Source organism: Monodon monoceros, unplaced genomic scaffold, assembly GCF_005190385.1.
Source record: "Monodon monoceros isolate NGI ecotype Baffin Bay Population unplaced genomic scaffold, NGI_Narwhal_1 Super_Scaffold_20, whole genome shotgun sequence".
Lineage (NCBI taxonomy): Eukaryota > Metazoa > Chordata > Mammalia > Artiodactyla > Monodontidae > Monodon > Monodon monoceros.
In genome coordinates, this window is record NW_021703777.1 from 2,190,809 (window position 1) to 2,262,897 (window position 72,089).

Sequence of the window (72,089 nt, forward strand, 5' to 3'; positions counted from 1 at the left end):
GAAGAAACTCACTAACTGCAGATCATGGGATTTCTCAGCCTGCATGATTCTACAAGACAGGACCATAGATCTCTTCAGTTATGAATGTGCACTACTCCTCAAGAAAACAGAAGGATGATGCTGAGGGTGATTCAGAGATCATCAGGGCTGATACTCTCACCACAGTCCCAAGGGACCGAACTAGTTCCTTCAGTTCTCACTTGGCCAGGATACCCCAAACCTGCTGCCATCCCAGACGTCATGTGGGCAGGACCTTTCAGAGAGCCGCAGGGGCAGAGCTGTGGGGATGACGCTGCCACTGTTATGACCCTGAAAGGTGGGACACTGAGCCAGAGAGGATTATTCTCAAGACTTTAGAGCCAATGAGAGTTGCCTTTCTAGGTTTTGGACTTACTTGGGACCTTGTCTCCCCTCCTTTCTTTCCTATTTTTCCCTTTCTGAATGGGTCTGTTTATCCTTGACCTGCCCCATCACAGTATATTGGAAGCCCACAACTTGTGTGGTTTCCCAGGTTCAGAGCTGGAGAGGAATCTTGTTTCAGGATGAATCATACCTCAAGTCTCCTGCATATGTGACTTAGATGGTATTTAAATGAGACTTTGAACTTTAGAGATGATGCTGAAACAGTTTAAGACTTTTGGGGCTGTTTGCATGGAATTTATGTATTTTATATGCAAGAAGGATGTGAACTTTGAAGGGCTAGTGCTATAGGCTGAATTGTGTCACCCCAAAATTCATATGTTGAAGCCCTAACCTCAATGTGATGGTATTTGGAGATGGGGTCTTTGGGAGGTTTAGACAAGGTCGTGAGGGTGGAGCCCTCATGGTGGGATTAGTGCCCTTATAAGAAGACACATCCGAGAGCTTGCTTCCTTTCTCTCCACCTGCACACCCCAAAAAGGCCATGTGAAGACACAGTAAGGAGGTAGCTGTCTGGAACCCAAGAAGAGAGCCCTCCCCAGACACTGGCCCTGCTGGCACCTTGGTCTTGAACTTCCCGTCTCCAGTACTGTAAAAGGTAAATTCCTGTTGTTGAAGCCACCTCGTCTGTGACGTTTTGTTACAGCAGCCCAACCTGACTAAGACAGAGACCAAAACCCTAACCTAGATGTGCTGCCTGACAGATGAGGTAGAGGGGGAGAAATCGGGAAACAGCAGCCACTGCTGAGGACGGCACATGAAAATACACAGAGGCGGCCTGTGCTCTACAGCAGCGCTGGCCAACAGACCTTCCACAATGATGCAAATGCACTCCATCCGAGCTGATATGATAATAGAGCATCCATTAAACACCTGTGACTACAGAGCATTTGAAATGTTGCTAGTGTGACGAGGAAATAAGCTTTTAACTTTATTTCATTTGAATTTAATTTGAATAGTTTCAGAAACTATTTCCTACAGTCTTGAAGGATATTTTTAAAACCCTTTGAAGAACTAGTTCGACTAAAAAGAATGAAAACATTAAAAATCAATAAAGAGTTAATAAAAGCAGCAAAAGATGAAAGCTGAGCTTTCTAAAAAGGAAATTTGAAGATAAATTCGTTAGTGGAATTAACACTGAGAAGTAGTAAGAAGTAGAATAGATGCCCCTGAAATAAAGTCAGAGACGTAAAGAAAACCCTTGAGAAAATAGTATCTTTTGTGAAGGAAAAAAATATAGAAAAGTAAGCAAATAAGGAAAATACAATTGATTCAGAGGCAGATTCCATACACACATCATAAATATCTCCGTACCTGAAAACAGAACAAATAGAACTAAAAGAATATTCAAATATATATTGTAAAAGTATTTCTGAAATGAGGAAAACTATAAATATGTGGATTTCTTGTTGTGTTCCAGGAAAATTTGATATAGAATGACCAACTTTAAGACATGTCCTGAGAATTTATTAAAATTAAAGAATAAAGAAAGAATTCAGTGTGCATCAAAACTGGAAATGCAAATCACCTACAAGTTAGACTGAAAAAAAAAACAAAAACTGCAGGCTGGCCTCTGAAATCTTATCTGTAATGTTCAATGCCAAATGATAGGGTTGCAATGTCTACAGACCTCCAGCGACATTTTGTTTTGAAAAAAAATATATGAAATCCAAATTTCCTAACACCAGGCTGTTGTTTAAACACATCAATAAAACAGAGTGTTATTCACAAATGAGCAGGTCTCTGTGAATATAGAACTCATGAGTAAGTCTGTAAACATCATCTGATGAAGAAACCTGTCAGCAAAGAGAGGAAGGAGGAAAAACAAAGACGTCAGGAATGAGGAAGCTGTAACTGATGGTGGACAGGGAATCCATGCACACAAAGCAATAAAGCACCTGTGACAGGTGGAAGCCGGAAGGTAAATAGTAAGAAGATCAACAATGTGAGCACGATGATACATATTTCAGAAGTTGGTTTGGGAAGGAAAGAAGTGGGGGAAGAACACTTGAGAGCACGGACATCTTCATCTGTCATAGGAAGAAATCACGACGTGCTTTCTAAACTTTGTATTAGAAGAAAACCTAACTACCTTAGAAACCAATCGGAGGTTTTCTGTTGGTTGCAAGTATCAGAAAAACAACCAACCCAGATTAAGTTGAAGCAAAAAGGTGAATTAATAAAGGACACTGAGCCATTTCAAGGAGACCAGGAACTGGAAGGCATCTCCATGGCAACTAAGGCAACGGCAGCAACAGGACCACAGGCACCAGCCGCCCCTCCTGTCAGCTGTCAGCTCCTCTGCGGGTTCCCTTCCATCTTTCCTCCTTTCTCTGTAATCAGCTTTCTCCAGGTCATGTAAAGTCTGAGTAAGATCTCCAGAATATTGCCCATTATCACTTTAGTCCTGGTCTTCCTCCTTTTCAGGTCTAAAATTCTGAGGCACGTTTTCTGATTGACCCAGTCGGTCAGGTGTTCAATTCTGAACCAATCAATGATGATAGCAAAGAGAGCTGAATAAAGAGACCGTGTTTGCCCAGTGGAAGTCACACATACATCCCTTAACCTCTCGACTATGGCCTGGGGGCCCAGGCAGAGGGGAAGTGAAATGGGGATGGGAGGGGTCCCCAGCAGAAGAGGGTTATTGAATGGACAATAGTAGACATAGGTTGTATTTGCCTCAAATATAATCTGAGCCACCACTCGTACCTTTCGCCATCCACTCATTCACCAAATAGTTCAAGTTATCACTTTCCAGACTGCTTTTGTCCAATGACTTGTAACTGCATATACCAGCCCTTCAGAACGTCCCTTCATTCGGGCACAGCGATGGATACATCCAGCCTGCTCACCTGCTTGGGTCCCAGGGTTTAGGAAACACAAAGCCTTCCTGCCAAGCCGGGAAGGGCATTTGAAGGAGAAATCGACCTTTGTGGTTTCAAGCCACGGAGATTCGATGGCACTTTGTTTCTGTGACATTACTTAGTCTATTTTATTGATATTCCATCCTTTTCTCGGATTTCCCATGTGATTCTGCTCTGCCCATTGGCTGCTAACTGCATGCTGGTCCAACAATTCCCTCTAAGGCACTTCATTACTCTTCCCTCCTGCTGTAAGGAAACACCCTTCGCAATATTTGACTTTCTGTCGGGGCGGGGGGGGGGGGGTGGTCCCCTGGGCTGTTAGAGTCCTGATGAGAGCATGCCTTCTTTACAGACCTGTCTTCTTCTCAAAGGATACAGATACTGGCCTCGGGGACAGAGGAAGGTAAAGCAATTTTACCACCACTCATTCCAAAATGTTTGCGCTGGCGTTTAATTTGTCGTGTGCTCCTAGATTTATTCCTCACCTAAAGTCTGTATTTCAGAGCCCAAGATATCTCTTCCTCCTGACTCTCCTGTGGCTTATTTCAAGATCCCTTCCCCCAAACCATCAAACCTCTTGGGGCTCTGATTGATGTCATACAACATGGCAATCCATTCTAATATGAGGAATTTGACAGATAACATCTTCATGAACTGAACGTAAGAAGACAAAAGAAAATTAAAGGTTTACCTTCTATGGGGGGCCTTTTAGCAACGGACTAAAGCAGTGGTTTTGAACCAGGGGATGATTTTGCCTTTCAGGGGATAGTTGACAATATCCGGAGACATTTTTGGTTGTCACGACTTGAAGGCATGTTACTACTGGCAACTGGTAGGGACAAAGTCAAGATTTAATTAGGAATCTATGTCCTTAATCAGGAAGTTCCTGCTCTGGATGCTGCCATGTCACTCCTCTTTAAACATAGTTCATCTCTACTTGCAACTAACAATAAAGTAAGGAAATGACACAAATGGTACTGCCACAATTGCCACCAGAAGTCTTGGGAAAGTCTTATATTTTAACTGTCACTTGTTACCTGATGAAGAGAGAGGAAGATTGACTCTCTCCTAGGAGATGCTATAAATTATTTCAAAATTCTCTTATGAAAGACCTGAATCTCGCAAGTTTCATTGTAATGTATTCTCACCAAGTTAGAGCAGATATCTGACTCACAGTTTAATTTTTTAAGTACTAAAAGGCAAAATAATAATGTTGACCTCAATTTGTAATACTCCTGAGGACCTGAAATGAGGATACAGAACAAGATCTCTTGTTCTCCTAAACAGAAGTTGAGCCAATAACATAGAGTACTTTATGAGCCAGATAATGTCTCGTGTCCTGGAGCTAAAGAAAATGTTGGCACGTTTTGCAAAATCACAGCTGTTTCAGTCTCATTTAGTTACTGGTCCACTCCCTGCAGCCCAGTTTGCCTTTTGAAATATAGCTCAGCTAGCTATTCTGCAGCATGTGATAAAAGCCCGTGAAAAGGGAGGGTTTTTCTGTTTGTTTTGTTTTTAGCTCTTTGTCTCAAAAGCCTTAGAAATCTTGACAAGTGCTGCTAAGAAATACACATTACTTCTTTTAGAAAGAAGATGCATAGAGATTTCTGAATGTGTGCAAAATTGTGCATATTTTTATCAACAAATTAAATGCACTTTGGAAACATGAGTGTAAAAGGATACCTTTCTAAGGTGAAAAAAAATGTTGAACCAGTTTAACCATATGAAACGCTGATGTAAGAAAGGATTTCTGTGACTTCATTCACATACCATGTGAATTTTTAGGCTACAAAACAAAGTCTGCCAGTAACCCGACTGAGTCAGACCTTTCAAGTAGATGATCAAGTAATAACTTTTAATAAATTAAAGGATTAAATGAAAATAAACTTAAGCTGTTGATCAAATGGTAGCGTTCAGTTCGTAAAATTATGTGACTCTGTTTTGAAGGTGGTTAAAGTTTCAAAATTTTAAAATCATGACTCTCAAGAAACTACAAATATTTGGTTCTGCAGTCAAAAATTTATTAAAGCAAAATTTTCAAAAAGGTAGAACTGCAACTCCTATGCAGATGTAAAATGAACATATGTCAAAGATTTTATTCAAATAATTAACTAACAAGGGAACCAGTAAGATGGTAAGATCATTTCAAAGAGTATTTCAAAGCTAAATATTTACAGGCTATGTTAGGATAAGATTGTTGGACTAGATAAAAAAACTGGTTAATGTCCAACAGGGTAATAAACTGTAAAACCATTAGGGTTGTCTCTTCCACCAGACAGAAATGATTTGCATCTCCCTGGGATAAAAATTGACAAGTTAACCTCTGCTTTAGAGCACTGTTAAATAGTCCATTCAATAAAAAATCAAGCCCAGCCTTGCACTGAAAGAACACTTCTGGCTATTTCCAAGTGTCCGGAAACTTCTCTGACAAGTCGAATCATCTTTCATTCATGAAAGTTCTTAATTCTTGATGACACTATTTAGTTTTTAGAGAAAGGTCTTCATCATCTTTATTTGACCCATGTACAATTCCCATATCATATTTTCAGACTAGTGCCCTAAATGGGCATTAGTTGTTCTGTGCTAAGATAAACATTAGAATTTCATAAGACAGTGTGTAGATGAATCTACGACTAAGTTATTTTAGTCATTAGCTGTAATTTAATGTCTATTTAAAAGTACAATGGTATAAACAGGCTATTACACAAGTGCAGGGATTATAAATATTTTGAGCATAAGTCTAAAACACCTTATATTTCAATAAGCTCCCCAGGTGCCTAATAAGCTTAATAAATATGAATACTATAAAGAAAACTTTAAACATAATGGTAAGACTCACCCAAAGCAAAGAAAACCCTAAATTAGTGTTTTCTTCTAGTTTATGATACCTGTTACCTAATTTTCATACCACCTAAAACAATGCTAAATGTACACCAAGAGAAGTCATGAAATCACTGTTAATGATATCAAATACATGCGTACACAAACACAATCCAGTATAATTTTTGACTATTCAGTCGTTTCTTTTATCATGAATGAAGGCAGCAAACATTCTCCTAGACTTCACTTCTGAAAAGCAGCCCATCTACAAAAAAACAAAAACAAAAACAAAACAAAACAACAACAGAAAAACCACCTACAGAATAAAAAGCACACATCTTTCATCTCTAATATTTTTATTATACATTTTTTAGATATTTATTTTCATAATATCAGCTAAAAAAATAATCACAGAAGAATAAGCTTTTGTATGTCTGCCCAGGTAAACTGCTCTATTTCAAATTTGTCAAGTTACAAATAAACCCCATAATGTGCGACGTGAACCAAACTACAGCATAGTGAGTACACCTGAAAGGCACAGAGTGTTCCCTTAGTTCCAGTAAGAGCAGAGTAGTACTTATTAGAATGAAAAGCCTGGCCCTCAGTCATCCGTTATTCAAAAATAATACAGCATGAATTATTCACTGATTCCAAAACAAAATACATTGTTGAAAAGCAAAGGTGCCTAAAATAAACATGTGTTCCTGGACCTTACAATCAGACCCACTAGTGGGAGGACCAAGCTACCCCAATATGGTGTAGCTTGAGATGCAAAATTAAAGCCGCTTCTGAGGACCATGGAATTCCCAGCATCAATTTCACAAATTTGGATAAGATGGTATATTCCATAAAAAGCATTTTAAAATGCAAATATGCCACATGGATAAGACAAGGTATAAGGCAACTTGACAAAGAGTTATTTTAAAGTAGAGTCTGGATCTCCAGACTTCTGTTAGGCCAATTTTTCATTAATGTGCTGATTATTGAGACATAAAGCAATCTTAAAAAGCCCAAATCCAGCAGGCAGAAGTGGAGACTCATGAGGGTCCAAGCGTACACTGAATGTGTAGGACCAGGGGAGGCGCTCAGGGCTACAGAGGGGACACTGAAGAGAAGATCGTCTGAAGACCAGCTCTCCAACGGTCAGCCAGCAAGGGAAGGTGCTGAGAATAGGGCTTGAATGCGACCCTAGAAAAGTTATAATTAGATGATTGAATGATTCCTTTTCCCTTGGTCTGTCTTCTCTTGTGTTCAACATGCTATTTTGACATTCTGCCCCATTCATTGGTGTAAATTATAATCTATAGATATATTAGCCTTTATCAAAATGTCTTCAGTAGTTCTAATTTACAGTGATATTGAGTGACCCTCGATCAGAACACAGAAAATGGGGTGCACTTTAGGAATAACACGCAGAACTGAGAAAACAGAGGATAGAATGCATTATAAACATTCTTAAATTGTATTTTTAAACTGAAAGGAGAAGTCAGTAGAGTAGCTTCTTAATAAGGGATGGGGGGAGGGTAATAATGATTTGTTCAGGATTTGAAATCTGTATGTGACCATCTATCAAACACCATTATGTGGACACCTTCAAGGACATGAGGACTCAACACAGGAATACTATGTGTTCACGTCCTTCTACCTCATTAAAAAGTTGGTAGAGTTTGGAGAGAATTATTTGAGCCTAAATAATTTTGGCTGTTTCAGTTCTAGTCATGTGCTTTCATTGAGGAGAATTGATCAGCGTTGGGTTTTAATTGATGTTGTTCATATTTTTCATATTAGAATAAGCCAAACAATATATTTAAACGCATTCAGTATCCGGTCCTATGGTCAATATCTGGACAATATCAATTAATTCAGCTTAAATATAATTACACAGAACAAATTAGAAGAAACCCACTGTTATTAATGAAATATACAGAAATTATAGCATATCCTCGGTAAAGATGACAAAAAGTGTAAAAAAGAGCATCCACTTAACAAAAAGATACTCTATAAGTATAGTTTCACACGTGTAAATACCTTATAACTGCTGAACATCTAAGCCACTAGACGTAAGTTGGAGCGAAACTGAGAGAGCAAAACTACTTAACGTATAAATCTTCGGATATGGATGGTTTCTATACTGGCAACAAATACCTTTCTAAAAAGGAATGGAAAATGCGATTCTTGAGCTCAGGATCACAGAGCTGGCTGATCATTTATAGGTACAATAGAATATACACTGGGGGTTTTACAAATAAACCACCATTTCTCCTAAGAATTACTGTAAGCTCTGAGGTTTCTGCAGATCGTACGCCTCCAATCTCCAACATAGAGTTGCCTGTGCATAGTGTTGAGACTGCTCTATGTTCTAACACTTAGCAACAGAAGGACACCCAGAACCGTTCCCATCAGAGCAGCAAATTATTAAAGGAGTCACTACGTCTGATTCACACTAACCGACACGACAGATATTTTAACACGACTAGCTGGGATAATAATTGCAACCACTCTGTGCTCAGATGTTGCGACTCACAGGTCATGGTGTTGAAGGAAAATGTACACCTTTTGTAGCAGTATAATTGTAAAAGCTTTTAGAGTCTGCTTATAGTGTTCAGGCTCATCATATATACTTGATTAAATTCATTTATTTTGTGTATTCGTCGCTACTGCCTCATCCCTAAAAGGACTTGAGGTTTGTGTACTTGACCCCAAAACAAAAATGCATAAATATATGTAGAACTCTAGCCACAAGACCTTTTGCTACTCATTCATAGGTAACACTTTGGCCCCATGTGCAGTGATGTAGGTGAGCAGGACTTTGGCTCTCTGTTCAACTACATCGATAAGCTTCTCAATTCCTTGTCTACCTCCCTGACTCTCCCAGTAAACTTTATCAAGAAACAGAGACTGAAGGAGTTTCTGCCGTAAGTGCTGGCTCTTCAAAACAGAAACTGCAGATTCAGGAAACCTAAAAAGAGAAAATGATATTTCATTCTTCGTAATTGCTTGGAAATATTATGCCTTACCCAATGGCTCTGCCCTTCATTAATCTGGCAGAAATCACACTATCAGATAATACCTTGAGAATCAAAACGTTTTTTGTCACTGTCAAGCTGACACATCTGTTAATAATTACATACTAGAAGAATAGGTTTCAAGGGAACTGAATTTTCTATATCATTGAGAACTTGACATAAATACCAATGTCTAACTTAAGGTTATAATATGTAGGCAAAGAGAGGCATGGAATGAGAATGGATTCTGATAACCTGGAAAAATACTTTCCTCAATCTTAAGCTCCATTGCACCCATAGCAACCACTTTAATCAGTCAAGTAGAATTGTAACCTTGTAAGTGTCAACATGGGGTTTTATGCAAGGAAATATGAGAAGAAAAATGCTGACAATTTCAGTAGAGTACTCTTCTAGAGGAGAAGATGCATGACTGAACTTAATGAGAAATAATCCAAAATGTATGTAGTAAAAAGAAAGAAATCATTCCAAAATGCCCAATTAAATAAAGAACTGCCTTTGGTTCAGATAATACTTCAGGATTTCTAAGAATCTGGGAACATTCTATTAAACCGGAATACTAAATTGTTTTCAAATAAATTTAGCAAAACTCAAGTTTGAGACCCAGGGCATTCCACAATGAAGCATCTCTCTGGAAAACCTGAGGTCAATTTAGAAGGATCCTTGCTGAATTACCTAAAGAGAGTGCATTGTGATTTCCGCTCTTCATTTAGGAAGAATAAAGCCAGGGGTCTAGCATATACATTATCTGAAGGACTTAGTAAAATTTCTGGTTCAAAATTACCTGCAATGTTTTGCTGAATCTCCAATTTGGCCTCTCTCCAAGCTTTCATTAAAATTCTGATGAAAGCACAGTACAAATTTTGGGGTGTAATAGTAAACTTAGTTGTTCCTTAAAAGCTAAAACAGAACATATAAAAACTAAAACAGAACATATACTTGTTTCAAGAGTACAGTCTGCCAGGAGTTTCAGGCCTCTAAGCACCTTCTCCAAAAGTCAGTGGAGCAAGCTGGGGATAGCACTGAGGGAGCATGAATACAGCAATCCACGCGCCCCAGCATTTCTGATGCTGCAGAGAGACCAAAGGCCACAGAGGTGGACGTGCTTAAAGGATGCTAATTAGATGCTCGGAGCTCCCTGAAGACATGTCCTATATAATTTAGTGACCAGAGTACTAATTAAGTAAGAATTTGTGCTCTATGAAGTACTAATAATCCACGATTTATAAATTCTATGGCCCTTGAACTAATTTAGCTGTGGCAGAATGTACGAGATGAAACTGCTAAAACCACGGATCTCTTTAGCGACTAATCCTTTTCATAAAGGAAAATCAAAAAAATTACCTGACTTTGCATTACACTGATTAATAGAAATATTCTATGCATAAATCTGGCTTAGCAAAGTCTTCATTTTTGCTGTTGAATGGGTAAATTACATATTCAAAGAAGATTTAACTTTAAACTCATTACTCCTCATAATGCATTTAAGGTTAAATCCTCTTTGAAAGCATAAATAAAAGGTTATTCATATTTTTATGAATGTATAGGATAGATGGATTCTCCAGGCATACACTTAATTCTAAGAGGAAATGCAGGGATTTAAAGAAGACCCCATAATACCAAATCAGTAAGTGATGTCTCTAGTGTGTAAATTTTCCTACACATAAAATTTCCTGAACTTAGACACTTAGGAGAGAGAATCTAAGAGAATCCACTCCATAAAGAGATGTGAAGAATGAATATTAACAGGGAAAGACACAACAAAAACTCATGAAAGTGGGGTTCCTGAAACTCTCATTGTCTCTAGTGTCAAAAGACCATAAAATCCACATTACCTAATTCATGGAGCTAGGAAGAATTGTTGAAATATGCTTCAGAGTTTTATTAACAAGAGAAATAGGAACAGCAGAAACACCAAGAGTCACTGCAGAAAAATTACTGGACTTGGACGTGGAAGACCTGGCTTCTTTTAGGCTCGCTCTTGTGTCCCCAGCAGTCACTCAGTTTCACAAAAGGCCGGTTGGCTGTTTCACTGAAGCACCCTTCTATCTTCAAGTTCAGACACACACCCCAGTTTCTTAGTGACCCTGATTTCTCACTAAGGTACAAAGACTATGAAGTGTGCTTTTTGGGGGGAAGCACTGAAATGTAGCCTCAACCTCCATGGTTGGGGGCGAATAGCTCAGACTCTGCAGTGAGGTTCCTGCCACTATGGAGTGTCTTCGTTTCCTATATTTCCAAATACTTCTTGAGTGTAAGCTCAAGATACTTTTCCCCATAATCTATGTCTGTGGAAGGATTTTCAAATGCTCCGAGACCCTCCTACTTGAATTAAACAGCCATTGTCTTTGGCTACCATGTCCTACTCAGCCGACTGGCTCTGACTTCCCATGCGCTGATCAAAGTCACTGAGTTTATTCTGCCTTTGGACATCCTGCCTTGTCAATATCAGCTCGTCTGTTAGTTCTCCGGTCCTGTGCCCTGGTAATGGAGCCCCTGTCACCTGCTCACCCCTGCTGTGCTGCTTCCTATTCCACAGACCTCCACATGACTCCAACCTCACCCACATGAATTTTCACAGTGAGGGTCAAGCCACATGATGGAGGTGAAACTCAGTAGGACCTTTGTAGGTTGCACGGGTCAGTGATGGTAAAACCTGGCGGCACCCTTATTCTGTTCCCCTTGGGTTTGGTTCCCTTCTCTGGGCTTCCATTCCCAGATTCTCTTTAAGGGCTAAATTGATCAGACACAGGATGTGAGTCTTCTCCAGACCTTGCTACTTATTCAAGAGAAATGTAATGTCCTGCAGATGTTACTACCTCAAGAAACTTACTCTTTGATGCCTTCTAACAGTTTGAAGTTCAAGTTATCTTCGCTTCTGTCAAAGAAACCTTTGTTGTCTATAAAGACCAAGTGCCTTGGGTCCTGCTTTCGCTGGACAATGTGGGCTAGAACCACAGCATCCTGGTTGTCGCACTTCGGCCTCCGTCCACTCTGTACACAGGCATCTTCCTTCCGAGGTCGGAACCCACAGCAGTTTATATCCAAGCGATTATAAATCTTAAAAGGGAAAACAAAAACAATTCTGAGATGCTGAGTAAAAACAAAACTTGGGAGAGTCAGAAGATTTCCAAAGAATGAGCGCTTTCTAAATAGCTGACTTGCCAGAATCTAATTGGAGCCAGGCTCATTTAATTAAAGGCAACACTTAAAGTCCAAGGTTCATATCCTTCTGACTCAGCGATGGGTCTAAGCATTGCCAGATCTGCTAACAGCTCCAAAGGCAGGTCATCCAAGCTAAGCATCTCCACCCTTAATATTCAGAGTTCCCACTGACATCATACACCGACGCGTGGCCAGAAGAATCTCTGCTCTGATGCTACTCGGGACAGAAGATAGAAACCATTGTACTTCGACACATCCAGAAAACCTGAGTGATCTCAGAGGCTCTAAAAAGTTTACTGCATCCCCTAACCTCTCTGGATTTCAGCATTGCAGTGTCTAACGCGAAATAACAGAGAAGAAATCTATTGAAAAGATGCGCGATCCAGTAATGATAGCCAAGAACACTCTACGTATGGAGCCCAGAGTTAGATTTTAAATAAGTAAGCAGAGTGAGCAGAACAGTTGGGCCTATTGGTGTTTATTGTGGGTAATAGGGCTCCTACCCTTTAGAAGAGGGCAAGCAGATTAACTAGGAAAGGGAGAATTGGGTTACTTCCATTTCTTTGGGGCAAGGGAAGAAATAATATTTATTAGTCAGGTTAAAGAAAAGCCTAGGCTCGGAGTTAGATAAATTTAAACTCAAGTCTCTTCTCTCACACTTTTCAGCCCCGCGACCTTGTATAGATCCCTTTACGTTACTGACTGTCAGTTTCATTATCTGCATAATGGGAATGAAACTATTCACCTTGCGCATTTAGTGGGAAGATTAATGAGAGTGTCTGGATACACACCAGCCCTGACCCAGGCATCTAGAAGATACTCAAAAAAAAAGAAAACTGTCATTACTATTGTTGAGACACAACGCACACACTATATGAAGTGATTTACCTCAGAAAAAGCTTCCAAGGCAAAAGGTAATTTCTCCATTTCAGTGAAGGAAAACTGAGCCTCAGAGAGTTTAAATAATCTGCTCTGCTACTTAAATATTAGTAAGTAGCAAATTTAAGATTCAGACACAGTTGTGTTTGTCTTCAAAATGCCACGATTTTCCCCCAATACGTCACGTTGAAGAGTTTAAGGCTAGTCGAAGATTGTACATACGCTCAAAATTCAAAAGATGGCTCAACACAGAGTGTCATTTTTATTCTTTTGTCACTAAACTCCCATCCTTTCTCTTCTTCCTGGGTTTTTGCAGATCCTGTGGGGCTGTGGCCACTTGCTAAGGAACGGATGCAGAAAGAGTAGTACCAAAATTGAGCCCACTTTGAAACAACTCTTCATTCATTCACGCAACAGATGTTTATGTAACATCTTCTACCCTCTAGCAGTGGGCCAGGCACCAAGGCAAATGCCACGCATGGCCAGCACCCCTCCACCAGCACTACTTCCTGAGGAAAATGAAGTGGTTTAATCTTGTCTCACTACCACAGCGAACTTTGAGAACTGGACAAAGGACCCTCCTCTCTGTTTTCTGCAGATAAGTAGACTTGGTATCAAATAGCACACTTTGGGAAGCAGGAATTATAAGAGAAGTTAGCATAGGCCAATTTTCTATGAGGTTTGTATAAAAGCAGTTACATGGGATGGGGTGGCCCATGAACCACAAGCACTTGGACAGTTCGGAGGGTACAGTGCTGGTCGAGAAACAGTCTACAGATCAGGGAGGGCTCTGGCAGAACTGGCTCCAGGCAGCCGATCCGTAGGGTCATGAACCTAACCAGTGGTTTATCCAAAAACGTCACATCGGCTGACTCCAGGGCATGGTGAGTTCCCGGGGCTGGTTCAAAGTTTCCCAAAGGTGGGCAAGAATGCCCAACCACAGGACTGCAGGTTAAATGAAAAAAAGCATAAGTTGGAAACTATTAGAAAAATGTACTGAGCCCTTTCTTCTCAATTTGATTTATTTTATGTCGCACCCTGACTGCCTTTGACTATAAGAGAAACCAAATGATACAGAGAGATTGTATATGCTCACCAGTTTTTGAGTTACCATTGGGGGGTCAGGGAGAAGGTAAAATTAACTCTTCTAGAGAATGCTTCTCACCCGATGTCCCCCCTTTGGGGGTGGGGTTTTAAAATTTGCTTATTGGACTCGAGAGGATTTTTGAGAGTGGGCTGACTATTTTTGAGGGCTTGTCTATAAAATTATATTGCCAGTCACTTTCCAATGTCTCTTTTTTATATACATTAGCTAATAATTCTCAAAGAATCCTTTTCCCATCATCTTCATATGTTTTTATCCAATTATAATGACATTATATACAGGGGGAAAAACTTAATCCTCTTTCATTTTGGCTACAAAATCAAGGCGTGTTGTGTTGGATATGTGTGTTTAGAACTTAAATTTTAACGACAGATCTACCAGCCAGTTCTTAAATGGTGCTCTGAACCCTAAGCTCTTTCTTCATTTTTGATTTCTAGTAGCGGGAAAAGACCAAGACATATAGCAATATTTCTGTTGTTTCTACAACAAGGACACGAGTATCATATATGCTATTGCTAAATAACAAGCACTTTAATGTTCAGGCCTAACTTTTAGTGCTCCTGTAAATATTACACTTTTCTATTTTTAAGCTAAAAGAAAGCATTAAAAGTTAGAAGTGGGACAGACCGACTTAGGGCACCTTTTTACTACCTTCTAACATTGGACTGTTTCGAACAGCGCACTTTTAAAGTGTTTTGTCTGATCTCATTTTGAATCACTCAACAGTCTGTGATGATTTCACCACTTCCCTGTCAGACTGTTGTGCTCTTCAAGTCTCACAGACCTTGTTATTGAAACTGGGTGTGTGCGTTCAGCTTAACTTCTCTTCCAAAAATGTTTATCGTTCCTTTTTTTCAGATCTATGCATGTACCTGGTGGGTATGTTAACACATGTTGAGTGTGTGTGGCGTGTGTGCGTGTACACCTACAGATAGAGAATCAGATTGCAAGGCTTTAAATACTCTGAGTTTTACTTTGTTTTTCTTAGCATCCAACTATAGTAAATTATGTCTTTGTATTAATAACCTTGTCTAGCAAGGGCTTAAGCAGCTCTTAAATCTTGTTCCTAGCTCTTCCCAGAATTCTGTTTATAGTCTCCCTTTCAAATTGACATTCAATATACCCAAAATAATTTGACCACAAAACCATAATCCACTCCCTTAAATTCAGCACCGTTTTGCTTGGCGTTTAATTTAGTTATATATTGAATATATTTCCACTTACACTGAGCAGAGTTTACCCACTTTTTAAGGCCCAATAAAGCACATCCTAGACATCTATATATCCATAAATATGGTTTTAATATATGTACTTGTTTAGTCCACACATTAAAACAATCATTTCATTTAAGTGTCGCATGATCAGGCACCATAGTTACCATCTACATGTCTATGTTCTTAGATAATAGTCCTACAGAGAAGCCTGTTTGAGGGTAAATCTTGTCAGTTAAGCAGTTAGGTGTTGATCACTGTTATTGCAACTTGTTCAAATTCACATCTTCTTACTCTTTAAAACAAGGAAAATCTTTTGCAAAATTGATCTTCCGAACATGAAGATTCCTGCCAATGATGAGTTTCTATAAAATGACTCTTTCCTCTTTTAGGAAAATATATCTTTTCAATGTTTACCTAACTAAAATTATACTCAGAAAATTCAGGTGTTCCTGCCAAATATTTTGTTGTTGGGGATATTTTTAGATATCTTGCCTTCTTCTCAAGTTTCTTTTTTTAATCCCATTTTCCTTTTGGTAGTGTGAGTTTTGTCTGTAAGAAAAAGTATCATAAGAGTGACTCAAGTTATGTGCACAGAGCCCAAACCAGGATGTCTCAGCTGCCCTGACTAGCTCTCTAAGGCCCAGTAGAAACCTGCAGAAATCCAATCACTCTCCATACTTCTGCACCCCACCCTTTCTACCTGTGTCTTCAAAAAGTGGATCTGTGGGAGTGTCTTCTTATCTCTTTTTCCTCAAAGCAAAGCAATTAAATGATTAATTTTATTGCCTGAACAAAGGCAATAAAAATATTCTAAACATGCTGCTAATATTAATAATGAAAAACATAATAGCAGTCATTTACTGAGTGTTTGGTATGCGCCAGAAATTGTCCACTTAATTCTTTACGTGGATTATTTGATCCTCATAGCAACCCTAAGAGCTAAGTGCTAACAAGAGTCCCATTTGATGAATGAGGACTGACTCAAGGTCCCTCAGCTGACACATGACAAAAGTCAGGCTTCCAACCCAGATGTCCATCACCCTGTGTTTCTCAGGGGCATCCTCCAACATGGTGCTGCAGAGACATGAGTACGTTTGTGCAGAATGTTAACTGACCCTACTTGCACTAAGTACTGGTCACAGGTTTCAGCAGAAACACAAAGAACTTCAGTGCAAGAGTTCAGGGAAAATTCATGAAGGAGAGGATATTATAGTTGGGTTTTAAAAGACAGACAGTATTAGCTAAAAAACATGCAAAGGCGTGAAGGTAGCAAATCCAAAGGCATCTTTAGAGAACCTGAGGGTACGTTAGACCAATGCTTCTCAAATGGTCTGCCATGAAAAACCTAGTGGTTTTGCCTTTTCTCTCCCCGGGCCCCATATTCCATGTGGCCTGTTGCTTTGTTAAAAGATGATAAAATAGAGATTATCGTATTAAGCGAAGTAAGACAGAGAAAAACAAATATCAAATGATGCCACTTATATGTGGAATCTAAAAAAAACGATACAAATGAACTTATTTACAAAACAGAAACAGACTCACAGACACAGAGGACAATCTTATGGTTACCAAAGGGGAAAGGAAGGGAGGGATACATTGGGAATTTGGGATTAAAATATATTATGTTATTATGTATATTATGTATAAAATAGATAAACAACAAGAACCTATCGTAGAGCACCAGGATCTATACTCAATATTTTGTAATAACCTAAATGGGAAAAGAACCTGAAAAAGAACATATATATGTAAAACTGAAGAACCTAGGGGTAAGACAGGACTAAAGACACAGCCCTACTAGAGAATGGACTTGCGGATATGGGGAGGGGGAAGGGTAAGCTGTGACAAAGTGAGAGAGTGGCATGGACATATATACACTACCAAACGTAAAATAGATAGCTAGTGGGAAGCAGCCGCATAGCACAGGGAGATCAGCTCGGTGCTTTGTGACCACCTAGAGGGGTGGGATAGGGAGGGTGGGAGGGAGATGCAAGAGGGAAGAGATATGGGAACAGATGTATATGTATAACTGATTCACTTTGTTGTAAAGCAGAAACTAACACACCATTGTAAAGCAATTACACTCCAATAAAGATGTTAAAAAAAAATACTGAATCACTTTGTTGTATACCTGAGTCATTGCAAATCAACTATACTTCAAATAAAAAATAAAGAAAATGTAAAAATGTAAATAAAATTTAAAACATTAAAACTGCCCCTTTACAAAGAAAACTGCGTTTTATAAAGAAAGTTGAAATTACACAATAAAACATGTAATGAGTGGAATTGAACAATTCACTGTAGTAACTCATCCGACGCTTGGTACAGAGCAGGCACTTGACATACGTGTACCATTGACAGAATTCTCCCGAGAGCGTCCACTTTGCATTTGGCTATTTACAAAGCTCCTCCAAAACATTGTCTTCTTTGGGAAGACTCAAATAAACAAAATGATTCCGGCAGAGTAAGACGTGGGTCTTTTTAGAACAGCATCCAGTGGATGGAGTGGGAAAGATGGGCAGGGAGCAAAGAACAGGGCTGCCTGTCCTCCTCGTTTGCTTCTGGTTGGCGTCTTTACGTGGTTCAGTTTCACTAACTGTGGACCACGGAGTCTCACAGCCCACGGGGAGTCCATGGAACACCCTGCATGCAAGAGGCATTTGAAAAACAACACGCACATGTGACAGAAATAACAATAGCATTGTCATTTGCAGTTTTCTGGAAGATTCCTTTGAATTCCAGTGGTCTCACTTGACACCTCATTTGTTTTTAGAAAATGCACGGAGAGAAAACTTTCAGTACATATTCTATCTCAAAAAGGCAAAAAAACAGTGAGAATTGTCAGCCCCACCCTAGGAAGAGAAACACAAGCATATGGACTTACTTACTTGCCAGCTAATAACTCACGTTGGAAAATCCTCGTACTTGGATTTGTCTTGATGTCAATCAACGCACTGTTGCCATGTTATCAGTGGAACCAGATTTGGATCCCTGTGGTCTAGTGGTGTGTGGATCTCTACTAGATCACAGAGAAGAGCGACCTCAGACAAGCACCCTGGCCCCTATGGTACTTGTGATCACAGACGTAGGCCCATACCTTGGGAGCTCAACAAAGCAAAAGTAAAAGCATCCTTCTCACCAGTCTGCACCTGTATAGCTAGGGAACTCTCATCTCATGAAATAATAGGTTTCATTTTTCTTCTGTGCTACCATGGCAGCAGCTAGCCTGTTAGATGAGTATGCATGCAAATGTGACCAGCAGAGTAGCTGGTGAACGGTGAGAAAAATAAAAATCGTTTGCGGTACATATATCTAACTATGGGCATCGGTTCCCCTGTGCCTCGGCCTCTGTAAACAGCAGTCATGGCTCTACACCGCCTATCCTCCAGAATTCCACACTTAAAAATAACTATCCAAGTGTATACCAATTCCATGCAGACTCTCCAGTTTCTGTCCCATTACCGAATCATAAGTAAAGAGTAACAGTGTTTTTTTCTATATAAGTAAAACTTTTTAATGCTACAATACATTTGGATCTATTTCTACAGATGCAGTATTTGAATTCACGTACCTCTGAATAAATACCAGAAGTCAAACATCATTCTGCCACAGAAAGACTCTGGAAAGAGTCACTTGTCACCAGGCAAGTGACAATCTATTTTTAGAGAAAGAAAATTCACGTTCTGTAATTTACACAAGCAGAGCTGCGTGAAAATAGCCTGTCAAAGGCACACCCACCTTCCTGTAAAGATTTACAAAGAGCACTTGACTAAGAAAAACAGTAAATATTTTATGGAATTCTGATTTATAGAATGGATTTATATGAAGCAAATATTTAAAACAGCAATAAAATAACCTTAATATAAGTACACTTTCTTAAAAATACTTTCAATGAAATGAAACAGCATTTTGAATGATTTAACATTAAACAGGGTTGCCAATAATTTTTAAATGATGCACATTTACATCTCAGGGAACAGTTCATTCAAAGCTTTCCCCTTGCGTGACTCGATGTGTATTCATTTTTAGCATTCTTATGGAATTTCTGTTTTATTTTCCTCTATTATGTAGTATTTTATTATAAGGATAGTGACAAAAATGAGTAAAGATAAACTAAATGACTATAGTAAAACACAATGCTGATTTTGCTGACAAAGATTCTGTGCTTGTCCAAAGTCAGGCTCCTGGACTTTCTCCGAGGCTTTTCACGCCCTTCCTTATAAAATCAAGTTTTAGCAAGAACCCTGCAAAGTCAGTTTAACCAGGAGCCCTCACCCTTACAGCTACCTGATCACGCTCAATACCTAACCTGGGTCCTCAGCTTCTACCATCCCAAAGGTGATGTCTGAGCACCTGTCTTTAGCAAGAATCTGGTTAGGTCACTTTACCTGGAACTCCCCTTCCCCCGGATGTTTGCTCTTAGCCATTTTTCACCCCATGACCCCTACTCGGTCCACCCCCCCCAGCTATACGTTCCCACCTGCACTGCTGTATTCTGAGTTCAGCCCCATCTCTCTCCCCACTGTAAAATCCCACTGCAGTGATCCCTACACCTATTTCGATGATCCTGAACAAAGGCTGATTTACCATCTTTAACAAGCACCATGGAATAGTTTTTCTTTAACAATGATTAACACAACCTAATGTAACATACCCCAAAGTTATTGAAACTTATTTTTTATGGAAATCAGCTCTCTTTATAAGAAAGATAGACTGATTATTTTCTGGTTCTTTAAAAATAAATGCTGCTTGAGAGTAGAATGGAGATTGCCAGGAGCTGGGGAGTCGGGAAGATGGAAGATGCTGGTCAAGGAGAACAAACTTTCAGTTAGAAGATGAATAAGTTCTGAGGATCAGACTGTATTTAATAATACTGTATTGTACACTTGAAATTTGCTAACAGAGTAGATCTTACACATTCTCACCACACACACACACACACACACACACACACACACGGTAACTTTGTGAGGTGACGGAGGTGTTAATTAGCTTGACTGCGTAAAGATTTCACAACATATATGTAAATCAAATCACCCCATTGTACACTTTAAGTATATGCATTATATTTGTCAATTATACCTCAATAAAACTAGAAGGGAAAAAAAGAGAAAATAAATAAATTCTGCTTTACTAAATTAGACTTTAAAAACAAAGATTATTTTTACACACATGTATAGAATTTCCTGTTTGAAAATGTATTTGTTTCTATGCTCCCTGGGTTGGCAAATAGCTATAAAGTAAAGCCGTTTATGTAGTTTAGATATGAAATCCCAGGATACTGCAAAAGCATTTTATATCATGCAGTTACTAATTATCAGAATAAACCAAAAGGTTAGGTATCACATTACAAATAAAGAAAAGGCTCAGAGAGGCTAAGTAACCTGCCCAAGGAGACACAGCTAGAGAATGATGTGGATTTCTACCAACTTCCACCTTTTCCACACTGCCTCCCAACATGGAGAAGACAAGATTCCTGCTTTCACAGAGATTCCAATCGAATGCCTCTAAGTATGATTCACTGTGTATCCTCCACATCAACCAACACCACGATTTGCACAATGCAAATACTCAATAAATGTCTGTTGGAAAAAATGAAGGAATGAACGCCAGTTCCTACTGAAATCTGTCTAATGCAGATAGCTAACTACTAAGATACCTCTCTCTAATCAGGCCAGACCTCCACGTTTTCCTGATCCAGTATCTTGTAAAAAGCTCAGAGTGTTAAAATCAAAATCAAAGAATCTTAGAATTACAGAAATGTCATAACGCTGAAGTTACCAGAGACTATACAGGCAAAAGTGAGTTTATTTCAGAAAAATTACCCTAGAGCCATAGTTCTCAAACTTTTTTATTTCAGAACCTTTTGGCACTCTTAAAAGTATTGAAGCCCCCCAAAATCCTCCTTTATGTGGGTTATTTATCATATAGAAATTAAAATTGAAAAAACTTGAATAGTTACATATTAACTCATTTAAAAATAACACTGATACACCCATTACATGTTAACATAACATATTTTTACAAGAAATTGCTGTATCTCTAAAAAAATAATAAGAGAAATGGAATTGTTCTTGCAAGTTAAAATGGTGTTAAAGGAAAAAACAGCAATGAGTTGAGCTCCTGATTCAAACAATTGTATAAGTGGTTTTCCTCAAGACAACCACTGCACTGTGGGAAGCAATAGAAGTGCTTTATATACTCTTTCCACTTGCTCACCCAAAATATTAAAAAGATGTACACTTACAGGTAGAGACTTAAGAACATTAACAGTTTTTATTGCTTCATCAAGGATTTTCTTAAGTGCATCAGGCATTCATTCCATGGGTCTTTTCACATGAGTCCATTGGCCACGAAAGGAGAACAACTCTTGGTAGAGTCTGGTGCCAGCTTCGATTCATCCCAAGGCACCAACAGATTCACCCATGATTGCAAGTTTTGTAAATATTGTAAAAAAAAGAAAAAAGCAAAAACTCTGAGTTTTGTGGCCTCACAGACTCCCCTGAAAGGGCCACAGAAAAGCCATCACCCCAAACAGTCCCATTCAATGTGACCATAATCAGTAACAAATGTGAAAAGTCCCGTTTGTCTCTTAGTTATCTGTGTCCATAAACATTTTGAATATGGTTGGAAAGAGCCTGTCACTAATAGAATCCTTATGGACCAGCTCTCCCTTAAATCTCGCTGAGTCTACTTCCTTGGGCAAAACAAACCTTGAATCTTTAAAAAAATAATTACATACAAAACATATATATATTGAGCCAGATAAATAGTTGCTTATCCTCTCATTGTTGCTATGGCAATACTGTTGGGTTGCTTTTTCCACGGTTTCCTTATTTACCTCCTGGCAGATTTATCTAGATTCAACGCTTAGACCTCCTGTTTTCCCGGAAAACAGCAGAGTCAAGGATGGTTTCAAACTGTCTGTGTTTCCATGGTATAGGATCAGTGGCAAAGCCAATCCCAAAAGCTAGCTCAAACAGTGCATTAAACAATCTTTGAGTCTCAAAAGATTATTTATGGAATTACACAGGCTTCCTCTAATCCCTGATCTCTCCAGCCCAGCTATGGATACAACAAGATTTAGGATTGATGTGTACTGACCAGGCACTAATCAATTTCAGCACAGCCTAAAAATTCCATGGCAAGGGTTGACATAAGCAAAGATGACCTGTAATTAAGGAAAATAGACTGTGCTTTGATTAACAATTACATTAGAATTGACCCAGAAATGCTCAGTTGGTTGTCACTTGGCAATGAGGTTTATGAATATAATGTATTTGACCAGACATTTCTCCTTTGATTCCGACAGATACAAGAGCAAAGACCTATGTCAACCCGCCCACATTTTACACAAATGAGGCTTTAGCATAATCCATGCCAGAAAGCTCTGAGAATAAATGCTAGACAGTAGGTGGAAAGGATACATAAAATTCTAAAGGCTTTGAAGTTGGAAGCAGATGTCTGAGCAACTCTGTGCTTCTTCACAGGAAGGAGATGCTTTGAGACACAGAGAACCCTTAACAGGAAGTGGGCCAGGATCCAGAGAAATACCCTCCTGCTGTAGAGGCCAGGTTGCCAGTAAGCTACACCTCTGTCACGGACTAGGGTTGGTGTGGCAGCTCTTTATCTTCAAAGTTGCATCCTTGAAAAATCAAATAAATAGCTTAAATTCTGTGGAGTGAGAGAATGTGGTCTCTAAAAGGTCTCCACCCGAGAAAAGATTTCGAAGCCCAAAAGACAGACTGACAAAGGTCAGGGCCTTTGTATTTACTTTCTCCATCCTGTCATGTTCTTGTAGAGAACTTTTAGCAGCAGAAGTACATTCCATGTAAGGGCCATAAAACGTGAAACTATTTGCCTTTTGAAATAGTGCTGGTTTCCTAATCTCCACGAGGTTTTGAGTTGGCCTAACTTCTTAGTAGCAGGGATGATCTAACGGGTCAATTTCTGCAGGAGAAGACTTTACCAACTTCCTAGATGGAGCTGGGTGTGTGAGTCAACCAAGGGGCCATCTTTTCTGGGAAAGAATCACACTGAGAAATGAGATAACAATAGTTCCCAGGCCTGGAGATGACATTGTGTCAGGTTCGAGAGCCAAGACACAAGATCTGAAATGATACCTGAGGCCCACAGATTGGGTGGGAATTATCTACTAGAACACAGAAATCCCTCAGTCCAAGTTGGTTGAATTTAATCGAACCCTGTAAGCAGTATCCTGTATGCTTATAATTCCTAGTTTTGTTTATAAAGTAAAATGAAAAGTACTAACATATGCTCATAGGAAAAATAGAACAAATGGTTGTGAAGCAAATTATTTAAATACAACACCTATGAAGCCAAACATAGCCTTTCATATAATGTTAAAGAGTCCAAAAGCACTAATGTGGTATCTGTCGCATTAAGTTCAGATGAGGAAACCAAGGCAAAGAGAGGTTAAATAGCTTCTCAATGTTCAGAAATTAGTTATTGGCAATTGGAATTCAAACTTAGCAGACTGGTTCCAGAATCTCAGTTTCTAACTGTTAAACAGACTATATCTGAGGTCAAAAAGCAAGTTTTATACCTCCTAAATCTTCTTCTGTTATTTTATTTAATCTTTTGAAAGGAATTTGACCAAATCTTGGAAACTCAAATGCTCTCTAGAATACTACCCTTTGTCATCCTAATGGGGGAGAATTTTTATCCACTCAGTTCAGATACCCACGCTTCAAGAATAAAAGGTTACTTGTGCCTCTATCATATTTAACAGACCCAGTAAAATGCCATAGCCTTTGGGAATGTAGATTTTTTAACTGAGTGAAACAGAAAGAATGTTGTGTACAGAAAATTAACAACTGTGTTCTGTATTCCCTTGCCCTTGCCATAGCATCAGAGCAAGTGATTTCAGTTTGCTTCAGGCATAACTTTTCTAAGACTGCTCACAAAATCCACCCAGTATAATCCAACATATTCCCAAACACCATTTAAATAAGGCATATATTTGACTTTAAAATAAAAATTTCAGTGTAATTGATGAGAAGCATTATTGTATAAAAAATAACCACTTATTATGGTACTCATGAAAAATGGCCTAAGCTTGTTCATTTATTTGCTCAGTAAACATTTTCAATAAACATCTCTCTATAAACATTGTATGATGCTAAATATAAGAAGCAAAAAATAAATAAAATAAGATCTTACAAAAAATGTAAAATTTCTCTGGAGTAAAATCTATTAGAAAAGTCAAAAGAGGAATTCCCTGGTGGCGCAGTAGTTAAGAATCCACCTGCCAATGCAGGGGACACGGGTTTGAGCCCTGGTCCGGGAAGATCCCACATGCCGCGGAGCAACTAAGCCCATGTGCCATAACTACTGAGCCTGCACTCTAGAGCCCACGAGCCACAACTACTGAGCCTGCATGCCACAACTACTGAATCCCGTGCACCTAGAGCCCATGCTCTGCAACAACAGAAGCCACTGCAATGAGAATCCCACGCACTGCAACGTAGAGTAGCCCCCGCTCTCCGCAACTAGAGAAAAAGCCCGTGCGCAGCAATGAAGACCCGATGCGGCCAAAAATAAATAAATATTTTAAAAAGTCAAAAGAAAAACAACAAAGTAAGAAAAATTATTCGAGACGTTTAGGGTTGGATAATAGCTAACTTTCATCACATAAAAATGTTTTTATAAATCAATAAGAAAAAAGTTATGGAATGCAATAAAAACATCAATGATTTGAACAAGCAATTCACAGGAAAAAACAAATAATCAATGTATGAAAATATGTTATCCTCAACCTCACTTGTAATGAAGGACCCGGAAATATATACAAGACCCCATCATCCTCCATAAAATCAGCAAAAACATTTATTAGTTTTCCACTTCCCAAAGTTGGTAAGAGAGAAGGAAGCAGACACTCTCGCACATTACTTGTAGAATTGTGAAACACTGCAACATCTAGAGAAAAATAGCCTTTGTCTGTGACTTTGGGACAAATAAATTCTGGATGAGTCAAAAATGTAAATCCATTCTCACAGATGCCACCCTTGTATATATAGTTTGATCTACTTTTGTAAATAGTGACCAAATGAACTCTTAACAGTCAGACTAACTTCTGACTTTTACATTCAGTGCTTTAACCAGAGCCAAAACTGGGAACTCCAGTCTTGGTGTCTTACCTTGGACGGTTCCAGGTTAAAGCCTTGCAAAGGTCTCATCCTCATGAATTTTGGGGGATGAGAAAGACTCCTCCCTCTATTGCACCCTTACGAGATTATAATATACTATAAACATAATTTTTATATGCACTGGGAGACCTAAAAATCTGTGTGATTCACTTTATTGTGACATTGGCTTTGTTGTAGTGGTCTGACACCAAACCCAAAATCTCTCTGAGGTACGCCTGTATTTAGGATGCACTAAATATCATAGGAACATTGCCAATCCATGTTCTTTTTCTCATGGTTTCCCCAACCTCTTTATCATTCCCAGCCTACGATCCCACTGGAACTTTCTCCTTCACTATTTTACGGCAAAAGGTTCTTCTTCTTTTGACTGCATAACAGCAAGAACTTATATTATTTTCGGCCAGCCATCCTTACATGGATCTATCTTTTTGTTTTATACAGTATAGTTTCCTACCTAAGTAATGTTTTAAAAATGAAACTTGGCGCGCAGCATTGGGATAACCATCTCATACTACTTCGCTGCCCCTGCGGTGGTTTTCTATGGTTTAATGCACAGCAGATGTCGCACAAACACATCTTCATTGGTTGAATGATAGTTGGAGCTTCCCTTAACAGAAAGGAGAACGATAAAGACAGATGGTAGGTTGAGATTTAGTTGAAGGTTCCAAAATTAAAACAAATGTCACCAGAGACAACTTCTAACAGGGTTTGCCATCTAATCATCATAGGTTAGCTCTTCCGTTCATCAGCTACAAACCTCAAGGTCTATCCCTTCTCGTGGCTTCACCACAAGGTTCGTGAATCTCCTCTCCATCCCCCACCCCCACCACGGCCATCATCCTCAGGACCTTCAGCATCTCTGCTGACCACTCCCCATAGTGAATACCCTTAGCTATTTCACCCTAGCAATCTTCTTCCATTCTCCACTGTATTGCTACTACATGTTATCATACCAACATCTTCCATTAAACTAAGAAAAACTTGGTAGTTGTTATGTAATAATAGTTAAAAATATGAAAAATACAGTTAGCCAAACTTGCTAAAATCTCTATTTGGGAACTTACTAGCTAAGTAACACCAAACAAGAGAGGTAACTCTTGAGAAACAGCTCTCCATCGCATTCCTGCACATCTTATATCAAGTTTTCTTCTGCACTATCTCCTCAAGGATGTCAGTATAGCAAACAGCCTTGGAAGATACAAAGGGTGTCTCCCTCTGGGGTGGAAGACAGATTTGTCTCCTGACCAGGATAATAAAGATAATGTCTCCTTCTGGGGCAAAGGCTGGACAGTTGTGTCAGCAGCCTCTTATAAGACTGCAGGTTTCCTCAGAAGGTACAAAACCCCACTGGGTGCAGCGTTCAGTGGGGCGACTCCGCATCGCCCCAGTGGGACCTGAGGGCAGAGGAACGTGAGTGATGAAGTCATTTGTCGCTGACCTGGGAGGCTCTTGTCTTCTGCTATAGCATCTATGGCTGGCTAACTTGTTAACTTGCAAGCAGGGTAAGACCTCAGACCCTTCACAGTTCTTGACAGGAACTTCTTTATGCCTTAGTTTCCCTACCTGTGCAATGGAAGAAGGCACGTACCTCAGAGAGATAGTGTGCTAATTAAATGGAATAATGAGCCTATACATATACGGAACCCAGCCTGAGTCTCACATCTGCCCTTTTCATCAGTATTTGGCGACTCCTTGCCAAACCAAGTGGCCTGCTCTCGGCTCAGTTCTCACTGGTGGCTCTGAGGCACAGACACCAGAGATCATCTCTTCTTCTCAAAGTTCCTAAACCCCAACCTTCACTAAACTGGTTTTCTTCCCATGTTTTTGTAGAAAGGCAGTCCTAAATTGCCACAAATATACTAATTAACAATACAAAAACAGAAAACCAGTTTTTCTAAGGTGGAAGAAGGGGAAGGCAGTAATTGGAATGAGGGGGTAGGGAGAGTCATGAGATCTTCATCACAAGGAGGTAAGAGTTATTAAAAAACCTATAAAACATCAAGTCACTCAGTTATGTAGATGGCCAATATTTATTATTCTCCAATGTCTAATCTTAATGACATATTTGCAAAGAATTACTGGAAAAAAAAACAGGGGAAATGGTGGCTGTAAGGTATGTGGCCAAGTGACCACTGAAACAGTGTGGAATAATAGATAAAAAGGCACTTTTACTGTCAACAGATCCCAGGATTTCAAGTCCCAGATTTTAGTAGTTGTGAGAACTTGGGTGAGTTACTTAACCTCAAAAAACTTTGGTTTACTTACCTCCCAAGTGTGGTAAGACTCTCTACCTTGAAGAGCTGTTGATGGGTTATCTCAGTAGATTGTATCTATGATGGGTATGACTATTCCATGAGTAAAATACTGAAGAATTACTTATTCAGAAATTAATATGAGGGCCAAGGGACATTTCTGAATATTTCCCAAAAAGATATAGCATCTCGTGATGTGGTACCAGGCTTGCCAAATACAACCTTATAGAACACCGGGCTTGCCAAATACAGCTTTTATAGAACTTAAACTCTGGCTTCATAAAACCCCAAGGTACAGGAAACCCCTTAGTGGCAGGCTTCTGTAACTCTGCGTCAGTCTCAGATAACCACTTACTTGATTGAACTTACCTGTAACAAGAAATCAAAGAGAGCCATCTTGGACCATTCGTGGTGATGTATTTCGGTACAGCCCCATTCAGGTTTGGGTACGCGGCCATTCTGCCAGCACTTCTGTTTCAGCAACTGTTGATAAGTTCCCCAGGTGAGCTTAACAGAAGAGTGGGTCTCATTACTCGTTGGAGACAAGGATGAGTCCCAGAGAATGAAAGGACATGGGCGGCCATCTATAGAATCCAAAAACACAAAAAAAAACACTTTTAGAATGTTACTGACTCAGTGTGTACTCTTGGATGTCATTCAGTCTTTCACAGCTTCACACTCTCATCTGTCACATGTGAGAGTTTGATTAGATGACATTTATGATCACTTTCCCTTCCGAATATTTACTATTTTTATACCTCAGTGATGCTTCCTGATAGCAGTCTTATAAGATGGAAAGTTATCGTTAGACAAGGAAAGAAAAGTGTTTTTTTAAACGAGATACTTTATAGATGTGGCAGGAACAGGCCACTAACCACCAATAACTACGTCCTCTGGTTAATGTGGTTTTATTCCACATCTAAAAGCAGTCACCATGAAAAAAGAAAGAATCCAGACATTTATAATTATCTATTCAGTGTCTGAGTGGAGTGGCTCTCTATTTGTAAAAACAACCGTCTGATTTTCTGAGGCCATATTATGATGTCAGGAAGAAAAAGAATTTTTAGAAGTTGCAAATTTAAAAGTGAAATTGTATGTTTCGCACCAGTCACTATAATCTCCAAAGAAAGAAAAAGGAAGCAAGAGGGTTTTTTTTTGTTTGTTTTTCTGATAGAAACAACAGCACTTCTGGTAATGGGTCATTTATTCACATAAAACCTCACAAAGTGTATTTAAGCAAATGTCATTTCTTCAACTTCCTGTGCATAGAATATTTTTTCAAAAGAAATCTGTCACTCGAATGTTTTTGTCTCATTCTTGATAGTTTAGAAATTTCATTGGTCAACTGTACATTAAATGACACTGTAAGCTTAAAGCCAAAGCATCCCTCTCAAGCTCCCATGTCTGTCAAATAAAGTCACTGAAAGATGATGAAGAGCAGCTTTGCTTGTAACTTAAAAATCAGAATGATCTCTTGGGGAAAAAAAAAAATGACTAAGTCACAAAGGTCTGAAAAATCCCATTTAACTCATTCTTAACAGGCCTGGGCATTCGAATCCTCTGAAACTATGGCTGGAATGTCAAGACACATCACAGCGATTTTTAAAGCTCTTTCAAATGACCTGAGAGGTTCTCAATCTATAACTGTTTTTTGTTAAAGACTTTTATTTTCCCACCTTGCTTATTTGCCTTCATGTAGAGCTCTAATCTCTGGTCTTTAATGCAAGGACAGTCACTCCTCTAACCGCTCCTGAATGTGGTGTTACAATGACCTTAATAATATTAATAACATTCACTTACTCATTCTAATCACCTACATTCCAGTTTTGTTCAAAAGAAAAATCTTTCTCCTTTTAGCCTTGCAATTTAGGCCAGGGCCAGTAGCAAGTCGTTTAGATTGTGGAAAATAGGCCACAGTCACTGATGTACAATTGAAAGAAAAATAGACAAAGAAACATGAACCATATATAAAGAACTTAATTGTTATCTCTCTCCTTTTTACTTCCTTTTACTGTACTAAATGATTTGGGGCTGCTGGGACCCAATAATCTTCTTAGGTATTAGATAAATATAATGTTAAATGTATATGCTCCAAATACTATGCCAATTTAAAAAATAATAATAATAAATTCTAGGTAAAAACAGGCCATCATGTAGTGGGAGACACACATAAACCAGTGTAACCAAATACATGTAAGAGACACAACACAGTTTTCAAAGATATGGGCACTTCAGACTTCTAAATATCAACACCAAGAGGCTCTATCACTCAGTGTCTTTGGAACAAACTGATACACAGCTAGCACTTTGCATTCTCAGGGCTGGGAAGTATTCAAAGGGAGTTGAAAAACACTGAAGTTCAACAACACAAATCAATACACAAGACAGACAAAGCACCAGTTTCCTCAGTACACAAGGCCCTCAGAGAAATGAGGAAATTATGCACATAAACAATTGAAACAGTTAACTTCTGTGATGTTTTTCCTTCCCTTTAGAAACATTTGTTTCATATTTTAAAAGTAATTAAGAGTAAATCTACTCATTTTAGGAAATATAACATTAAAATGTATAGCTAAAAGATGACATGATAATATATATAGGAAACACTAAAGTCTCCACCAAAAAATCTATTGGAACTAATAAATGAATTCAGTAAAGTTTCAGGATATAAGATTAATATACAGATATCTGTTGCTTTTCTATACACTGAAAATGAACTCTCAGAAAGAGAAATTAAGGAAACAATCACATTTACAATCATATAAAAAAGAACAAAATATCTAGGAATAAACTTAACAAAGGAGGTAAAAGACCTATTTGCTGAAAACTATAAAACATTGATGAAGGAATTTGGAAATTATACAAAGAAATGGAAAGATATCCCATGCTCTTGGATTGGAAGAATTAATATTGTTAAAATGGCCATACTACCCAAAGTCATCTACAGAGTTAATGCAATCTCTATCAAAATACCCATGACACTTTTCACCGAACTAGAACAAATAATCCTAAAATTTATATGAAACCACAAAAGACGCCAAATTGCCAAAGCAATCCTGAGAAAAAAAGAAGGGAGCTGAAGGAATCACACCCCCTGACTTCAGACAATACTGCAAAGCTACAGTGATCAAAACAGCATGGTACTGGCACAAAAACAGACACATATATCAATGGGAACAGAATAGAGAGCCCAGAAATAAACCCACACACCTTTGGTCAATTAATCTACAGCAAAGGAGGCAAGAAAATACAATGGAGAAAAGACAGTCTCTTCAATAACTGGTGCTGGGAAAACTAGACAGCTACATGTAAAAGAATGAGATTAGACATTTCCTTACATCATGTACAAAAATAAACTCAAAATGCATTAAAGACCTAAATGTAAGACCTGAAACCATAAAACTCCTAGAAGAGAACAAAGGCAGAACACTCTTTGACATAAATTGTAGCAATATTTTTTAAATCTGTCTTCTAAGGCAAAAGAAATAAAAGCAAAAATAAACAAATGGGACCTAATTAAACTTAAAAGATTTTACACAGCAAAGGAAACCATAAAGTAAATGGAAAGACAACCTACTACATGGAAGAAAATACTTGCCAATTATATGTTTGACAAGGGGTAAATATCCAACATATATAAATATCTCATACAACTCAATATCAAAAAAAAAACAAAGATCGCTTAAAAAATGGGCAGAAGACCTGAATAGACATTTTTCAAAAGAAGACTTACACACAGCCAACAGGTCATGAAATGATGCTCAACCTTGCTAATTTTCAGAGAAATGCAAATCAAACCACAGTGAGATATCAACTCACACCTGTCAGAATGGCCAACATCAAAAAGACTACAAATAACAAATGTTGGTGAGGCTGTAGAGAAAAGGGAACCCTCCTCCACAGTTGGTGGGACTGTAAATCAGTGCAGCCACTATGGAGAACAGTACAGAGTTTCCTTAAGAAGCTAAAAACAGAGCTACTATATGACCCAGCAACTCCACTTCTGGGTATATTCCAAAGAAAACAAAAACACTAATTCTAAAAGATACATGCACCCCAATGTTCATTGTAGCACTATTTACAATAGCCAAGATATGGAAGCAATCTATGTGTTCATCAACAGATGAATGGATAAAGAAGATGTGGTATATGTACACAATGGAATATTACTCAGCCATAAAAAAGAAGGAAATTTTGCCATTTGCAACAACATGGATGGACCTAGAGAGTATGATGCTTAGTGAAATAAGGCAGACAGAGAAAGACAAATATTCTATGTTACATCACTTATAGGTGGAATCTAAAAATATAAAACAAACCAATGTATATAACAAAACAGAAACAGATTCACAGATACAGGTAAAAAAAACTAGTGGTTACCAGTGGGGAGAGGGAAGTGGGGAGGGGTGAGATACCGGCTATTAAGAGTCACAAACTACTGTGTATAAAACAAATAAACAACAAAGATATACAGTACAGGAAAATATATCTGTGATTTTTAATAACTTTAAATGGAATGTAAAACTACAGAAATATTGAATCACTATGTTGTACCTGAAGCTAATAAAATATTGTAATCCACTCTACTTCAATACAAAAAACAAATAAACAAACATAAAAAAATGTCTAGCCTAGAAAACAGCAATCATCTACAATCTCTTACCCTAGTAACCGGTTCTGTTATTCGTATATTTACATCTGGTATTTTCCCATCCCTTTCTTTCACGCATGAAAAAGTAAATTGTTTTTAGAAATTTAAGGAGTAGAGCTTATGGTTAGAGTTGACTCTAGAACCCAACAGACCTTTTGAATTCTGATCCTACTACTTCTTAGCTTTGTAACATTGGACAAGTTATATAACTTTTTCAAACCTCACTTTCATCCTCTGTAAAGTGTGGGCAATACTGTACCTTCCAAAACAAACTTTGTTAAACAGGATCATACGTTTAAAGTTCTCAGCCTGGTGCCTAACATATATGCATATCCTGGAAAGGTTTTGCTATGACTATTTTTATATGCATGCATTATACAATCACATAATTCATCAGCCTTCTAGCCCTTATTTGTTTATTGAACATCTACTATGTCTCAAGCACTATTCTAGGCCTAAAGCATACAGACATACATGCCAGGTTTTCAGTTGTTTGTTGTTCTGTGGGATTTTTTGCTTTCATAGAGTTTACATTTCCAGCAGGGAAAAGAGGCAAAAATTACACAAGGGAAATAAACTATTTGGAATCACCTTATGTATATAGGTTATCATAATTGTTTCACTAAATGTTACATTGCAAACACTTCTCTTACACTTAAATATTCTTAAACAGTCTCACTTTAACTGTGATACAATAATGTAGCCCAGTGGTCAGCAAACTTGGTCAAGGGCAGACGGTGTTTCAGGCTTTGAGGGCCATACAATGTCAACTAGCAAGCACTCAACCCCATTGTGATACGAAAGCTCCAATAAAACTGTGTTACACACCCTGAAATTTACATTTTTGGTAATTTTCAAGTGTCATAGTAGTATTATTGTTATTTGGATATTTTTTTCAACCATTTAAAATTGTGGAAGCCATTGGTAGCTCAGGGACCACACAAAACAGGCTGTGGGCTATCCCTCACCCACAGACTGTAGTGAATCAATCCCTAATCTAGTGTATGGGTTTATTGTGTTTCATTTACCATTTCTCTCCTTTAAATCTTAAATTTTTTTTTGAATGATACATTCTCTATTAAATGGTTCTCAAACTGCCACAGGGAGCTTTCAACGGATAGGAATAATTGGTTTTCAGTTAACATCCTCTGTTTTCCTCCACATGCATCTCCCCTCAGCAAAATATTCTGACTGCCACAGAAACACATTCTGTCCTGCCATGCCTGGCGTCAGTCACCGCAGGGAAAGGGGCTTCCAGAGAGCAGGGTAAGAGGCAGTTCTCAGGCTGAGCCAGGCTGGATGCCCTTCCTTCCAGCCAGCAGGTCTTGCAGAGTATTTGTGCACGTTGCCCAGGCTGGTTCCAGAGCTCAGAGCTGTGAGCAACTACTGTGAGGTGCATTCCACTTTGTATAAAATACGGCTGATAAGAGAATCAAATGAACCTTGATAGATCTGATGGGATGACAGAAAAATACCCTTTGAAAGCAGCAAACAGGTTAAAGCAACTTACCTGAAGTGTTTCAGAGATGAAGGGCATTCATCTCTTTGCATTTGGATTTGTCAGAATGAGGCAGTACTGGGCTCTCTAGAGAAATCTTAACGGTGAAGAGAGAAAATTCTACCTGTCAGAATGGGGAGGAAGTGGGGTTTTAAAAGAAATGTGGGTGTTCATGTGAATTAACAGTTATATAACTGTCTTTTAAAAAATTGAGACTTGCCAGTAAAACTTATTTTTTCCAAAATCTGAATATCTCCCCTGAATTTTGATGTTCTCCCAAGTCGTTCTTTATTCAAAAGCACAAAGAAGACATTCTTGTGAGAAGACGAACGTGAAAATCCACTAAGAATGAATGCTCTACACAACCTCCTCTGCTCTGGTTTATCAGGTGCCCTTCACCTTGAACCAGTGACCCGTTTTGTTGAACTACAGGGGGAGTTATCAGTGAATGTCTGCATCTATCACTGGGCAAAACCAAGTAGAAACATCCTGAGCTCTGAAATCACAAGCCTATTTTATCACATGGGCCAAGTTCGAAGCTTCTCGTGAACAAGACAAAAAAGAAAGTGACAGTTCAGCTCAGAGCCCTTCATTAAAAATAACTCCAAAACCCTCTAAAGAAAACAAAGACCGGCCAAACCTTGAGGCTCACCTTTGTTATGGGAAACAAATTCTGCCATGTTCCATTGCAACTTCCAATGCATTGAAGGAAAACTTGAATGCTGCAGCTCTCTAATCTAAAAGCAAGTGTTGATGTGGGCGTACCTCCACGGAGAAGGTAGCAGGTGTCTGGTTGTTAATGATCCCTTAAGTTCTATCTGCTCTATTTTTCTACGGTGCCTCTCACAGTAGGGTTCTGGCGATTCAAAGTGGAAAAAGCAGGTAAGATCTCTTGGCTTAGGGATGGCGAATGTGGACAAGTCAGTCAATGTGAGGGCGGGTGAAATAGGATTCTGTGACAGTCTGGCCGGGGAGGAAATGTGGAGGATAAGATGCTCAGGCTTTCAAACATTGTTAATTCACTTATTCCCAAAGCACATATTTACCATTGTCCCCCAATATCTGGACGCATTTGGTTCCTGTGTTTGGGATAGAAAGAATTCAGAGTGAGGCATACCAGAAACAGAGGCCCTGCAAGATCCCAGTCCCAGGCAAGGCCTGGGCCACAGCTGGGAGTTTAGTGGAAACAGACAAGCACGTGTGTAATGACGATCAGGTTGCGTGTCTGCCAGTTGAAGAGTGTTTTAAAGGGACCAAGTGAAGGAAGGACTAACATAAAGGCTGAGCTCTCAGAGCCAAGCCAAGCAATGAAGAACTGCCGGGCCCCAGCATAGTGAAATGAGCAGCTATGGCCATGAACAAGAAGAGCCATGTCTGAAGAGGAGCTGAGTGCGTGGGTGGAAAACCAAGTCACGAGTGTTGATTCTACACTTGACGCTGCATCTCTGGTCTCCACAGGACTCAAGACCAGTCCTCCGGCCACCCTGACTCAGGCAACGGGCTCCCCAAGGCGTGAAAAGTGTGAGACCCAGAGACACTGAAAATACGGCACTGTCAGATATTAAAAAGAATCAACCTATATTAGGTTTTAAAAGGGGAAGGTGGCAGAGAAGCAGAATTCCATAGATTTTACACGTGTAGATTCCATGCAGCCAACCAAATCCTCAATACAAGGGCTTGTCTTAGGAATCCAATTTCTGGGTGATTTAGGAAACCGTTCTTCCAACAAAAATAGAAATGTATTTAGTTACTTTCCTAACTGTTTCACTAACTGGTTTTCTTGAGGTTGGACTGAGTTAAAATAATCTCCACGTTTCCTCAAGCATTAGCTAAGCATGAAGCACTTGTGACTTCCCTCTGCCACAGACGACTGAAACAACCCAAACCATCAGCTCTACTTTAAAAGCATACGACCCAGCAATCCCTCTACTGGGCTTACACCATGAGAAAACCATAATTCAGAAAGAGACATGTACCACAATGTTCATTGCAGCACTATTTACAATAGCCAGGACATGGAAGCAACCTAAGTATCCATCAACAAATGAATGGATAAAGATGTGGCACATATATACAATGGAATATTACTCAGCCATAAAAAGAAACGAAATTGAGTTATTTGTAGTGAGGTGGATGGACCTAGAGACTGTCATACAGAGTGAAATAAGTCAGAAAGAGAAAAACAAATACTATATGCTAACACATATATGTGAAATCTAAAAAAAAAAGGTTCTAATGAACCTAGGGGCAAGACAGGAATAAAGACACAGACGTAGAGAATGGACTTGAGGAACGGGGAGGGGGAAGGGTAAGCTGGGACGAAGTGAGAGTGGCATGGACATACATATATACACTATCAAACGTAAAATAGATAGCTAGTGGGAAGCAGCCGCATAGCACAGGGAGGTCAGCTCAGTGCTTTGTGACCACCTAGAGGGGTGGGATAGGGACGGTGGGGGGAGATGCAAGAGGGAGGCGATATGGAGATATATGTATATGTATAGCTGATTCACTTTGTTATAAAGCAGAAACTAACACACCATTGTAAACCAATTATACTCCAATAAACATGTTAAAAATAAATAAATAAAAACAAAGTGTCCTTCTTTGTTCTGAACCTTTGACTAATGGATGGGAACTTCTGCTTTCTAGGTCTGCCCTGGACTTCCGCTATAAAAATGGGAGCTCCCAGACACTTCCTGTCTCAATATTCCCTTTAGAAAAACAGGAACCGACCTTGAATTCAGAGGGTCGTGATGGTGGAGTCACTGCCAAACTCCACAAACATTTTGCCAGTAAAGTCTTGGTTACATCAGGGGGACCTGGTCCTGGGCCATTTAATGTTGATTAAGGTAGATGAAGAAGCCATGAATTCCTGACTGGAGTGAGCTTCCTACAGTCGAAAGCTCATCACATCACCTCTCTTCTTCAGACCCTTCAATGATTTCTCATTATCTGCGGGATGAAGTCCATGTCCTTCCATAACATAAACCCACCCACTCTCCACTCACCACCGCCAGCCCCTATTCTCCTTTTTCCAGAACGGTTTGCAGTTTCCACGCACACACTCCCTTCACAAGCTTCTCACACATGGGTTCTCTCCACCCTTCTGTACCCACCCACAGTGACTTTGAAGAACTAGTCTGACATTACTGCTTCTAGCACCTTCTGCAGTCCCCCTACCCACCCCCCTATACACACACATCACTCTCTGTGCCTGCAGGCTTCCCTAAACATATCTCCTGGAGGTCTTTACCCTACCCGTCTTTGTTTTTTTTTTTTAAACATCTTTATTGGAGTATAATTGCTTTACAATGGTGTGTTAGCTTCTGCTGTATAACAAAGTGAATCAGCTATACATACACATATATCCCCATATACCCTCCCTCTTGCGTCTCCCTCCCACCCTCCCTATCCCACCCCTCTAGGTGGTCACAGAGCACCGAGCTGATCTCCCTGTGCTATGTGGCTGCTTCCCACTAGCTATCTAGTTTACATTTGGTGGTGTATGTATATCCACGCCACTCTCTCACTTCGTCCCAGCTTACCCTTCCCCCTCCCCGTGTCCTCAAGTCCATTCTCTACATCTGTGTCTTTATTCCTGTCCTGCCCCTAGGTTCTTCAGAACCATTTTTTTTGTTTCTGTTTTAGATTCCATATATATGTTTTAGCATATGGTATTTGTTTCTCTCTTTCTGACTTACTTCACTCTGTATGACAGTCTCTAGGTCCATCCACCTCACTACAAATAACTCAATTTCATTTCTTTTTATGGCTGAGTAATATTCCATTGTATATATGTGCCACATCTTCTTTATCCATTCATCTGTCGATGGACACTTAGCTTGCTTCCATGTCCTGACTATTGTAAATAGAGCTGCAATGAACATTGTGGTACATGACTCTTTTTGAATTATAGTTTTCTCAGGGTATATGCCCAGTAGTGGGATTGCTGGGTCATATGGTAATTCTATTTTTAGTTTTTTAAGGAACCTCCATACTGTTCCCCATAGTGGCTGTATCAATTTACATTCCCACCAACAGTGCAGCAGAGTTCCCTTTTCTCCATACCCTCTCCAGCATTTACTGTTTGTAGATTTTTCTGATGGCCATTCTGACCAGTGTGAGGTGATACCTCATTGTAGTTTTGACTTGCATTTCTCAAATAATTAGTGATGTCAAGCATCTTTTCATGTGACTCTTGGCCACCTGTATGTCTTCTTTGGAGAAATGTCTATTTAGGTCTTCTGCCCATTTTTTGATTGGGTTGCTTGTTCTTTTTGATACTGAGCTGCATGAGCTGTTTGTATATTTTTGAGATTAATCCTTTGTTAGTTGCTTCATTTGCAAATATTTTCTCCCATTCTGAGGGCTGCGCTTTTGTCTCATTTATGGTTTCCTTTGCTGTGCAAAAGCTTTTAAGTTTAATTAGGTCCCATTTGTTTATTTTTGTTTTTATTTTCATTACCCTAGGAGGTGGGTCAAAAAAGATCTTACTGTGATTTATGTCAAAGAGTGTTCTGCCTATGTTTTCCTCTAAGAGTTTTATAGTGTCTGGCCTTACATTTAGGTCTTTAATCCATTTTCAGTTTATTTTCATCTGTGGTGTTAGGGAGTGTTCTAATTTCATTCTTTTATATGTAGCTGTCCAGTTTTTCCAGCACCACTTACTGGAGAGACTGTCTTTTCTCCATTGTATATTCTTGCCTCCTTTACCAAAGATAAGCTGACCATATGTGCGTGGGTTTATGTCTGGGCTTTCCATATTGTTCCATTGATCTATATTTCTATTTTTGTGCCAGTACCATACTGTCTTGATTACTGTTGCTTTGTAATATAGTCTGAAGTCCTGGAGCCTAATTCCTCCATCTCTGTTTTTCTTTCTCAAGATTGCTTTGGCTATTCGGGGTCTTTTGGGTTTCCATACAAATTGTGAAATTTTTTGTTCTAGTTCTGTGAAAAATGCCATTGATTGTTTGATAGGGATTGCATTGAATCTGTAGATTGCTTTGGGTAGTACAGTCATTTTCACAAGGTTGCTTCTTGCAATCCAAGAACATGGTATATCTCTCCATCTGTTTGTATCATCTTTAATTTCTTTTATCAGTGTCTTATAGTTTTCTGCATACAGGCCTTTTGTCTCCTTAGGTACGTTTATTCTAGGTATTTTATTCTTTTTGTTGCAATGGTAAATGGGAGTGTGTCCTTAATTTCTCTTTCAGATCCTACCCTTCTTGTAGGACAGGTTTGGTTAGCTGTCTCTTGCCCTCAAGCTGGGAGCCCTGTGAGAGCAGGGACTGGTTCCCAACCATCTTTCGTTCTCCAGCTCCTGCCATAAGTCCCGATCAAAGCAAGCATTCAACAATGTTGAGGAATGAATGAGTGAATTTTTCAGAACCCCCCAGTTTTCACCTCCAGCCCTTAGGTTCTAAGCAACGGTCAATGGGCCCTGAACACACGTTCGGTTGGTGTGGCCTCCTCGTAAGCGGTGACGCCACTGCCAGTCCTCACTCTAAGTGGTTAAGAAGGGTCGAGACACTTGAGAAGTAGAGGTGGGGGCAGGGGGCTTCCAGGCCCTCCTTCTGCCATCCACCGCCATGTCTCCATAATCCTCTGAGACTCGGGAATGATGAACGCGGGGGTGGTGGAGACACCACTGCCTCACTCCTCCTGACGCCAAATCACCATCATGAGAAGGCGGACGTTTAAGGCGTCGTGGCTGCCCTCGGGAATCAGACCGAAAGGCTGCGGAGGCAGCGGGTTTCCATGGGGACGCATGATTACGCCGCCACATCCACCGAGGGTCCAGGTGATGTGAGAGAATAATGATGATGGTGCAGACAGTGATGAGGGGAGCCTGGCGGGCCCTGCCACCCACGTATGCATCCCAGCCCCACTGCATACGACCTGGACATATGCTAGTCTCTGAGCCTCACTTTCCCCACAGGAAATCTGTCCGAGAACAGCTGATGTGCGGGACCGTTGCGCGGTTTGGTGAGATGCTGAATGTAAAGCGATTCGCCCTCCACAAACGGGAGAGACTGGGACCCTCCACCACCCACTCCAGGCACTTTCTTTACATGACAATTTGAGGTGCCTGTGATTTAGCTCACGTGAACATCAATCTAGAGAAACAAACTAAGGAAATCTAAGGCGATAGATCACCAAGAGCTGAGTCAGCTTAGAAACTGAATGAAAATAACACACAGCAATCACTGCGTGTTCCTATGCAGGGGGGACTGTTAGAGATATTTTATCTGTATCGGCTCACTGCATTCTCACAACTCGATGAGGTCAGTACTGTTATCAATACCGTTACACTCGAAGAAATAAGGTAGAAAGAGATTAAGTGAATTCACCCACGTCACACAGTAGAACCAGGATTCAAATTCAGGGCGTCTAGACTGACAGTCATTGTGAAGCTAAACTATATTCCCCCAAATTTATACGTTGAAACCCCACGCCCAGCACCTCAGAACGTGACTGCATTTGGAGAAAGAGCCTTTGAAGAGGCAACTAAGTTAAAATGAGGCTGTTATGGTGGCCCTAATCCAATCTGACTGGTATCCTAATGAGAAGAAGTTTGGACACACTGAGAGACAGGAGGGGGATGGACTACAGAGGAAGGAGTCTATGAGGACACAGTGAGAAGGCGGCCATCGTCAAGCCAAGGAGAGAGACCTGGGAAGAGACCAAACCAGCCGACACCTTGACCTTGGACTTCCAGCCTCCAGAACTGTGAGAAATAAATGTCTTCTGTTTAAGCCGCCCATCTGTGGTATTTTGTGATAGCAGCCCTAGCAAGCAGATATGCCAGTCCACAATCTGAACTGCAAAGCTCTTTGAAGAAACTATACAGCTCTTTCCCCATGTTTAGAGTCACAAATAGAAACTAAATGCTGTCAGCGACAACCAAATTCGACCGAAACGTCAATATTTGCCCATTAACTGAGGTCAGCACCTGTGTTGTCCTTAAACCCACCCAGAGATGGCAACAGATTCAGTCCCAATGGAAAGGTCATGACCTTGGGCTCAGGCTGGTGCTGAGTGAATCTTGAAATCAGTGGCTATAAGAAGAGTCCCTCCAGGCCACTGAGCTGTCACACGGTCCAATGGTGCCAGCTCCAAGGGGGACAGGGATTCTTGACTCTTTTGTCCACTCATGTAGCCCCTAATGACTAGAAGAGTGGCTGGCACATAGCAGGTGCTCAACAACTATTTCTTAAAAGAAGAAAAGATAAATATGATGCCGTAGAAGGGAATAGATTGCATGGAGCTGAGGAACATGCATCTTTCAGGCTGTGAGCACCGTGGCAACTACTAGCCACTGTCCCTTCTATCCCAGCCTCGTGTGAGATCTGGGGACACCTTCCAGAGACACAGCAGAGAAGGTTCCAGAGTTCCCCCAGTTTACCGAAGAAGGTATGTAGTGAGCAAACAAGACAACAGTGAAGCCCAGCACTGCTTGCAGCCCATGCTCAGTAAACTTTTGTTCACTTATGAATGTATTTAGTTGACCAGCTCAACTTGATCGCTAAAGAATAATACCCTTAGGGCTTTTCTGATAAAGAACACAATGTGCTCTCCATCCATATTTTCAGAAACAAGACATGATTCCTATACTCCTGAGTCAATATTTTAAGAAAGTTTGCACCCGTGTCCAGGACTTCTAGGATTTTGAAGTCAGTGTGTTTCCAAGTTGTGAGGGCATCTGGGTTATTCTCATAACTCCCTGCAAAATGCCTCTGTCCTTATCTGAGAGCCTGGGACAACATGAATTATGCAGCTGCCACTCCCCTGCTCTGGCAGCCATACCACCAGGGTGCAGCTCACAGCACTGCTCGCATGGACTCGAGAGGAGAGAGGAAAGTACCCACTGTATTTCTCCTGCTCTATGATGAGACGAGGCAGTACAAGTCAGAGAGCAGTAAGCACATTGGAATCTACACTGAATTTAAATGGAAGTGGGTGAGGGGCCTGCAGTTTGTCATCCAAGCAGCCCTGACACACAGTGTTCCTGGAACGAGGCTACCTGATCCAGTTTGACAGCTCTATGGCCGTAAAGCGGCATCCTAAAAACAAAGCACACATAATGCATCTCCCACGCTGGGCATGAAAAACAGTCCGATGTTTAAGTGCTACCAAAATGGTAGTCCTTGGGGTTCATGTGCATCTCTGTGCAGACTGCTGGGGAGCTTGGCCAAAGTGCTCAGTGGAAGATCACAGGGGGGCTGGGGTTCTTCTGCTCTCTACATAGACAGAGTCTGCTTTGTCTTGTCTTAGATACATATTTTTAAATATTTTGTTTAAAAAAGTATTTAAATGTATCAGTATCACATGGTGACCTCTATCATGATTGATGATTTTTGCAAGGACGGTTTGGCAGAAAACATACTAATACATTCAGTCATATTTGCATATACACGATTGTTTACGGTAAAACAAGAAAATCTGGGAAGCGTTGGCTTGTATTTAAACAACCACAACAGCCCTTGTAGCCGTGCTCAGGGTAGTATGGCCATACTTCCTTTGAGTGAAAATATTAACAATGTTAAGTGGTTGAGTTGAAAAAAGAAGTTAAATAGAAAGATTGGCATAATGGTAAATCAGAAATCACCATGTTAAAATTTGCACATTGTTGTCACTATCCCATGATTATATCAAGTTATATTTGAGAGGTAATGTAGGTTAAGAGAAGCAACATGAGGATACTTTAGTATCAGACAGAACTGGGTACAAATTCCACTTCACTGCTCACTAGCTATGCGTCCTTGAGCAAATTTCACACCTCACCAAGCCTCAGGATTCCCATATATAAAGTATCAATACTATTTGCTGTGTGGAATTGTTAAGTAATGCAAGAGTCAAATGACAACAAATGCAGCATAGACACGCTGTGAGGCATAACACTAGGTTCTTTGTAAGTTTACAACTGAAAAATACATCATTATTGCAAACATGGATTTCTTTACAGGGCCTCTGATGCTATATTTCAATTCACTTCTTTTTTTTTTTTTTTAAACATCTTTATTGGGGTATAATTGCTTTACAGTGGTGTAAAAATATGGAACGCTTCACGAGTTTGCGTGTCATCCTTGCGCAGGGGCCATGCTAATCTTCTCTGTATCGTTCCAATTTTAGTATATGTGCTACCGAAGCGAGCACTCAATTCACTTTTGTATTTCCCACACAGATACGCATAGGATGAGACTCTGGTCTAGTGGTCATGGCTGGATTTTGTAGGGTGGTACCCTCCTGGCCCTCCCTACCTAATTACAACCTTGTCCTTCCCCAAGTACAACCTTCCCATTTTCTGGGATATCTTTGGAGTGACACCTGTCAGAAAATGGTCCAGTATACAGTTCAGGGCCAGTAAACCTGCTAATTTCATATATATATTTTTGGATTCAAGGGGAGTCATCTAGAATTCAAGTTATACAACCAAGAACCTGTCCCAGAGGAACCTGAGCTAGTGGCTCTGGGCCAATAGGATCACCTGTGTCAGTTTTACAAACAAACAAACAAACAAACAAATAAATACCTGAAGATGAGCTTTATCATTGGGACCTTTTGTCTTTGGACTGGATGAACAGAAAGTTCATCTGAGAGGCTGGGGCAGACATATCATTCAGTCTCAGCCTCTGACACTCTTTTACATCTCCCTTTGCATCATATGTCTCCTTTTTACAGCCAGGTAATACACATGACTTTCAGCAAAGGTATTTAATTACACTGGGCCTCTACTTACACATCCACAAAAGGCCTCTCGTAGAGTACCCACCTTATAAAAGTTTAGGAGGATTTATTGAGATAATAGGTGCATGGTACTTAAAACAGTGCCAGTATATGGTAACATTCAATATTACTCTTGCTATGGTTACAGTTGTTGTCTCCTTGAGACATAAGAGGTCCCCATAGCCCATATCTGTGCAGCAGTACACAAGTCATCAACGTCTAGTTGTGTTAGATAATCAGGTATACAAATAGGTCGTGGTGATAGAGAAAGAAGACACACCTTAAGGACCCCCAAAAGGATTTGGTGAGGAAAGCAGATTGATAAAGAGGAAAGTCTTGGAAGTTACAAGACAAGGGCTTGAATTCTTTCTGGACAATTAACTCATTGTATGACCTTGAGCTGCCTTCTTCTTATCTTTCTTTCTTCTCAAAATTGAGGTAAGAAAGTATCTCCTGCATAGGTTTCTTTGAAAGATTAACTGCGATAAGCCAAATATCCATATTCGACTCACAAGAGACTAGCGATGTTCTTGGTACTGAGCATGAACTTATTTTCACAAACATTCATCAAAAGTCAGAGAACAGAAACAACACTTAAGGCAGATTATTTACAGGACTGGCTGACTATCCACTCTCCCAGATATGAAAAGATCTCCTCCCAGACCAAGCCAGATCATCAGAGAAATGCATACCTAAGCTGAGTTCTGTTTTTCCTCCTATAGAAAACTCATTATCAAATTACATTACAGAGTGAAGCCACAGACCATATTATATTGATGGTCCTCACAAGAATAAGCTCCATAAACCTTATTATTTGCATAATACAGAGGCTGCCAAGGATATTTTTCTTTACCTTTTCAATGAGTTATTTATAAGAATCTCAAGGAGAAATCCCAGCCTGGATTTGGGACTAAAATGGTAGCACTTGTCCTGAGTTTTTGAAGCCAGAAGCAAGTACAGATTTACTGTTTGGAGTCAGTGAAACAGACCAAAAATGCATTCTTGCATTCATTCAAAAATATTTATTGAGCAACTACTATGTGCCAGACTCTCCACTGGGATCTGGACATTCAATGATGAACACGACAGGAAACGTCTCTGCCTTCACAGATCTAGAGCGTAGTGGGAAAGAAGAGATGATTAAATAAGCAATTATAATTATACAGCAATGATATAGAATGAGCCAGAAACAGATGCTGAGTAACAAGATAAGATCTATCACCCCCTTAGGTACCTAGGGAGGCGCAAATAAAGCTAAGCTTGGACCAAGAGAAGAATAGGAGGACCCTAGAGGGAAGATCCACACATCTGTGGAAATCAAGGGAAGAAAGACACAAGTCAGGAAAAGACTAGAGGTAGGTGAGTGAAGAGAGATACTGAGAACCTAAGACTGTTAATCCCCTACCATGACCAGAACTGATCTATTTATGTACTTTGCATCAGTACAATGTCTCCATGAGTAGAATTATATTGTGTAGGGTGCTCATAACTATAAATCATGTCCTAGCCTCCTGAGGAAACTGCTCTGATTTTATGACTCTCAATAACTACATTCTAGTAGAAAGTATCAAAGAGAGAATAAAGAAAGTTCTGGTATTACTTGAGATACAGTCTTAGGTATTTAACTCATCGTATTGAGAGTCATGTCAATACAACCTTGTTGGTTTCTTTCCATTATCACTTACTTCTGCACAGAGAGAGGAACACCAATCTACATTGGAATTATAAATGTCTCCTTCAAATTTAATGCAACTGCCTTCTTCATTCCCAAAGATGCTGGATATTCAGAGAGCAGAATTAAATACCTAAGAGGTACCCTGACACCAAAACGTTTAAGCCAGCAGGAGAGCTAGGTTTTAGTCCTAGCCCTGTCACATGAAGAAATGGTATGTATCCAGAGAAAACTCTAATTCGAAAAGATACATGCACCCCAGTGTTAATTGCAGCGTTATTTACAATAGCCAAGACATGGAAGCAACTTAAATGTCCACTGACAGACGAATGGATAAAGAAGATGTGATACATACACAATGGAATATTAGTCAGCCAAAAAAAGAAGGGAATGATGCCATTTGCAGCAACATGGATGGACCTAGAGATTATTACACTAAGTGAAGTAAGTCAGACAGAGGAAGACAAATACCATATGATGTCACTTACATGTGGAATCTAAAAAAATGGTACAAATGAACTTATTTACAAAACAGAAACAGACTCACAGACATAGAGAACAAACTTGGTTACCAAAGGGGAAGGGGAAGAATTAGGAATTTGGGGTTAATAGATACACACTACTATATATAAAATAGATAAACAACAAGGACCTACTGTACAGCACAGGGAACCATATTCAATATCTTGTAATAAACCATAATGGAAAAGAATCTGTAAAAGAATACATATATGTATAACTGAATCACTTTGCTGTACACCTGAAACAACAGAGCATTGTAAATCAACTAGACTTCAATTTAAAAAAAGAAGTGATAGGTGAGGCTTGGAGGCTATACGAGTAACTCAGTGAACATGGAACCTCATGTGCTTCGTGTAGTAACACCAATAGCAGTATTTATTGAAGATTTACTGTGTGTCAAGCACCAGGTCTACGTGTGTTCCCTGTATTAACTAGCGACAAACTCATGAGGTGGGTACTGTTGTCACTTAGAGCTGAGAACATGAGCGTTTCTGGGTCACAGGTTGGTAAATTCAAACCCAGGGGTCCAGCTCCAGAGCCCAGGCTCCTAACCACTACTTTCCTCTCTCAACTTCCGTCCAGGAGCTCCCAGGGAAGCTGGAAGGACAGATCAGAGTACCATGCCTCAGGATACATTCAAGCGCGCATCACCTCTTCTCAGGGCCTTTATGACATGAATGAACGGCAAGGGAGCCTTCCAGGGGGACCCTCTGCCCTGCTTGGTCCAGGAGAGGCTCCGTGTGTGCCTGCTTCTCCATGCCCACCCGCATACTCCCTCTCTCCAGGGTGCACCTGTCTGGACAGAAGTGGTAGCGTCACCTAAGCCCAATGGCTAAGAGCTGACGTTTTGAAGTTTGCTGGGCCTGGGCGCAAAACCCAGCTTAACTATTAACATGAGGCCAGTTACTTTGCCTAAATAAGCCTCAGCTTTCTCATCTCCCAAGTGGAGATAAGAATCGCACCTACCTCCTAGTACTGCTGCGAGAAACACAGGAGTCAAGATGTGTAGAGACTCTGTGTCTCAGGCAGCATAGCGCTTAGCAAAGAGCGAGCACCCTCTAGAAATGAACTTGTATCACCATTTGATAGCATGCCTGAGAGGCTTTCTCACATCAGCATCATACTGGTGGAAGACTTTGTGAATTTGAGGCATCGAAACACAGCTGTGAATCTGCAGCACTTAGCCACGAACCAGGATGAGTAGGGAATGCCAAGTCCTTCTAAACAAACCAGTGGTACTTCAAGAAGTACCCATTCTAAGACTAAATTATACCCCTGAAGCCATTGAAATGCAGTTTGGCTTTTGGCCACTCCCAAGGCTTTAATCCATTCCAGTCCAGACTCCATGGGAACTGGGCTGAAATGCTACGTTTTGTAAGGAAATAGCCTTTGAGCTTATAATCTCTTTGGGGTCCATTTTAGCCTCTTGGACCAGCCTGGGTTCAGAGTGGCAACTTCTGGAATCACTCTGCTTTCAAACACAGCCAAGGACCCACCCTACTTTGTGTTGGAACGCTGGAATAGCCTTAGGATTCAGAGAAAATCCTTTCTGTGGCATGAGCATTGTCACACACCAGCCCTGACGCCTGCAGCTGAATCGGCAGGCTGCACACCCCAGAACCTGCCACAATGTTTGTCACCTGACGGCATCTCTCGGCACTCAGGCTCAATAAACCATAGTCATGGACTTGGAGAAACCACGTGGCTGGTCGGTATATACACTGAACAAATCACCTCTTTTGGCCTCATTTTCTTTGTAAACTAAAGCGGTTACGTCCATCGTGAAAGATGAAGGAGTCGAATCTAACATGGTCTGGCTCTGGGCCTCTTAAAAAGATTCCATCTGCCGAAGAAAGATAACCCTCTTTGCCTTTATTTTTAAAAACTTCCAGTGCGCAGGATTCTACTTACTTCCATACAAACCCAGTTACTAATATGCCTGACTGTCAGCAAGCTCTTTGCCTCCACCCCGGCTCTCCCTCCTGATCACACAATTGCCACTGGCTTTCATCAGATGTGATAAGCCTCCGGGAAGCGCGGCGAGGGAAACGGAAAGCACAGATTGCACAGCGGGGGCTTCTCTCGCGTGTGCAGCACAGCATCGCCCGGGCACTCTCGTGTCCTCCCGAAGCTGAGAAAATCGAGGATGCCAAGCATATGGAAAGACGCGCTGCTGCTGTCCAAATGGGAAAGGCGGGTGGAGAAAATCATTTAGAAAAAAAGGCTGAGGGAAAAGAGAAAATCAAGCCCAATCCAACAGCTGCAAACAAGAAGCCCGGGAAACGGTTACCTTGGATGAACTCGGATTTCCTGCTCACAGAAGGCAGGGTCCGGTTGAGTCCCAGGATCCTGTCCAGGTGGAAGGCAAACACCTCGCTCATGTCCAGAGGCTGCTTGAGCAGCCCGCAGGGGCTGGGGCCGCAGGCGGGCCCCGCGGGCCGGCCGGTCCCCTGCAACACCAGCAGGCGCGCTCTGCTCCTGGGCCAGGCCGGCTGGAGACCCGCCACCGTGCCGTCGGCCAGCAGGCGCATCCGGCCGATGTCTTCTCCGCTCAGCCACGACGGGGCGCTCCCGCTGTAGATCCTGATGTTGCTTCCCTCGGCCCGGGGCAGTTGCACGTCTGCGTCCCCACCTTGCGCTCCCACACCCTGCTTCCACCCCCAGGGTCGCTCCCCAGCCTTGGCCAGGTTTCCGCCCCAGACGTGCCCGGGCACTTCAGCATCAGCTGCCCTTGCAGCTTCCTGAGGCCGAAGGGACGGTCCGACCAAAGCCCGGGGTCCCGGGGCCTGAGAAGCCACCACATGCTTCTTCCTGCGCTTGGGTTTCACGGTGCCGCGGATGCTGGCGGGCTTGCTGCGCTTGGAGCGCAAGGTGATGTACACCACGTTGGGCTGCAGCGTGGTCCCATTGCCCTGGGACTCGGGAGGGGCCAGCGTGCCGTCCAGGGGTATCTCAGGGAAGGGGGCCTCGGCGGTGGCCCGGCTCCAGTGCGGCCCCTTGCGCGCGCGCCCTCCGTGCGGGGCAGAGGTGCGCCCCACCTGGCTCACCAGGAAGCCCAAGTAGATGGCGCAGGCCGTACCCAGCAGGAGGTTCCTCCTGGTCCTGGGGCGCCGGCTGCTCCAGAGTTTCCGCACCCTCGGGACGCACAGGGAGGAGAGGAACCAGTTTATGAGTTGCCCTGGCTTGTCCGGACAGCTCATTTCTGAGCTTCGTCCGCATGCTGCACAGAGTTTAAAGTCTGCCGTTGGCTCCTTCTGGCATGATGCATGGTTTGCTGAACGCAGCTGTCGCCTCCACTCAGGTGTCTACGTGGTCTCCAGTGGGTCGAGGAGGAAGTTAAGGGCTGGTGATGGAGCCGGGCAGGTTTCTGACACTGGCCACAACAAACCTTCTAAACCCCGACAGCCTCCCCGAGGAGAAGTCTGGCTAGTTCCTGGGAATGAATGGAAACAGAGCGAACTGAGTCACAGTCTCAAACTCGGTCAGTTCCTCCAGAAGAGGAAAGAAAAACGCGGAACCTTTTCCTTTCATCACTATCACCACGAAATGATTTTTTAAGTGAGGTTTAAAAAAAAGTAGAAACAAGATAGATGTATAGATTTAATATTCAGTTTCAATTAGTGAAAACCAACCACCAAAATCCAAGACTATTTTATAACTTGTAGTTAGAGTCATTTAATTTGATCCTGAAGGAAAAGCATTAAAATTGGACAAATCCAGGCTTTTCGTTTTGAAATTCAGAAATAATTTAAGAAAAGTAACCACAGGTTTTAGAAATCTGTAGCTATCTTCTATTTATTTTTAAAAGTCCTGCTTTAACTAATCGGACAGAAGCACCAAGTATTAACATTCAAATTCAGAAACATATTCTCTTAATCGTATGGTACAGTCTTTTCTTCATAATATATTCCATTATCTTACTTTAAGGGTTATCGTAATATAAAGGCATACATGCCCATGTATCTTGGAAGCAATTACATTTATTCAGTCACGCACACACACACACGGAAACACACACACACGTAAACACAAAACACACAACTAACTGCTTTTTATTCCTTTTCTTTTCACCAAAGTCAGCTGAAAGAAGAGAACCAAAAGCCCTCTAGCTCTACTTTTTCACATTATTAAAAAGAAGAACTGGTAAAAAGCAACCTTACTTACACAGCTGGCCCCGTGCTTGGCCCCAGGAAGAATGCAATCCCTGACTCTAATGCAAAGAACTATTAAAGGCTGAGGCATGTAAGTAGAACATATTTCATGGTCAAGAGTGTTCCACATTTCAAATATTTCAGCTCTGCTTTCAAAGCTCCCTTGAAAACTCCTGATTGCAAAGCAAAACGGGTACTTGTTCACTGGCTGCTGACAACCCACTTTTAAGATGTGTAAGGGTTTCTTTTTTTTTAATGTTGTAAAAAATAAACTTTAATTTTAAATTCTGGAGAAAAAAAAAAAAGCAAATGCCGTATTTTTCCACTTATTTTTAACTCCTGGGAGCCCTCTAGTGTCCTGTATGGAAACAGACTCAGAAGTGTCAGTCTTTTTGGTGTTAAAAAGCATTAGAGAGTGTTCGCTTAGCAGCAGTGAAATAAACACCTCATGAGGTGAATGCATTCACCTCTCTGTCCATCCCAGCCACCGGGGATTAGAGCAGCAACGTTGCCAGGGACTTACCTTTCCATCCTGGCTGTGTCCAGAGTAACATTGGCCTCCCACCGCTTCTGAGAAGAGAAGGCCCAGAAGTTCATAAGAAGGCAAGAAAGGGTTAATGCAAATGAGGGAGAAAAAAGAACAGGCCGATAAGAGTACACATCGGTGGGAAGAGACATTTATAGTGTGCCGTTGCTCGGTGCAACAGTTCACAAAAAGAAGTTGTGGATTCTCCCTGATTGGAGGTTTCTTTTAAAAACAGGTTAGTGATTGCTTTAGGTGGCTTGCATGTCCGGGCACAAAGGCAGGGGTTGATGACCTCCGGGTCTCACTTAGACTTATTGTTTTTGCTTCTACAGCAAATAGAGTCTAGAAGGCACGCAGGCAGGCAGGGGCCAGGGAATGTTTTCCCCACAGGAAAAGAAGGTTGTTATAGGGGGGTGGGGGCAAGGAGTGGGAATTGGAGTATGGTGTGTAATTGTAAAAAGACTATATTTAACAATACGGAAAAGATCAAGGCATTGGAATATGTGTAGAAGGAAAGGATAAACTTCCAAGTGATCAAATACCAAAAATTATACTAGAACTGTTCCTGTAGCACTCAAACTCAGACCATTCTTCCTAGAAGCACCCATAGATTCTGGCTAAACTGCATGAGAACTTAAGCATCAAATTGATTTCCTTTGTTCTCCAATACTCTTTTTTTAATTTTATTTTATATTGGAGAATAGATGATTAACAATGTTGTGTTAGTTTCAGGTATACAGCAAAGTGATTGTTATATATATACATGTATCTATTCTTTTTCAAATTATTTTCCCATTTAGGTTATTACAGAATATTGAGCAGAGTTCCCTGGGCGATACAGTAGGTCCTTGTTGGTTGTCTGTTTTATATATCGTGGTGTGTATATGTTAATCCCAAACTCCCAATCTATCCCTCCCTACCACCTTCCTCCCTGGTAACCATAAATTCATTCTCTAAGTCTGTGAGTCCGTTTTGCAAATAAGTTCATTTGTATCATTTTTATTTTTTAGATTCCACATATAAGTGATACCATATGATATTTGTCTTCCTCTTTCTGACTTACTTCACTTAGTATGATCATCTCTAGGTCCACCCATGTTGCTGCAAATGGCGTTATTTCATTCTCTTTTATGGCTGAGTAATATTCCATTGTAAATATGTACCACATCTTCTTTATGCATTCACTGTTGATGGACATTTAGGTTGCTTCCATGTCCTGGCTATTGTCAACAGCACTGCAATGAACACTGGGGTGCATGTATCCTTTCAAACCATGATCTCCTCCGGATATATGCCCAGGAGTGGGGTTGCTGGATCATATGGTAGCAATACTCTTAAAGCACACTTCCATGAGTGCAGAATTATTTTCTAGATAGTAAATATTAACTTTTTGAAAGGAAACTATAACCAAGCCAGTTTGTAAAACTATCTTGTTATTTTCAGTATTCAGAAGAATAACTGACCTGAAGTCTTTAAAAAGTAAAAGTAAGTCTTTGGCAGAGGCCAGGTTCTACTAGCAGAAGACTCTGCTAGCTGTTTCCAAAGCAGGTTTCTTTAGCAGCAAAATGCTTAGGAAGTAGGTAAGAGTTGTCTGACTTAGTAAACTTGGTAGACTCCTCCTCTCGCCCCCAAAATGTTTGTCCCTGACACCTCATTGAACTTCTTGGAGGCCCTTCTCCCAGCCCTGGCATCTGACAGGGAGTCACCACTGCCGAAGGGGAAGGTCTCTGGTAGAATTAGGAACCAGCTCATGGAATCATGGGTGTAGCTAATATATTGATATTACAAATACACTGGATAAACAGGGCTCAGCAGATAGAATCAGAAAACAATTTGAATCATTCTTCCCACTGCCTATTCAAGCCCACTCTGGGCACTAGTAGCCCTTTTCAACTCCTTTGGATAAAAATTCAGGCATAATTTCTGCAGTCCGACTTTTTAAAATTTCTCCATCATTTGAGCCGCAGACACACACATACACACACATAAACGAATCAAAAGTTAGAGTCTATGTAGTAGTCGAGATGTTCACATTTCTTTTATGTTTACAGCATTTCCCCTCTCGGGCAGCTTGCTGTTCCTCAAAAAAGTATGGCCAAGGGCTTCCCTGGTGGCGCAGTGGTTGAGAGTCCGCCTGCCGATGCAGGGGACACGGGTTCGTGCCCCGGTCCGGGAGGATCCCACATGCCGCGGAGCGGCTGTGCCCGTGAGCCATGGCCGCTGGGCCTGCGTGTCCGCTTTAGGGGGGAAGGTGCAGTCACTTTGAAGATCGTGGCCTCTCTGGCTGGCTGTCGATGTCTGCTCAGCCCCTTGGAATCTGGCAGCCCACTATTCTGCGGAGATCACCTTGTTTCTTCAGGCCCTTCTCTTGGAAAGCATTTGAGATAACCAGCAGGCTGGCTTTCTCACTTGGGCCTGTGTGTATCGCCCACAAATGGTCCAACAGACACAGTCACATCCTCTGCCTCAGCAACCTCAGGCTCCCCAAGACAGCAGCCGCCTTCCCAGGCACAGCGATCCCACACCACACTTTGGAATGTGCAACCATTCCCATCTGTTGCTAAAGGTCACGGCTGAAACTGAACAGAAAGGTATTTTCTCCCGTCAGGTATCATGGGGCTCCAGAGCGAAGTTCCATTCAGTTTTAGAAAAATAAGCCTGAATTCCTTGAGTGAGTCACGGTTTGAAAATTTGTTGTCACGATATAATATTCACATACACCACGTGAGGACACATAGAACACTCAAAATATTTGTTACTGCTCTGAATATTATTAGCTCAGAGAGACTGATATGATAATATTACCTCATACCTAAAGTATTCTCTCTCCATTAAAAAATAAATCTATGAGCAAAACAAAGCAGAAAGGTAGACAATAAGACAATGGTGTGGCCCAGTAAAATAACCCGGGAATTTTTTATATACTTATGGAGAAGTAACATGGGTTTGTGACAACGTTCCATTTCTTTCTTTTTTTTTTTTTTGGCCATGCCATGCAGCTTGCGGGATCTTAGTTCCCTGACCAGGGATTGAACCTGGGCCCCTGCAGTGAAAGAGCTGGGTCTTAACCACTGGACTACCAGGGAACTCCCTAATGTTCTATTTCTTGACCTAGATGATATTTATTTGGGAATAATTCCTTGGCTATCCATTTACTATTTGTGCACTTTTCCGTATATATCTTATCCTTTAATAAAACTGAAAGAGGTGGTGGGTAAACAAATATTCATTTATATTCTTTATATTGTGGATATAGCCGTTATACCCCCATACAGAAAGGGAGTGAGAGAGTAAAAATGTTTTACATCTTTTTTATTTACAATGAAGAGGTCCTGATACTTTCATCATTCAAGAATTAAATTAAAAACTTGAAGAACAACGAAATCACTGAAAATTTGAAAAATAGATGCCTAGGTCTCATCCAGCTCCCCAGAGATTCTCCTTTAATTGCTGTGAGGAGGGGCCCAGAAATCCATAGTTTGAAAAACGTCCAATGTGCAGGGTTATAATTCACTCTTCTAAAGGTTAAATGGCTAGTTTCAGAGGCAAATTAACAGCTTTTCACAGTCAAGTGATACGCGTTAGGTTTTACTGTCAGGGAAATAATCTTTAAATCCTTCAGGTCTTCCAAGGGAAAGATCCACGTGTGGGAAGGCTGTTTCTCCTTCAACCTGGGAGAAGTCCAGGACCAGGGCCGACAGAAGGAAGGACTCTCCTTTCCCCACGTCTGTCAGGTGTACTGTTTGCTGTTTGCTGCTACCGTGGGAACAAGCTCACCCACCAGAGGGATACGTAAGGGCTCCAGTCACTGAAGACCTAAGTATTAAGCTTTTCCTTGCTGTGGTTGACCCAGGCTTGTTACATAGGCTATAGACCCACAGATGGATACTCTATCCCTGGTCTGTGCTGTCCAGACTCGCCCCCAGGGTCCCTAACACTTGCCCACCATCCTCCTGACCTGTAGGACCCACAGCTCTCTTAGAATCATAATCCTGGCTTTAGCCTCAGTTCTTGGGTCTGACCTCTGACCTGCTTGTCATGAGGAATTTGCTAGTACTCTTGCTACCCATCCTAACAGCAGGCCTGGGCCGGACCAAGCTGGCCTGACCTGTTGCTGAAACGCTCTTAGCCTGATAAGCTTTGAAATTTTGTTACAAAGGGGTTTAATGCTTAGATCTGTCTTTAAAACCTTATAAAGAAGTTACAGGTTTTGTGTTATGTGTTGTAGAGATACGTGCACTTTTATCTGACACTGATGACACACTGCTAAGGACATTTCTCCTATTGACCCATGCCACCACACCTAGTCTCAATAGGAGAAGTACTTTCAAAGAAAACCCCATGTCTTCTCAAAGCTAGACTTACCCGGGCTTCCCTGGCGGCGCAGTGGTTGAGAGTCCGCCTGCCGATGCCGGGGACACGGGTTCGTGCCCCGGTCCGAGAAGAGCCCACATGCCGCGGAGCGGCTGGGCCCGTGAGCCATGGCCGCTGAGCCTGCGCGTCCGGAGCCTGTGCTCCGCAACGGGAGAGGCCACAACAGTGAGAGGCCCGCGTACCGCAAAAAAAAAAAAAAAAAAAAGCTAGACTCACCCATCTATGAAGCGATGCTGAGTGTCCTAGGTCCATCTCTCACGTGCGACCAAGAGAGCGCCAATAGGCCTATTTCCAGGGGATGCAGAGGCTGGCCTTTCACTGCATTGGGTCTCCTCCCCTCTGTCTACTGTTATATCTGGTGAAGAGTAACCTTGCCTTTTCCCGGTGTAGAAATCTCCCACAACAATCCCTTTAGCCTCATCTCCCTAGGAATGTTGGTTCCGTTTATTTAAAGTTGTGTTTGTGTTAGGATGGTCCCACCACGTGCCCAGAAACTGAGCAATGTTTCCAGAAACACAGCATAGTATAGGAAACAGGTAAAATATATGACAGTCAAGTTGACACATATTGGAAGCAACAGATGTTTGTAGGGTTGTCATTTCACTTCTAGATAATTAGATGATCTATGCATGTGATAATAATCAGTGTCTGTTTTATAATTCTAAAACCCAAGAACACACAGACTCATTGTGGAGTACAGAAAAAGTAGGTTAAGTCTGAGGTAAGTGCCTTCTAAAAGCCCCAGACAGTCTAGACAACTAAGCTTCTCTGTTTCAGCCGTGGATACTGAAGGCCTCAATTCTCTGTTTCCAACCCACACTCCCAGGGAAGCCAGGACGGACAGACACACTAGCCCTGGGTCGTTCTTGTCTTAGGACAGAACGCCCCAAGCAGCAGTGGTTTTCAGCCTGTGTGGAGGGATGGAGATGGGATAAAGCACTCTCAATCCTTAGGCTCCTTGCAGGAAACTAGTGCAGAGGAAGGATCTCTCCTCTCCTCCCCGAAAGCAAGTTGGTGTCAAAGAAATAAGCTGCTGGTGAAGTACAAGTAAAGGGAGGAAGGCCCCCTGGCGGTCCTAGATGAAATTGGGCACCTTAGAAATGGAGCTATAAATAAACACCTTAAAAGGACAGGAAAAGAAGACAGAGAGAAATCTGGGGTCGTTTTTACAGTGGTATCTTGTTTTGAGACTCAGTTGTGTTCCCCACGATGGTTCAGACATGTGTGGCACATCTGATAAATTGTTGGGCTCTGAAACACACGCACACACGGTTATAAATTGATAAAGAAACTGGATTAGAAAAGACAGAATGTGTTAGTGTCATGTATCTGGCCCGTCCACCCTATGCATTCAAGCCCCAGGAAAGAACTACAGGCAAACCCTGATGGAGGGATTTTCATGTTTTATTCGGAGACACAGAGGCCCTAGCAGTACACACTGGTTTCCAGGCAGGAAATGGGGTGCAAGGTCAGGGAAGGGCCCATCCTCCCCGTCCCACTTCCAGGCGTTGGCAGTTTGCCAGTTGGCAGCTGAGAATCCCTAGGCCAGTGGTTTTCAAACTCTGGCCTTGGACCGGCAGTATCAGCGCCACCTGGGAATTTATCAGAAATGCAAGCCTTCAACCTCACTCCAGATCCGCTAAATTAGAAAATCTGGAGGAGAAGCCACGTAATCTGTATGGTGACGAGCCCTCCAGTTATCTGATGCATGCCTACGCTTGAGACCCATTGCCCTGGTGGACAAACCCCAAAAAGAATGGGACAGGTCAGGAAGAAGAGAGGAAAATGCCAAAAGAGGAAGGACAAAGTAAGAAGTTCAGAAGACTCAAAACCACATTATGTGAGGCCGCTCTGTACCTTTTCTCCCTTTATGAATAGTGTTCTATTTCCTCCTAGACATTGCATCCATTGGATTAGAACACACAGAGAACAGGTTACATCACATACTCAGCCACTCGCCTTCACTACCCAGCCCTATGATTCGAGCCCCTTGCTCAAAGCAAGGTCATAACCTGTAAATACTGGGAAAAGAAGAAATTTGAGAGAGACTCTGCCATTCACAATCCATGGAATGAAAACCTGGAGCCCTCGTGGCTGGGTGTGGAGGAGAATCACAGAATCACAGAAAGAAATCAGATCCTCTACAGGCCAGCACCAGTTCTGCATCCATAAAGATACCTTCTACAGTAAAATCACAGTGGTTTCCAAAAGGCAGTCCTCAGGTTCCCATGCCCACACGTAATGTGTATCGTAGCCAAAAATTACAAGCCAAAGAACTTTGGTAAGAAGCTTGGAATGGGTTCTGCAATTGAAAAGGTGAACAGATACAAAGCACTGTACACGTAGAAGAAAATCAATTATTTTTATAAGAATGAACATGTTGCTTCTCTAAATATAACACACCCCAATTATTTCCCTACAGGAAATAACCAATGCTTTGGTTCAAAAGGCACATTATTTTGCAGGTCTTTGGGGTATGAAGACAACCTTGATTGAGGTCATCACCAGCTCAAAGGCAATGCTCTTTGCTTTACCTTTGCACTAATTACTTAGGACATAGAAACAACCAGACAATAGAGCTGATGACAATAAATCTGCATTTAAATTCAGTGGAGCTGAGGAACTTGTAAACAAAATACTCTTACCTCAGCGAGGTGCTTTCGGCAGGTGCTGTGGACTGAATGTTGTCGCTCCTCAAAATTCACATATTGAAACTCTAGTGGCCAATGCGATGGTGTTTTGAGATGAGGCCTTCGGGAGGTTGTGAGATCATGAAGGTGATGCGCTTGTGGTGGAGTTAGTGCCCTTGTAAGAAGAGACAGAAGAGCATGCCTCTTCTCTCTCTGCTCTGGGCCGGGTGAGGATACAGCCAGAAGACAGCCACCTGCCAACCAGGGCGAGGGCTCTCAACCAGAGCCTGGCCATGTTGGCACCCCGATCTCAGCCTCCAGCCTCCAGAACCGTGAGAAATAAATGTTTGTTGTTTTAACCACCCAGTCTATGGTAATTTCTTATTACCATAGACTTATTAGCCTGGACTAAGAGACCAAGAAAGTTCATTTTGCTCAATTTCCTCATCTGAAAAACTGGGGTTATTGTATCTAGTTCAAGTGTTGTTCTAACAATTAAATTCTATGTTATATGTACATAAAGCACTTAGCACAGTGCTCGATCCACAGAAGTCATGGCTTATTCACCTGCTCTCTTTTTCTTGCAAGGATGATGCAGCTGACTGAGCATTCTCTAAGGAGACCATAAGAAAACACCAGTGGGTAAAACATTGATCAACACTTAGTTTCAGGTTCAAGAAACAGTCATCAATCTTACTGAATTACTAATCCAGCAAATTATCCAGAATTTGATTCACTATTTCCTTCTATACTTAGCAAAGGACTTAAAAGATAATCAGGTGGGCTTCCCTGGTGGCGCAGTGGTTGAGAGTCTGCCTGCCGATGCAGGGGACACGGGCTCGTGCCCCGGTCCGGGAAGATCCCACGTGCCGCGGAGCGGCTCGGCCCGTGAGCCATGGCCGCTGAGCCTGCACGTCCGGAGCATGTGCTCCGCGGCGGGAGAGGCCACAACAGTGAGAGGCCCGCGTATAGCAAAAAAAATAAAAATAAAAGATAATCAGGTACATTTTGCTGGCTACTTTGGATTCAAACCTTCAGTGATTTTTGCCTTTATTTAAAATTAGTCTATAGTAACCGCTGGGAGGCTACAGTCAGGAGATCTTTAGCAATGTAATTGACATCACGGGGCATTTGTCATACAAGGTATTACGTGTGGATCACACCGGGAAGGACTTCCCCCCGGGTGATTTGACATCTTCCAGCTGGTTAGACCTCCAGAACAATATTACCAGAACAATAATTACTGATGCCAGTAGAAGTATAAAACTTTAATATTCATTTTAGTTTTCTTAATAATAACACCTCATAGGGTTGGTGTGAGGATTAGATCAATTAATAAATAAAAGCCCTTAGCATACCAAAAAGAAGTTAACTCAGTCATTACCAGGACACTGTGGTGGGGAAAAATAGACCTTAGAAATGTTTACTTATCATGGCCAGAAAGAGATTCAGAGTTGACCACCGCCTTTTGCTCACACTCAGGGGAGGGGTCACCAAGTTGTTGGATGGTTTTAAACGGTCTTTCTCCAGGCAGGTTTCCCCCTCCTATGCAGACACTTGTAAGGGGTTATCAGAGCCTGAGGTGTCTGTTGCCATATCTTTAGACTCCTACATTAGTCTTTTTGTTTTTTTCATTTAAAATATCCTTGCAGCAAGTACTTTGGGACAGGCCCTGTCGAGTCCCTTTGGATGTAGCTGTGGAGAAGAGGGTTGACCTTCTTCTAGGATCTCGCCATCAAGGGGAATTTGGGATCCCATCTTCCAGGCCAGACTCCCCAAGAGCTTTCAGCTCTGTCTGTTCTCCACCCTCTTCCCCAGCCACCACCTTAGGACCTTCCCAGATATAATGTCTGGTTTCAGACCCAAATTCTTCCCATCCTGTCTGGTCTCAACACAGTTAAGCAGATCCCTCCTACACACAGCCTCAAATATGACAATTCTAATCAGGCCAAATTTGCCATCTGCCAAGTGGCAGAACTAGACTGCCTTGATTAGTTTTATAGATTATTCATTTTAGTTTGATGAAGAATTCAACTACCACTCTGTCGTATGTTTCAAACCAAACCAAAGCTTATTTTCACTTATTCATTTGCTGGACCTTGGAAAACAAGACATTGTCCTTTTCTTTAAGAAAAAAAAAAATCCTTTAAAATTAGTCGAATTTTAGCTAACAGGTGAATAACTTTCCCTGTAAAATATATTAATTTTTAAATAAATTTTAAAACATTTAAAAGATGAGTATGGAACTTCAACAGCTGAAGCTTTTAACTGTCTGTGAAGCTTAGTGAATCTAAGTTCATCACTAAACATTTTATCACTTTTCTAAGTTTTCCACAGAGAACACAATTCAAGAATAAAGTGTGTAACTTCTGCCTCAGCATTGTGTCAGAGGCCATTACTCTCAAAGACCTTCGTACTTTAAACCTAGACTCAGGACAAATAAGGAAAAACATATAACCACTGTTTGCAAGTTCTCTAAAAAGAAACAATTCTCAAATTTAAATTTTCCACAAAAGAATATCAGTTTATATGAGATGACTATCAGAAATCACCAATATTCAAAAAAAAGAGAAATTTTAGAATTAGAAACCAAATATAAATTTAGTGTATACTATATAAATAATGTTTAAGGGACAACAAAGTGAGCATGCAATAAGAGGGGATTAAAAATGATTGAGCACATATTTAAAAGAAATTTTAAAGTAACATTTAGAAATGATAATAGAAATTAAAACTCAATGGATACAATTTTGAGCCCTGGGCCCAACAGTGTAGCTTATACTGAATGAAATCTTCTACCAAAAATAACTTTAAAAGTTGTAAACACATATAAGCAATCCTTTGAAGGCCTTGGAGAGCCAGCACAAATGGTTTGCAGCAGCTGGAATCCCTAGAAAGGGATACACACAGGGGACTCGAGTCACCTCAGAAGTCTCCCGTGGGCATCTTCCAACTTGTGGCCAGGGCAACAAGGGCCCGAGAAGAAGGCAGGGGTCTCACGGGCCGAGACACATGTGGGGTCCGCGAAGCCAGAGGCGCTGGGTTTGAGGAGAGAGGATCGTCACAGACGGTGACCCCAAGTCTGCATTCGCCTTTCCCTCACATGGCTGGGCACGTGGCTGGGCAACCTTGGGCCGTGAGTGTGCAGAGCAGGCCCGAAGAAGGGCAGGAAGCAGCATCCATCGTCGGGGTCAAAGATAAGGCCCAGGTGCTCCATGGGGTCCACCAGGGGCTGTGAACTGGAGGTCAGGAAAAGTAGAAGCAGTGCTGTTGGCACCCCTCCCCTGCCCACGGCCCAGAAACACCACCAGGCTTTGGAGAGTGACCTCCATCCAGGGGGCAAGGTGCTGATGTGCAGCTGGGGCTAGCACATCCACCCGGCCCCCGCAAAGGGCAGTGTAAGTGAAGGGCACCTGGGCTCAAGCCCCTCTGGGTCCATGGTACATCCCCCCAGGCATAGAGCCTGGGTTGGGAGAGGCCCGTTTCTCCAGCAATAGTCGGGAACTGCTCTGACAGAAGCGCTGAATTCTCTCCCTCACAGGAGAGGACCTTTCTGATCTTTCCTGCACTCCTTTCTGCCAGATGAGCCAGTTGTCCCCTCCTCTCTTTCCCTGATTTATTCTTCCTCTGTACGTCAACCCCTCTGCTTATTTCCAGTACTCTACTTATTCCATGGTATTGTCATTTGTCATTGGTGCCATGCTTTTTTTTGTTTCCAGACAGCAGGAAACCGAAAAACCCAATTCAAGCGTCCACAAAAAAAAGTGGTCTTGGCTGGTGTCACTGGAACAGGCAGGGATAGAACTGGCCTCAGTGTCGCTGGGTCACATCTGGCTATGATTCTCTGTCATTCTCTTGGCTGTGCCCTTGTCAACGGCTGACTTCCTCAGGCTGATCCCCAGGTGGGTGGCTTCCTGAAGCAACAGACTCTACGTGACCCCTCTTTCACCTCTAGGAGAAAAACAAATTAGAAACATCTCACAGCCACCAAACAAGATTTCTGAGCTTCGTGCAGAAGCCAACCCCTATAGATGAAAGAATGTCATATAGGTTTACACCTTGGTTACCCGCTCACTGCTGAAACAGTAACTATAGTAAACGACTTTGAATTATCCCTGGAGCTGCGTGTGATATTAATCCCATACAAATCCCTAACCTCCTGACTGCTGCACAGTGGGAAACGCTTAGAATGGTGTTGGGTAGACGAATAAAGCATCGTTATAATCACAGTAGGTTTTTTTCTATTGTCCACATAGAACCATGAGAGCCTGTAAGAAAGAGAGAGTCCTGACATACCTCAGTGCCTTCAGATCCTACTCGTGGCTGACATACGATCAGGATTCTACAGATTCAGATTCATTCACCTGAATGAATGGGCAAATAAAATAATAGTTGATTCTCCTCAAAACTATATTTGTCACCAACCATTCCTGTAATTCTCTTTTTTTTTTTTAAGTCTAGTCTTTTGAATTTATTTTATTTTTGGCTGCATTGGGTCTTCGTTGCTGCATGCGTGCTTTCTCCAGTTGCAGCGAGTGGGGGCTACTCTTCCTTGCCGTGCACGGGCTTCTCATTGCAGTGGCTTCTCTTGTTGTGGAGCACAGGCTCTAGGCATGTGGGCTTCAGTAGTTGTGGCACGTAGTTTCAGTAGTTGTGGCACACGGGCTCAGTAGTTGCAGCTCGCGGGCTCTAGAGCACAGGCTCCATAGTTGTGGCCCACAGGCTTAGTTGCTCTGCGGCATGTGGGATCGTCCCAGACCAGGGTTCAAAACCGTGTCTCCTGCATCGGCAGGCGGATTCTTAACCACTGTGCCACCAGGGAAGCCCCCATTCCTGTAATTCTTAAAGCATATTGTAGTTGCAATAATATTTGTACAACACCTCGTTTTTCAACCCCACCCTGCATGGTTGTAAGTTTTACCTATTGCTTTTTTGTGGTTTTTTCACTTGATTTCAACACATTACTGATTATATTTAGAGCTGCTATTAATACAGACTTCAATTGCTGTCCTGTTTTTCCCCTTGAGCAGTGAAGCAGTTGCCATGGAAACAGAATCCAATACCTCTCTCTAGAGCTTCACATCAATGCAGTTCGATGAGAGGAACTCACACACCACCTCCTACCTCTCTTTTATAAGTCTAAAGATCTATTACCTCCAAAAGATGCAAGTCATCACAGGGGTGAGGCACCTTTGATGAAGTGTGGGTTTGACAGCTTGTCCAAGAAGATGTATCAGAGCTCTCATCTGGAAATAATTCCCTAATCAGAGTTAGAGAAAGTTATTAATGCTTGAATTGACAAAAAAACCTCCAAGTCACAAGGTAGATTTTATTTATAGGTCGGAAGAAGGATCATTTTACTTGACAGCACGCAATCAGCACAAAGTCACAGACTCATAACCACATTACCTGGTGATTATGTGGTGGAAGCATCATTCCCCCCACCCCCACCTCCACAAAAAGTCAGATTTGAAATCTAATCTAGGTGGGCTGATGGGGGAGGGGAGAGTAAGACCCCAAGCCTCTCTGGGAGGGGCAGCTCCTCTCAGCCGAAGGCGAGGGCAGTTCTCTGGAGGAAGCTGTAGTAGTTCTAAGCCTGAGCTCCTCTACTCTGAGCCGCTGGGGGAGGGCACACTGGCTACGGGAACTCTGTGGGGAACCAGCAGCCTCAGCTGCTGAGTAGAAATGATTGATCGCCAAGTCCTAAACCCTCAGTTGGAACAAATTTTCCAAGACCAAGCTTTGACCTTGTCAGCACTCCAGAATCTTTTATCTGGTACCTGGATGTGCTATGATGGAATTTTCTGTCCTGTCCTGAGGTGTTTGCACAGAGTCTACCTCTGTGGGTGTATCTCTGAGGGTACCCTGGGTTAACCCAAGGATGTGGTCTGGAGAAAACCAGGATGGGGTGGATGCAGGGGACAAAGAGGCAGCAGCAGAAAGATTATAACACTAGAGCCTACTGTACCATCAGGGACCTAAAGCATAGGGATCTAAGCAAAGCAAGTAGCCAGTGGACAAGCCACAGCCAAGTCATCATAGGGGTATTGACTCTTAGATACTGGCAGCTAACAGCAAGCTCATGGATGAGACACAAAGCCTAAAAGGTACATGTACAGACCAGAACAGGATCAATAGACAGAGATCGGTACCAGAAGAGGAGAAAAGGCAGAAGATGAGGCTGGTCTGTAAGAAAACAGACAGGATCCCATCCTGATTCTGTGCTGAAATCCCAGTAGATTTTGTTGCGGGATCTTTTCCTTAGTGCAATGTTTTTATATTTGTTTTCTTTTTGATTATCTGCTTGTTTGGTTTATAATCCCGACCTTATCAAGATGAGACCTTAAAGATGACACAGTATATTTGTTCTTGGTCTATGTTTTCTCTGTCTCAAGGAAAAGGAAGATTATCCATGAGCTGGATCAAGGTTGATTCTCCCAAGCGCCTTGGTTGCCACGGTTTTGTTCTTCGCTGTGTTAACCTTTGCCCTCATCCTAAACCCATCCCAGTGTTCCCAAGGAACATTCAGTTCCCATCACTTTTCTAGAAGAGGAGGAGGTCAATATTCTTAGCGGAGTGTATTCTACATACCACCAGATTTGGAAATCTTTTTTGTCCAGACTTGCACAGGGTCCCCAGCTCTGATACTGCACAACAAAGCCAGACCACACTTGACCCATGTCTACCCAGGACTCAGGGGCATTCAGGGTTGCCAGGTTCTCTGCAGGTACTAGTTGTGGCTGCTATATTGCCTTCTTCATACTAAGCCTATTTCCAAGGGACTGGGTACAGATCAAGCTCTTAGTTGATCTGCTTTGGACAAAATTCCTGACCTGCTCCTACTCTATCTCTTACTTGTTTTCTCTGTACAACTTAAACCCCGCCCTTCACGCCTGCCCCCACTGCTTCACTGTGTCCATCTTCCTTCTCCCCTGTTCTTGTTTTAACAATCCTACTGTACTCCCTACTGCCCCTCCATTCTAGGATGGCTAGGACGGCCAGACTGGATAGACTGAGACGGTATCGTGTCCCAGGAGAGCTCAGAGCAAAGCCAAGGCCATTGTAAAGACACTGGTTTTTACCCTAGGGAATTAGAGAGCCCTGGAGGGTTTCCAGTTGAGAAGTGGATGCGGTCTAAAAATGACTGAAAATCATCGCTCTGATTGTTGTTTCAGGAGCAGATTGTAGTGGGGGGGTGGATCTGCAGACAATCAAAATAGCTCTGATTGGGACGATGGAGCCCTGATACATGGTAGTCACAGGAGAGGTGGTAAGATGAGGTCAGATCCAGATGTACATTTTAAAAGGCAAAGTAAAAGGATTTCCTGGAGTTTCAAATCTAGGATATGAGAGAATGAACGGAGCAAGGCTGACTCCACAGGTTTTACTCTGAGCAATTATTTAAACACTCACATACTATTTCAGGGAATCACAACTATTCCAGACATTATTCTAAGCCCTTTGCCAATCACAGCTCATGTAATCGTCGGAACAACCCTATGATATAAATGTTCTTAGCATCCCCATTTATGGACGAGGAACTTGATGTACAGATTGCTTAAATGACATGTGAATGTAATTGCCATTAGCTGAGAGGGATCGTCTAGGAGGTGAACAGATTGGAGCAATATAAGGAGTTCACTTTTCTACTTTTCAAGATCTAGAGAACACTAACCACCCACCTGTCCAGGCTCAGTCCGCCTGTGCTTTCACGGTACACATGTCTTCCCTGCAAGTGTTGTATTAGGTGCTGCAGGTTGGCGCCAGGGCTCCCACAGCTCGCTCTAACTCTGGAAGTAGTGGTATGATGGGAAATGTTTCCCAGTCCCTTGGAGGGGGGAGTAGGATTTTCTGAGTGTTTGCTGATTTCTGTGTAAATATTCAAATTCAATTTCAAACAATGTAATTTTATTGAATATGGAGTTTGAGAGAGAGGTACACAGTCTCCCGTCAGCTGCACCTTACCACTAACTGGAGCCTTTATGATAATTGTAAAGGGTTAGTGACTATCTGATTACCTACCTATCTACCTAGTATTTGGGGCCCCTAAGTGAGGAGGAGAATTTATGGTTGGAGACATGGCCAAAGCAGATGGGAAAAGTAATTTAGACTTGAACTAGAGGTTGAAGTATGGATGATAAAGCAAGAATAGACAGAATAAATCCAAGGATGTGGAATTATGAAGGGACTACATAACTATAGGAGAGCTCAGTGGTTGAAATAACTGATTCTTGGCTGATGGCATGAGGGTCCAGAGCAGAGATGACCAGGATGTAAACTGAGGGGACTCCAAGGCAGGTCGGCCAATCAGGAGTCTCTGGAGTAGGTAAAGGAAGAAACTCAGTCAGTATAGAGAAGAGGCATCAGAGGACCCCGAGAGCAGGCAACAGCAGACACACTCAAGCTTGGTGTTTGCCAAATGACCACTTCTACAAACTGTCTGCCTCTGTATCTCCAGGAGTTCATTTCAAAAAATATTTTTGATGCAGTGTATCTGGGTTGAGTCAAGGAACTATGTGCTTCTTAAAAGCTTCCTAAGTCATTTATAGATAATATCAGGCTTGGAAACGTGTTAAGTACCAAAGACAGAAGGAGTCAGGATATCAAGGAATCCCAAGAGCCAATAAAAGTCACCTAATTATGAGATTAGAGTTTAGGGCCAGGACAGCAATGCCTGAAAGGAATAGGACCCAGATAACAAGATAGCAGGATACATAGGTAGGAGTTGATGCTGAGACCTGGACACGAGGACCGTGTGAGCCACCCTCAGCAAGGGTTCACAAGGGTCCCAAACGTGTCACCAGGAAGTTTTTAACTTCTTGGCAATAGGCCCAAGAGAAAAATGTATTCAGGGAAGTGACATGATCATTTCATTTTCACAGAAGGATGGTGGGCAGAGTGCAAAGAAACAAGACTAGAAGTAAGAAAACTAACCAAGGGGGAAATCAAACAAAAGATGATGAAGGCGTGAACAATGGCTGTGACCATAGGAATGGAAGAGTGAGGTTGGTTTTAGAGACATTTCAGAGTTAGAACTGCCATAGGATATCTGATTGGATATGGAGAGGGAGGGATAGGGAGAAATGGAGGATAATTCTCACATTTCTGGATAAAGGGAGAGGAGGAATAGGGAGAAATGGAAGAGGATCCCCATACCTCCAACTAGGGCGATCTGGTAAACAGCATGCTGCAGGGAGATAAGCACCTAAGAAGAAAAATAGAGATGAGATCAGGACTCTTGGTGGCAAATAAGAGAAAATAACTCAACTGGCTCAGACAAAAAATGGCTTTTCTTGTTGCATGGAATCAAAGAAAGGCTTGAACCAGCAACGATGTCGTGAACTGTGGTAGCTACTATGCTGTCTTCTCAGAATGCATTTTCATATCCCTTCTAATCACAGTCTCCAGGTTTCGAGCACAGCTACATCTGACATACTCACAGACACAGGAGAAGTGGATGAGCGAGGACTGGCCAGTCAGAGTGTCCCACACTTTTGGCCAGAGTGACCAGCTGAGAGGTGGTCGTAAGACCTGAGCTTGCCAATCAGTCTCAATTCATGAGGCTTCTCCAGTAAAGCCCGCAGAGGCTTTTCTCCTGCAGCTGTTGTCTTTGGGGTAATGTTTAGGCAGGATGAATAATTGGAGCAGCCTGCAACCCCCTTCCTCAGCAACCTAGAAAAGAGTCTAATTGCGTGAAGTTCAGTTGAGACCAACTCAAAAGCTGAGAGAAGAGGAGGTGAAAGATGGACAGTGTGAGTTCCAGGCATAAGTAGAGGCCGGGGTAATGCAGTATTTCTTTGATCATATTAGCTATTTCAATATCCTTCCCAATCATATGAGGAAATAAATTCCTTTTTCTCCCTTTGGCTAGTTAGCAAAGGGTCTCTGGAATCTAAAGTATTAGGTTCTCCACGAATACCTGCTGAAAGGCCAGAGCTACAACTGGGCCTCAGGAAAAACTCTATTTGGGGACTGAACTGTCTGCAGAATCTGGTCCACCGTTCATCTGCACCTCTCTCTGGATGCTGGTGTCATTGTCTCCCACTACAGACTACTTTCATTTACATCATTGGCCCTGTGGCCACCAAACATCTCCCTAGGTTTATTCTTCATAGGTTCTGTCTCTATTTTTGAACTTGGTTCTATCTCTGTATTTGAACTTGAACCTGCAGAGAGTAAAAGGCAGGCAGTTTTACTCTCTGCCTACTCTCTTTACTTCCAAGTTCAAAATTTTTAAGGGAGGATTCTGATTGACTTGCCTCGTGTCATGTCATAGATCAAGCAATCGCCACAAGGATATTGCAATCCTATCGCTGGCTTAGGTTGGGCCAGGATGACATCCCTGAACCAATCAAATGAGGCCAGTGGGGCAGACTCATGTAAGAAAACAGCCATGCTCGTGGAAACCACAAAGTTAAAGGAAGGAGAGGAATAATTCCAAGAAGAACAGCAGTACAATTCCCGGAAGAAGGGCAAACATAGCCGTAGTTGTCCCTTACCAAAAGGATAATGTTTTAAATACGTTGAAGCCCCATGGAGGGTGACAAGAAAGTATGGATGGTCAACACTATTACTCACGTCTGTAGGAGACAATTTATGCATGTAATTGATTCTGATGAAACAGGTCGTCTCAGACTAAACTTCAAATTTAAACTGTAAACTGGGTGTAATTTTACCCCAAGATTACCTGGAACTCTAGTTTCCAAAACAATTTTGCTCACTCTCAAATGGTTATGGGATTTAGTAGAGTGGACATTGTATAGTAAGAGAGAAGAAAGGGGTGTGAGTCACAAAGAGGCAAGACCTCATGAGCAAAAAATCCTGATCTGTGTTTCTCCCCTCTTGGAAACAAGATCACAAGCTAGCAGACCCTCGGGACTCCAAGGTTTTTGGTCTGAGCAATTAGAAAAATGGGGTTGCCATTGACAGAGGAGAGGAGGATTACGAGCAGGGCAGGGCTGGGTAAGCAGGGCTCTCAGACGTTTATGTGGAGAGGTCAAGGAAGCTATTAGAAACATAGGACTGGGTTTCAGAAAAGCAATCTGGGCAGTCTCATATTTCTGATTGAATTATTGGGTTTTTGTGGGATTTCCTCTGTTTTTCATATTTGACTTTGGGGAGTGGATTTCATGATTTCAACTTATACACTCTATTTAAATTTTGGTGAATGCCCCCTTTTAGTCTTTTTTTTTTTTTTTTTTTGAAGTGTAGTTGATTAACAACGTTGTGTTAGTTTCAGGTGTACAGCACAGTGATTCGGTTATATATACATTTATCCCTATTCTTCTCAGACTCTTTTCCCATATAGGTTATTGCACAATATTGAGTATAGTTCTCTGTGCTATCCAGTGGGTCTGATATTGAGAGTTCAGGAATAAATGAGGAGCCATCCAAGCAGATTGATGAAGCCTTCAGAGTATGCGAGGAAAACCAGGAGGATGTGATGTTCTGGAAGCCATGTCAGTGAAAAACATCAAAGAGAAGGGAAAATCACTGTGGCAGATGCCGCTGGAGGGTCACGTAAACAACGACAAAGAATTAGCCATTGGACTTAGCAATGTGGCTGACATCGGTGATTTTGACAGTTTCCATGAAGTGATGGGAGCGCAAGGCGAGAGTTCCGCGGGAGGCATGAATGCCAGCAGGGTAGACAGAGATTAAGTGGGACGCTGTCCTGGGAACCCAGGATTCCTACAACGCAGCACCTTCGGCTCTGACTCAGCCACGCTCATAACGCCTCGTAAGCCACACCCCTCCCCCACGCACAGGGATACCCCCTGAGGGAGATGAGCAGGGCTGGGAGGGTCCTGATACCTGAACGACGTTTGCGTTGTTTCTATTTCATTAAGAGAATCTGAGTGTTAAATAAAACTTCTGCTTAAATGAGCAGATCACACTAAGCCTTAAATAAAAGTTCATGTTTTTCCTTCCTACCAGCCGGTGGGGAAAAGGACCAAATCAGCTACAGAAAAAACTGAAAGAACTACATGTTATTTATCCTCGTGTTGGATTTGTCACCTGTGTTAATAAGTTTTTGACCCTAATTGGATTAAAGTTTCATTATAATTTTTTTCAGCTTTATGGAGGTATAAATAGAATTGTGCATATTTAAAGTTTGCATTGTGATGAGTTGATTACACACATACGTTGTGAAATTATCACCACAATCAAGCTAATTAACACATCCGTCACCTTCCATGGTTACCTCTTTGTGTGTGGTGAGAATGAATCAGATCTACTCTTTCAGCAAATTTCAAATATACAATATTATAAAGGATAGTCACAGTGCTATACATTAGACGCCCAGAACTTACTCATAACTGAAAGTTTGTGCCCTTTGACCAGCATCCCCTCACTCTCCCCACCCACCCCCAGCCCTGGGCAAACACCATTCTACTCTCTGCTTCTACGAGCTTGACCCTTATATTCCACATATAAGTGAGATCATGCCTTTATTTCTTGCTGCGACTGTGGCTTATCTAACTCTGCATACTGTCCTCCAGGTTCATGCATGTTGTCTCCAATTTCAGGATTTCCTTCTTTTCTATGGCTGATACTATTCCATTATAATGTATATATAGTAACATTTCATTAAATATCACATTTTCTTTATCTGCTCATCAGTCAATGGGCACTTAGGTTGTCTCCGTATCTTGGTTGTGCCGCGATGAGCATGGTAGTTCAGGTATCTCTTTGAGGTACTGATTTCATTTTCTTTGGAAATATACTAGAAATTGGATTGCTAGATCCATTATGAATTTTCATTAATAAACTTCCCATATCAGATCCATAGCTTATTTTGTTAATTTTATTTATTTATTTATTTTTATACATATACATGTATCTATTCTTTTTGAAATTCTTTTCCCATTTAGGTGATTACAGAATATTGAGCAGAGTTCCCTCTATACAGTAGGTCCTTATTGGTTATCCATTTTAAATATAGCAGTGTGTACATGTCAATCCCAAATTCCCAGTCTATCCCTCCCCCAACCCTCCCCCCTGGTAACCATAAGTTCTTTCTCTAAGTCTGTGACTATGTTTCTGTTTTGTAAATAAGGTCATTTGTACCATTTTTTAAAGATTCCACATATAAGTTATATATGATATTTGTCTTTCTCTGTTTAACTTACTTCACTGGGTATGATAATCTCCAGGTCCATCCATGTTGCTGCAAATGGCCTTACTTCATTCTTTCTTTTTTAACTTTTTATTTTATATTGGAGCATAGATGATTAACAATGTTGTAGTAGTTTCAGGTGCACAGCAAAGGGACTCAGCCATCCATATACATGTATCTATTGTCTCCCAAACTCCCCTCCCATCCACATAACACTGAGCAGAGTGCCCTGTACTCTACAGTAGGTCCTTGTTGGTTATCCATTTTAAATATAACAGTGTGTACATGTTGCGCCCAAACTCCCTGACTATCCCTTCCCCCCATCCTTCCCCCCTGGAAACCACAAGTTCGTTCTCTAAGTCTGTGAGTCTGTTTCTGTTTTGTAATAAATTAATTTGTATCATTTTTTTTCAGATTCCACATATAAGGGATATCGTATGATATTTCTCTTTCTCTGTCTGACTTACTTCACTCAGCATGACAATCTCTAGGTCCATCCATGTTGCTGCAAATGTCATTATTTTATCCTTTTTAATGGCTGAGTAATATTCCAACGTATATATGTACTACATCTTCTTTATCCATTCATCTGTTGATGGACGTTTAGGTTGCTTCCAAGTCCTGGCTATTGTAAATAGTGCTGCAGTGGACACTGGGATGCATGTATCTTTTTGAATTATGGTGTTCCCTGGGTATATGACCAGGAGTCGGATTGCTGGAGCATATGGTAGCTCTACTGTTAGTTTTTTTAAGGAAACTCCATACTGTTCTCCATAGTGGCTGCACCAATTTACATTCCCAACAATAGCGCAGGAGGGTTCCCTTTTCTCCACACCCTCTCCAGCATTTATTGTTTGTAGATTTTTTCTGATGGCCATTCTGACCAGTGTGAGGTGATACCTCAATGTTGTTTTGATTTGCATTTCTCTAATAATTAGTGATGTCAAGCATCTTTTCACGTGCTTCTTGGCCACCTGTATGTATTCTTTGGAGAAATGTCTATTTAGGTCTTCTGCCTACATTTTGATTGGGTTGCTTGTTTTTATGGTATTGAGCTGCATGTGCTGTTTTTTAATTTTGGTTACTAATCCTTTGTCAGTAACATTATTTGCAAAAATTTTCTCCCATTCTGTGTGTTCTTTTAATTTTGTTTATGGTTTCCTTTACTGTGCAAAAGCTTTTGAGTTTAATTAGGTCCCAATTGTTTATTTTTGTTTCTATTTCCATTACTCTGGGAAACGGATTGAAAAACATATTGCTGCGATTTATGTCAGAGAGTGTTCTGCCTATGTTTTTCTC

At 41.4% G+C, this 72,089-nt stretch overlaps 1 protein-coding gene and 1 non-coding gene across 3 annotated transcripts; both read right to left on the reverse strand.

Annotated features, from left to right (window-relative positions):
* Positions 1 to 8,494: 8,494 nt before the first annotated feature.
* GASK1B (golgi associated kinase 1B) lies at positions 8,495 to 50,174 on the reverse strand. 2 transcript variants are annotated; one of them, XM_029234544.1, is made up of 5 exons: positions 50,154 to 50,174; positions 48,280 to 49,422; positions 28,281 to 28,495; positions 11,961 to 12,187; positions 8,495 to 9,063 (listed from the first exon to the last, which is right to left on the reverse strand). In XM_029234544.1, exons 2-5 carry the CDS (start codon positions 49,187 to 49,189, stop codon positions 8,856 to 8,858), a joined length of 1,560 nt encoding a protein of 519 aa, XP_029090377.1. In that variant the 5' UTR covers positions 49,190 to 49,422; positions 50,154 to 50,174; the 3' UTR covers positions 8,495 to 8,855. The 2 variants fall into 2 exon arrangements, with proteins under 2 accessions (XP_029090377.1, XP_029090378.1); XM_029234545.1 differs by lacking the exon at positions 50,154 to 50,174 and having other exon boundaries at positions 48,280 to 49,498.
* Positions 43,119 to 43,225, reverse strand: LOC114903304. The gene has a single exon (XR_003795691.1). It is a non-coding gene; the product is annotated as a U6 spliceosomal RNA (small nuclear RNA).
* Positions 50,175 to 72,089: the final 21,915 nt, after the last annotated feature.

Excerpts from the sequence above, each read along its gene's own strand:
- GASK1B (XM_029234544.1), bottom strand. The coding sequence starts at position 49,189 with ATGAGCTGTCCGGACAAGCCAGGGCAACTCATAAACTGGTTCCTCTCC. Across the intron at positions 28,496-48,279 it reads GAAATCCGAGTTCATCCAAG|ATGGCCGCCCATGTCCTTTC; the intron begins GTAACCGTTTCC and ends TGGATTCTATAG. Across the intron at positions 9,064-11,960 it reads CTGTTAGAAGGCATCAAAGA|GTTTCCTGAATCTGCAGTTT; the intron begins GTAAGTTTCTTG and ends TTCTCTTTTTAG.